The following is a 72089-nucleotide window of genomic DNA, read 5'->3' on the forward strand; positions in this document are numbered from 1 at the left end:
TTTACAATGTTACCAGATGTTACCTGCTGTAAATAATTATTTATAAACCGTTACAATGTTACCAGATGTTACCTGTTGCAAATAATTATTTATAAACCGTTACTATGTTACCTGTTGTACATAATTATTAATAAATCTTTACAATGTGACCAGATGTTACCTGTCAGTAATTTAATGTGTAAAACCATATAATGTGAGCTCTGTAGATTCCCCTTCAAACTTAAAGGAATTAAAGTAATCTGATTTGAAGGAATAAGTAATGTCAAGTTTACTAAGTAATTCCATCTTGGTTTATTACATATGAAAAAGAAATGGTGAAATATTACCTCTACATGAACATCAGTAGAAGGCATCTTTAGCTTCTGAAAACAACTTTTATTAAATTATACATTTTCTAAAACACAAAATCACAATGTTATCTTTAACACAACTGATTTAAAACCAGTCCTCACCTACATCCCACCCCAATTATCTAATATCCTATCATTAACCCTAATTATTCACATTCCTGCTTATTTACAAAGCTGCAAATATCTTGTGGAAAGCAACAGTGTAGATATTGGTAGGCCTCAGTACTTTTATAATTTTTCATAGCTGCCCCATCAACTCCTTCAGACAGGACAAAGTAATTAAATATGTCCCCGTAGGTTACCTCAGGCCACTTCTTCATATCGTCTACCCACGTTACCAATGAAGATGGATGTGACAGCATGAGTCCATCTGATCGTCTTATAAAGTTTTCTCCGTGCTTCCAATTTAAAACATTTACGGAATTAACTTTATTCGTCATTTTGTTGAAGTTATAGCTATCTATAAATAATCTTCGAACTACTGAAATAACTAACGGATGTGCCGCGTCAGTTTAGCGGAAGTCGGATGACAAAATGCGAAAGAGCAACGTTATAAAAGTGGGCGAGGCAGAATAAGGTGAATAGCCCACTGGGTTCAGTGTTGCCAAGTCTGGAATTGGGCTGCATTTACTGTTGCTGTGGATTGTTTGTATAGTCACAGGTTTAAGGTGTCTTTACTTTAGCAATATTTCTACCAGTCTGTTTTGGCATATTTTGGCCCATTTTGACAGTGATTCCGCTACTTTTGATAAGCAATTGGAGGGGTTTTGTTGTTCAGACCTGGCAACCCTGTCCATCGGTTCGGCCTTTGAAGGCTACAACAGATGGAGCAAGACTACCCCACCCCATAATTAAATGCGCGCAGGTGATGGTAGAATTTTCTATGAACATGGCGGGAGAGAGTTCTGTGGCGTCCGAGGAGTTCACATTTAAATGTAAGTAGGCTATTGTGTTTTATTTCACTGAAATACACTAAAGTGCTTTAACTAAAAATGTTAGCTGTGCGCAGCTTAATTTCTTACGTGATGTGAGGCAAAACTTTTTCTAATATATTTCTATTGGTTTTAGGGAGCAATGAACACACAGCTCACTTTATTCAATTGAGAGGTGAAAACGACCACTTATTTACCAGGGCAAAAAACTCGGCCAGTGTAGCTTGGAGGTAAGCCGACGAGTAATGTTTCCATTAGGCTCTATTGTGCATCATAACAGTAGCCTTCACCATACGCAAACCCCACACCAATAAGACAAACTGTAGGCCTACATCAGGCAACAGTCTTTCAGTTAGTTTTTTTCGTAGTTTTAACCAAAGTTCAGTATTTTGTATTATTATACAAAATACTGTATACAGATAAGTAAATTGTGTGAAAAATACAGTTTTTTTACACATGAAACATGAACACATGTTATATTGCACACTGTAAACACAATCAAAGCTACAAAAAAACACGCAAAACGGGACCTTTAACGTTACACAGTAGCAAAATGGTATCGAATCATAGACTACAAAGCGGAGCTCTAGAGTCTTTGCTACGCTGCCCTCAGAGCGTTCGTTCGGTGTGTTGTAGTTCTTTCTGGGGGACACATATGCGGTGATAAAACCACAAATCCCATGATAAAGGCAATTACCTGCCCGCAAAATACGTCTACGTTTAATAACGTTGTATTTTGTTGGACAGAATGAGGCAGACATGCATTGTTTTATATTATTCTATACAGTGATAAAGTCTGCACTCAATCAGCACTGCACACCTTATTATTATGAAAATAGTGAAGGCTTGAAGAACTCAAATACACCATATCTTGATGCAGTCGTGTTTATTGTCTTGTTTATTTCATCAGTCAAAGCGTTTCTATCTTCTGTTTATCCTACATCGCTAGCTTCACATTAGGGCTAACGATTACTTTCTGAGGCAAATGTGGAGTTTCTGCTCAAGGGCGCCCTCTGGCTTCCAGTAGGAATGAAACGTTTGGGTAACAAATAAGAAAAATAATACTTATCTCTAAATAAATCTATATGACAATCCATGTTTTTCTCCAATGTACAGTTTTTTTCCCCACAGTGGATGCATAAGAGGCTCATATTTCATATTAAATACATAGACTTAAATACATAGACTAAATTGATATCACAGATAAAAAGCACAGAATTTCATTTATTTTTTACATTAAATCCTTAGACCTTTCTAATGATTTTTAGTCATATGCTGTCTGCATATTAACAGGTAACCCAACAATTTCTGTAAAATATAAATGTCATTATTATTATTAATAATATTATTATATTGTTATATTCTTAAATACTCAATTAAATTTTTTTAAATAATGAAAATGTTATTGTAATAGTAATATTTCAAATTTTGTTAAATATTTGTATTTATCGAATATAATAATTATTATTAGTCTCATTAATATATAAACATTAATATATAAAATGTTATATGCATACATTTTTCATTTGTAAAAAACAAAAAAAAACACACTTTAACCAGAATAATCGCAGTTTAGAGTAGCCTGTTCAATCTCTATTAGGTTATTAATATGCTGTTTTGTCTATATCGATTCTATTTGAGGGCAAGTTTGTTTTAGCCTATTTTCTGCCAACATTAAAAAAAAAACTATTAACAAAGATTGCATCATTTTATAGTTAAATGGCAATGGGATTAAAAATTGCAGTTTTAATGGGTTCCAATGGGGACATTTTTGTCCAAAAGACGCGGAGAAGAAGTATTTTGTGTACCTAGTGCAAAATAGATTTTTTAAAGGAAATGGGGGTGAAATAAATGAGCACTTACTGCACATTTCAACATGCAGAATATTGTTTTTCTCGTTACATTATCACATGAGCAAAACATACATGTTGTACCATGGCACCATACTGTATGTTACTATTATGGTGGGATGGACGTTGATTCATAGTGGCCAAAATGTCCCCCCCAAAGTCAAAGTCTTTCCTACGCCCCTGAAGAGCATGTAGGAGGAGAGCAGGCAGCCAAAGATACTGTATCAAATCCATCAATTCTACTAATTCTCTATAAAGATAATTGTGTATTGGTGCATCATGTAGGCTATATATGCGTGTATTGTAGTTAGTTTAAAAATGTATGTTAAATAAACCTCTCACTAGCAGTGAATCTTAATTACACGATGTGATTTTTAATTAATATGTTTTTGAAAACTTTGTATCTCACATGTTTTCTCTCTTAAAATGTAAGCGCATGTAGGCCTATACGTCAGCATTATCATATACGTGTAAAGAATTGAAGGGTGCGTCTCTATCAGCTCCTGGTTCAGTAGTCAAGGCACTAATCAGGACATAAGGCAATGGGCTGATCCCTGATCAGTGCCCTGACTACTGAACTAGGGAGCTGATTGAGACGCACCCAAAGTCTGTCAAGTAAAACGAGCGTATTGATGCAGTTCAGTCTGCTGCTATTCTATCAGTTAACGTTACTCCTGATCGGAGGCTTCCGTAAATATTTAGTTTATACGTAGATTTAGGCTTCAACTAAGTTTAATGGTGCAACGCTAAAATATTCAGGAGTGCATAAATTGTAACTTAGTGCCCGTTTACGTCAAAACTAGGCTAGTTGTAACTTGCACACAGCTGGAGCAACAGGTGTCCTGACTGGAAAGCTATCCGTTCCTTTATCGATACACGTGAAAAGCACCCCGTGGGCATTATAGGCATCTGTTATGTTTAATATATTATGTTTTGCTATGTAAAAGTCTGTGTTTTTAATTAAAGTGCGCAGTGAACTCTGTTGCCCTGAAACTCATGCTGGCGCCGACTGGTCCTGCCTGACAAAATAGCGTCGTAAACAGAATAGGTCACGTGACCTGCGGAGCTCTATACACAGGTACAGAACCTAGGAACAGAAAAAATAACTAATGAGTACTGTAATGTGGCGTTCACACCGGACGCGTGTACATTTTGAGTTTACTCGCGCGAATCGCGTGTGACATTCACTGCACAACAGATGCGAATTCGCGTCATGGGCGGGGCTTCCGACAGCAGCTCGTCTCGTTGAGAAATGGCTGACATGGGCTGTGTTTACATGTCTTTTTTTTGTTCATATCTACTGTTAATGTGTGACAAAACGTAGTTTTAAGACTTTTTCAGTCGATAATGTAGTTGTTTAAAGCTCAAATCTGTGGTTTATTTACATAAACAGTGCCTATTTGAACATTTTATCTGCCGTTGTCGGAGCTGTGAGCTCCAGCGGACAGCGCGCTCAGCGCACGTGAAAGCCGGCGAGGGCAACCTTTCCTCGGCCAGTCCTTCTGCCGTCTACCGCTGGCTCTGATGTCTCTGTGGTGTGTCTCGAGCTATAATTCGTCTTGTAACGGCCGATCTTTGGTCTCATGGATCTATAATTTGTTCCCTGGCAAATCGTTTAGGCTGAGGGCAAAGATAAGTTTCATTACTTTATATTTTTAGGCTATAACTGTACGTTGCAGTTGTAATGTTAGCCTACTAGCACTGACTTTGAATGTTTGACTGCATTGTTTGCTTTATTTCATGTATAGCTTGTTATACATTACTGATACTTTTGTATTATTGATCATACATAAACTTGCATTTAACAAAAAGAGACTGGGTTGTGTTTCATGTCATTTAATGTTATCACAGTGATAATCATATTGTCTGAACCAGCGCGTTCAAAACGCTCAATTCGCGTCCTTCGCGCCGCCTCAATCGCGCGAATCTCGCCGCCGAATGCCATTTCGCGTCTCTGCATTGACTTAACATGTAAATCACTCGCGCGAATCGCGTCCGGTGTGAACGCACCATAAGAACAAGCGATACCAAGAATTACAATGTTACTCAGGGATGGGCAAAAATACATCAAAATGTATTTTGAAATAAGATACAAAATACTCAAACTGTAAAGGTATATAAATTATACAATTATATAAAAAAAAAAAACATGTTACAGCAACCATGGCATGTATCAAAATAAACAGTATTTTGTATTTTAAAAATACTAAAATGAGTTTCCAAAGCAACATTTGGTCATAATTGACAGCTTTTCACTGCTTAAAAAGACGTTACAAATCTGCTTTGAGAAGCACTGTATCATAATGGGGATTATTTTAGCAAACTATAGATGACTGTAGCCATGTTTAAAAAACATACACCACATTTTTTGTTGTCCAATCAAAGAGAGTGACAAAAATCTTCAATGCCTGCATGGTTATGCTGCCTAAGCAGACACAAATTTTGTCAATTTCACATCCATTTTTTGTGGAGCAACTCTTGTTGCCTGGACCTGCCTGAATCAGAGTTTTGGCTAAATTATTTTCTGCGTTTTTAAAATACTCAACACTGTACTATTTTTGACTGCACATGTAGAAAGCACCAGCTACCATGCACAGACATGTGTCTATGTAGGAACTGCTCCAATGCTGTCTAAGGACGCAACACACAACATTGTGAGCGTGCAGCAATGGCCTAACTTTGCGTTCACACCGCCGCCGGCGAGAGCGGAAAAGTGGCCGGAAGTCATTAATTTTCAATGGGAGCCTGGTGGCGAGCTCCGGCGAGAGCGGTGCGTCTTGGACGATTTGGGCATCGAGGAGAGTTGAAATCAGGTTAACTTTATGGTAATGAGCTATGACGCGGTTCAGCGGCAACCAATGGGAATGTAGTAGTGCTCCGCTTGAGATGATTCCAGAGAACGCAGTGCTGTAAACTTTGGTTCCGACCACATTAGTTCCCAAGCAAAATAGAGGAGAGGTTGATCATTGCTGGTGCGGCGGGTTTGATAAGAAGACGCCCAACATTATTTATACACCACACAAATTACTTTTAATTGGTTTATTTCGTTAGCAAACATGTAACTGTAATTGTTAACTTCTTTCCATCAATCTGCTTTTTTTTTACTTTCACATTTAAATAATTTCATGAGGTTATATTATACGGTTATACCCTACCTGTGGTCAGTCTGCACGAACGCCGATCAACATGATTGTTTGCTTTGCAGCCCCTTTAAATGCAGTTTTAAAAAATACCAAGCATTCGATCTACATCAGAGCGGCAGCGTGTCCACAAATCTTTCTACAGCGTCGATGGCAGGGCGGCCAGAGCGAAGTTTGACGCTCTCGCCGGCGGCGGTGTGAACGCACAGTAAGTGCATCTTTAAATAACATTACACTGATAAAGTTAATCTGGTTCAAGTTAATTTTTGTCTGGTGTTGTTAATTCACTAAATAGCCCTAGTTAGCCGTTGATTATCTAACTCAGGGGGTTTTCAAAGTGTGAGGCGGGCCTCCCAACAGTTTCAGTGGAGGATCAATGGAAGTGAAACAATATTACATTAGTGCTAATCAGTTACCTACCGTTTCCACGATGTGTGGTGCAGCCATACACTGTAGCCAAAACAACGGAGAAGTTACGTCCTTTCGTAGATGGAAAAAAGTCAGTTGATTATTTCCTGTCTGGCAGCAGAGCTGACTTGAGAGCGGAGCCTGCACCCTGCCTGCACCGAGAGCGAGTTCAGAGCGGCGGTCAGTTCATGATTGGCCAATTCAAGTTGGTTCTTACTCCGGTTAACATTTTGTGGTTATCTAGCGAGATTATATCTATGTTATATTTATTATATTCATTTATATTAATGTGCAACAATTGATGTTGGAAACAAGCAGTAATGTGCTCAACAACGATTTATATAGCCAGTTATAAAAAATTAGATCTATCAAATCGGAAACTAAAGGAGAAAAACAGACTTGGCCCACAGCCTATGTCCCTTTAAGACCTGACGCACCATGGATCCCAAACACTGTTCCTGTGAGCTGGTTACGACTGTGTTTACGTTAAAACTCACCAAGATGGGCATTGAGACATTTTTGAGTGTATTTGACCATTAATAAGCTGGAAAAAGGAGCTCATTTTTGCACTTGTATGTCAGAGGTGGCTTTATTACGATATGTGTGTGTGCGCTTCAGATGCGAGCGCGAAATCTGCGGGAATTAGTAGAATTAAAGAGGAGAGCGCAGCTGATATCGATACTGTAGAAAATGAGTATCGTATCGTTTCAGATATTTCAGTATCGATACATAGCGAAATATGGATATTTTTGACAACACTAGTAGGCATACACACAGGTTCGAAGACTCGTTCTCTCGCCCCCACAGTGCAATTTGGCTAGGTTTACATCCGCGCTAAAATATCAAGGTGAAAGTCATCATAGCTGGCGTAGTACAGACCCAGCTCCCAACCCAACTTTGAGAATAGATTAACAGCAATATTTTTTTTATCACCCGATAAGAGTCTCACGTTAAAACAGCACGTTAACGCCGATAACGGCCCACCACTAAAAGATATACTATACTGTAAATTAAATTACAGCAAGGTAAATAGTAATACATTATTTTTACTGTAAGTTTAGTTTACAGTAAGTTACTGGCAAACTGCTGCCAGTAAGTTACTGTAATTTCTACAGAAATGTTTTAACAGTGTGTGAGTATAGTGTACAGTAATCTATTGCAGACATCAAACACATTAAACCTCATTAATACAGGTTCTTATGTTAATGATTCTTCTTGATTTTCATCTTAAATCATACACTGAAGGTTCAGAATTACTGGAATGACATTCTGCAAAGCTCATCTTCTCTTAAGGGAAACAGCAGGAAACCACTGAAAGTGATGTGGTTATACTGGTCATCATATATCCTCCTGCCAGACCACAGTCTTGCATTAGCCCTATTCGGACGGTAATTGTTTCTGGTGGGGTCATAAGGTATTTTCATCATTGACAGGGAATAGTAAATGATTTTATTGAGTTTTTCTCCCACCATCACAAAACTCCCTCCTCCACGAAAATAAATCGCCACCCGAATGCATGAGTTTTATCACTGAGGTGGCATGCACATTTATTTTTACGGACTTCCACGTGAGAAACAATTATTGTCCGAATAGGGCTTATGGGAGAAAAAGAAGAAACCACATTTGGAAAAACTTTCATTACATAGAAGTGGAAAATAAAATGTGATGTGTTGTGGAAAAAGTTGGGCCACAAAAATCACAGAAAAAAACACTACAAACCTTAAGAGACATCTCAATGTTTTTATTTTAATTATATTTGTGTGTGTACTAACATGTTTGTTTGTTAAAATAAATATGTTGTAAATTCAAATCAGAGCATCTTCCGTGTCTGGAATGGATATATTACTGAGTCTATAAGGTAACAATAATATAATACGATAACCTTGTTTAGAATGGATTTGGCTAAAAGCATATTTGGGTTTGTCAAAAAATTACAAAAACTGACTCAAATGTCATCAGTTTTCGTCGACTAAAACTAGATGAAAATAGTCATGGATAATTCTGACTAAAATAAGACTAAAATGCTCAGACTTTTAGTCAACTGAAACTTGACTAGACTAAAAAGAGTATGAACGTGACAAACTAATAAAAACTAAAAACTAAAAAGACAGCTTGACACAAAGACTAGACTAAAATGAAAACAGGCAGCCAAAAACAACACTATTAGTCCATAGTGATTGTGTAAAAGATAGGTGTGCTCTGGGGCTCCACCTTCTTTTTCAAGGGCTGCTTTATAGTAAAAATTTAAGTTGTAATTCTAATTGAAAGTGACAGTAATTTTATTTTTAGGGCTGGACAAATTAATGCGTAAACGCGGGCGATTAATTTTTTCAGTTTAACGCTTTTAAAAAATTTTACGCAATTAACGCAGCGTCCATTTTTATATTTATATTTTTGCCTAGCGTTACATTATATGATCACGCTCTTATTTATGGAAATGCATAGCACATATTTACATATTCATTTAAATGCCACACAGAATGTTCACTAAGGGTGTGTTTGCACCTGACGTCTTTTTTGAAGGGTGTTTTAAAAAAGTTGTGAGCATCTTTTCAAGTTGAAAAAAGTTAAACTTTTCTGATAAAAACGCCCTATATCAAGCGCCTTTTTGACAGCTGACCAATGACAAGCGAGTAGCAAGACCTGACTCGTTTCCATAACAACAAGAAAAATGGAGAAGGTGCCGGTAGATTGAGTAATTGTGCCAGTGTCAGAGATACATATGATATGAGCACAAAACTATACCATAACATCCATCATAAATTATTGTAAGCACCATACTGTTTTTGTCCCTGTTTAATGTTGTGCATCCACAAACGCCATTGTGAACTGACATTCTCCTCCCGTCAATTTCAAAAGCCAACTTTCTCTTTCTCGACATTTTGTATCTCTGCACCACACAGCGCTCTTGTTGCAGCTGTTGTTATAGCAACAAAAGACGTCCTCGGCTGCTATTCAGAACCAAACGCTGACAGCTTTTTCTTCTCAAAAAAGACGTCAAGTATGAACACAGCCTAAGTCCGCTGCCCCAAAGCAAAGCCCAGAAAATAACTTTTCCATGAGTATATCAGGGCCTTGAGGGCTGGTAAAAGGCCTCTCTATAACTTAAACTCTGATGTGAACCTCAAGGTTGGCTTTGTTCCTGCAAGTCTTTCCAGTGATGCCACATGAAAGGCTTCTCTCCAGTAGTTGTTACATACAACCCTAAGGTTTTTCTGTCTGAAACTCCTTCCACACTGATGATAAAACCATTCTCTCATAAGTGACTCCTCATAAGGTAATTAAAGGTTACTTTATATCTAAACTCTTTCCACAGATGGACCACATGTTTTACACTGGCTTCTCTCCAGGGTGAGTTAGCATGTGCCTGTTAAGGATTCCTTTTTGGTTGAAATTTTTTCCACATTCTTGGCAGGCGAAAGGCCTCTCTCCAGTGTGAATTCTTATGTGCGTTTGAAAGTGTCCTTTTCGATTGAAACTCTTTCCACACTGAGGACATGTGTAGGAATGAGCTCTCAGGTGGGCTTTAAGGTTTTCATGTTGTTCAAAAGTCTTTCCACACCGTCTGCAGGTATAAGGCGTCTCTTTAGCGTGGGTTCTTATGTGCCTGACAAAGTTTCTTTTAACAGTGAAACTCTTTCCACACTGAGGGCAGATATAAGGCTTCCCTCCAGTGTGAGTTCTCACATGCCTGATATAGTTTCCTTTAAGAGTGAAACTCTTTCCACACTGAGGGCAGGTGTAAGGCTTCTCTCCAGTATGAGTTCTCACGTGCCTGATATAGTTTCCTTCAAGAGTGAACATCTTTCCACACTGATGGCAGGTATAAGGCGTCTCTTCAGCGTGAGTTCTTATGTGCCTGTTAAAGTTTCCTTTCACATTGAAACTCTTTCCACACTGTCTGCAGGTATAAAGCGTCTCTCCAGTGTGAGTTCTTAAATTGCAGATATAAGCCGTCTCTCCAGTGTGAGTTCTTAAGTGCCTGTTAAAATCTTCTTTAAAAGTGAAACTTTTTCCACACTGTTGGCAGGTGCAAGGTTTCTCTCCAGTGTGAAATCTTATGTGCGTTTGAAAGTGTCCTTTTTGATTGAAACCCTTTCCACACTGAGGGCACGTGTAGGGTTTCTTTTCAGTATGAACTCTCATGTGGTAATTAAGACATCCATTTCGTATGAAACTGATTCCACACTGTTGGCAGGTGTAAGGCTTCTCTCCAGTGTCAACTCTCATGTGGTAATTAAGACTTTCTTTTCGGGTAAAACTCTTTCCACACTCAGGGCACATGTAGGGTTTCTCTCCAGTGTGAATTATCATGTGAGCATTGAGGTTTCCTTGTTGACTGACACTTTGTAATGAAGTCTTTTCAGTCTGTGAGCAACTAAAAGCGGTTTCTTCAGTTATGAAATCATGGCGTTTCTCATATTGATCTTTCTCTTCCATGTCATTCAGATCTTGACTCTCCTCTTTCAGCGCCATCAGGTCTACGAGGGAAAAAAAGACAAATAAAATGTAACCCCAGTTTAATGGCACAAAAGCAATAGACATTAAACATTTAATACATGTAAAGCATGTAAACCAACATACAACTAGATCCTATACCCACTTAGCTGAAAAAGGTGTTAAATGTGTAGTGACTGAGTCAGATCAGACACAATTATTTACTATGTTTAATGAATAATCCAAAATACCCCTAACCCAACAAGCAAACTATAGCTACGTTCAGACTGTCAGTCCAATTATTTGTGTATCCGATTGGAATATGATCTAAAATGATTGACTTTCAACATTGTGTATCGCAACTGTTCAGATCTGATTTGTGTGTCTGTCCATTTACGTTTTCCATAATATCTGCATTGGTTTATATGGCCAGTGATGCCAGTAACGCGTTACTTAGTAACGCGTTACCCTAATCTGACCACTTTTTCCAGTAACGAGTAATCTAACGCGTTACTATTTCCAAACCAGTAATCAGATTAAAGTAACTTATCCAAGTCACTGTGCGTTACTATTTTTGTCATTTTCCTTACTAAAAATATATATTTTTGCTTTCTTGTTGAGTCTCAGCCGGGGTTTTCCTGCATAGAGGAGAATTACGAGGCAGCCACTCCGTCTCAAGACAGGCAGTCACTTGCTCAGATTAGGCATGTCGTGATCATAAATAATCATCAGAAATATATATTGTCACATTATCCTTCAGCAATCATTATTCGCATATTATTATTTGCTAGCAGCCTACAAAGTCATCTAAAGCCATTCCATAGCTTAATGTCTTTCCTCCGCTGTAGCTCAATCATTCTCCGTTCAGCAAAACTGCGCGTCGCGTTCGGTTCCAGTCAGCAGCTGCTCGGAAAGCTCACTCCATATGATATATTCCCGTTATAATACTTGATATGTTGATAAAATAATTTAACTTGCTGGAGTTTATCTAGCGGTTTCTGAAAGATGTTGTGCTCGAGCTACCCAGGTGACAACACAAGGACTATTAATTAGCATCACACGCACAATAACCGGAATTTAAAACTGTGAAGAAACAAATAATCAGTGAATGTTTGGACCGATATAGGCTACATAGTAGACTAGGATTTGTGCGCTCAACGCTCATCTTCTCTTTATGCCGTGAACTTTTCAATGTGCACTCACGCTGCACTGCACACTCTGATTCCATGTTGCTTTAAGCGCATCATTCTGCACACGGGATGCGCATAAGCGCTTTGTGTTGCCGCTCTGTTTTGAAGCGTTTCATATATTTTCATAGTTTTGTGCACTTAAAGATTATTAAAAATATATATTGTTCTCACGTATCGATAAACTATAAATCTTGTAATTGTATATTATTTGTGTAGGCCCATATAATTATTTACATTCATATATAAATATAAATTAAAAAATTAAATATAAATCGTTTTTCATAAATGTATTTAATAAGAACACAAAGTAATTTGTACCTTTTCATTAACATGTTTAGATTTTATAAAATTAGTCAAAATATTTTTTTTGGAGATACAATTTCAGGAGATACATTGTTGACGTTACTATTAAAAATGCACTTCCAATAAAGTGTTGGCAAAAACGGTTGTCATTTCTATGTTGAGGCTGCAGAGGTGTTGTCGGCAACTGATGAATGTAACTAATAAAGTAACTTGTAATCTAACTTAGTTACTTTTAAAATCAAGTAATCTGTAAAGTAACTTAGTTACTTTTAAAATCAAGTAATCTGTAAAGTAACTAAGTTACTTTTTCAAAGTAACTGTGGCAACACTGTATATGGCAATGACGTTGTGGTGTTGTAAACTATTTTCTTCCTTGAAATAGAGACCAGGAGACTTGGATATTTCTTCAGCAGGATTCTTTATTAAGAACACGTGCTGTCATTGGCTGCAGTCATCAAATCTCGAACAGTATAAAACGTAATTTATCTACATTTCAGGGGGAGGGATTACACAGCAGAGGAGGAGACACTAAACAAAAGAATGCAAATGTTGTATAGGTAAAAGGGACACACCCCAAACATCACCAGTCCTAATCCAAGCAGCATAACAGTGTCATTCAAATGCATAGATTCTAATCCAATCACTCTGACAGTATTGCTCTAAGCTTGTCATGCTAAATGGTCAGGAAGTGCATAAACGCCTAGGCTGTACCTCAAAGTACTTAAATTTGTAATCTTACAGTCCACCCTTTGATAGTTCTAATAACTCTCACATAATACAAATTTAAACCTTCATAAATCCATTCTGTAGCTTATGTTTGTTAGCATAAGCCCCATCATCTAGTCATGTAACTTGAAAAAGTTACAGGCACATATCACTTGTTCCATGTTAATTGTCTGTAGTGACGAATGACATGCTGACACAGAAACAAACATTGTTGTTGGAACAGTCCTTGTGAGTCAATTGTTTAATAAAACACTTGATACTGTGGCCGCATAGATAGTGCACAAGTAGGAAAGTCAACAGCAGAATTGCTATTTCCTTGATCCACAGCCAGGGTTTCCCTAACAGGTTTCTGAACCATGAAGAATTATCTTCAGTCATCTGATGTAACAGTGCATGGAGAAGACACCTTTTGTCATCTGATGTAACAGTGCATGGAGAAGACACCTTTTGTCATCTGATGTAACAGTGCATGGAGAAGACACCTTTTATCACGTGTTGCGAAGTCACAGTAGCCTGACGTCGTCATACTCAATGCTAGTCAGAATATGAGTCTGATACTGCTCCGTTGGGCTGTGATTATGGGGCGTGTTTCAACCGAACCAGGAAACACCTCAATTGGATAGACCTACAACCAATCAGAGCAACGGAACGACGCATAACGTTAGTTGTCAAATGTCAACAGAACTCAAATGTCAACAGAACTGCACTGTGTTGCCAAGTCCGCGGATTGTTTTCCATGTCCGCGGGTTTAAGCGACCCCAATTATGTGATATACAGACCCAGGAATGCGAATTTTAGCAGGCAGCCCTGCCACATATTTTACCCCCAAATGCCATTTTTTCCCCGGAGAACCCCCCACCCCGGAAAGCTATTGGGCTTGTTTTTGGCTAGTTTTGAGTAGCAATTGGGCGGGTTTTGTTGTAAAAACTTGGCAACCCTGTCTGCACGCACGCTGGAATAAGTAACGTTAGAAGAAAAAGATGAGTGTAAACGATCTTTGCCGGTGTTGTAAAAAAATTATTTAAGGATACACAGAGTACTTACCAACACCATCATGCCCAAGCTCAAATGTTGTGGGCGGGGCTAATTTCGGCTGCCATCCAGGCTAGCGTCACGGCACATATAGTTAGGACATGGTTTAAGGCAAAAACAGACGATTCTAGGGACAATTTCTAGGATCATAAATGAACCTGTAAAACTGTACCTAGACAATTTTTGCCCTAAATAAGCCACATACCCTCTATGTAGATATCAGAGAACAAATAAACATTTTCAACTCATTTTAGGACAACCTTTAAGTCAATTCTTAGCAATGTTATTGTGAGCAATTTTCAGAGGCTAAATAAATACAAGGCTAGATTCTTTCACAAAGGCTGTTTTTTAATCTGGTTCATTTCGTAATGGAAAAAAATTTACAGCACATATTTAAATATTCATCTCAACACTACTTGGGATCTTGTGTGAACCTCAAGGTGTACTTTCAAGAAGTCTTTCTACAGTGATAACACATGCAAGACTTCTCTCCAGTGTGTTTTTACACGATTCCAAAACGCGGTTCCTGTCTGTGAAACTCGTTCCACACTGATGGCATATAAAAGAGTTGCCTCATACAAATCACATACAAATCCTTATGTAGTACTTTAGAGTTCCTTTATATCTGAAAGTCTCTTCACAGTGACCACAATTAAACTTCAAATTATTTTGTGGTTATGTCTAATGTCCTATTTGATTGAAACTTCTTCCACACTGAGGGCATGTGTAAGGCTCTTCTCTGGTGTGAATTCTCCTGTGCTCTTTAAGGTTTCTATTCAGAGTGAAAATGTATTTCACACTGTTGGCAGATGAAAAAGCTCTCTCCAGTGTGAACTCTCAAGTGGACTTCAATATTTCCATGAGGATCAAAACTCTTTCCACACAAAAGGGGATATGTAAGGCTACTCTCCAGTGTGAATTCTCTTGTGTTCTTATAGCATCCTTTTTAATTGAAACTCTTTCCACACTGAGTGCACATGTAGTGTTTTTCTCAAGTGTGAACTCTCATGTGTCTATTAAGGCTTACTTTTCGAGTGAAACTGTTTCCACACTGTTGGCAGATGTACGGCTTATCTCCAATGTGAATTCTCTTGTGTTCCTCGTAGTGTCCTTTTTGAATGAAACTCTTTCCACACTGAGTGCACATGTAAGGTTTTTCTCCAGTGTGAACTCTCAAGTGCGTTTTAAGGCTTCCTTTTCGAGTGAATCTGTTTCCACACTGTTGGCAGCTGTACGGCTTATCTCCAATGTGAATTCTCATGTGTGTTATAAGGCTTCCTTTTCGAGTGAATCTGTTTCCACACTGTTGGCAGACGTACAGCTTATCTCCAGTGTGAATTCTCATGTGCCTTTGTAGACTTCCTTTTTGACTGAATCGGTTTCCACACTGTTGGCAGATAAAAGGGTTCTCTCCAATGTGAATTCTCATATGTTCCTCATAGTGTCCTTTCTGGTTGAAACTCTTTCCACACTGAGTGCACATGTAGGGTTTTTCTCCTGTGTGAATTCTCATGTGTCTGTTAAGGCTTAATTTTCGAGTGAATCGGTTTCCACACTGTTGGCAGATATAAGGCTTATCTCCAGTGTGAATTCTCATGTGTTCTTTTAAGTGTGCTTCTTGACTAAAACTCTTCCCACACTGCTGGCAGGTGAAGCGACTTCTAACCTCTCCAGTCTTTTCAGGCTGCGAGCAACTAAAAGATTTTTCTCTAGTTATAAGATCATAATGGTTATATTTATCTTTCTTTTCCATTTTATGTAGTACTTCAGTTTCCTCTTTCACTTCCATCATGTCTAAAAAAGAAAATGAAAAAGACTGTTAACACCACATTAATGGCACAAAGCAACAGACACCAAAACATTTGACAAATAAAGCATCAAACCCAACATGCAACACCTCTTTCAGTAGCTTTGTAGGTATAGTATTCTAGTCATATGTAATCTGAGAAAGCTTGAAATATTGCTAACTCTTCACTTGCTTTAGGGCAAGGGGTTCTTAACTCCAGTACTGGGGACCCAACTGCTCTGCACTTTTTGTACAGAGCACACCTAAAATTCGATGGCACCGTTTTTGGTTAAAAAGGGGCTGTGGATAACTTGGTGACACTGCAACTAAGAGTTGAGTCTGCCGTCACAAAACGTGAACTCCAAATTTGATTCTCTTCATGCCACAAGCAAGATATTAGAGATCACATCCAGCAGATTGTTTTATCTGGCCATCACCAGACAGACCAAGCTCAATTTAAGATTGAACATTGGCCTGGGGAGTTTGCTATGTATTTTCTACTGCACAAGAAAGCATAAACGAGCATAAATTAAATAACTCTGTACGCAATCGGATAGTCTTTCAACCAATCAGACCACAAGAGGCGTGATCAACGGCCATCAATCCGTCCCTTCTATATCCTTCATTGTGTTAAACCCGCCAATAGCGTGCCAGGTGGATAAGCCAGTCTGTGATTAGTTCCCGCAAAAGTATAACAGAAGCAGCAGAAATTAATGTACAGGTTTCCGGACTGAGTTGCAGGGCAAAATCAAATCGCCGGCAGATCAGGCTGGGTTTACCCAGTCTAGCAGATTGTGTCACTCTCTGCGAAAATAACGCAGATTGAAGATAGGAGTCTTTGTTCAATCTTGTGGTTAGAGGACTTATAAGAATCTAAAAAGGAATCAGACCTTATTAGGTCTCTCAAGATGTTACCTGTGTGGATACTCTCCCTGACTGGTTATGAGATTAAAATTGTGAGAGCACATCGGGTTTACAGCAGGATGGAAACTGGAAAAATTCACAATCTTTGATTGATCTTTGACTTGATTACATGAATCATCAAGCTATTTTAAAAGGTTCAAGGGAGGCTTACCCTGTGAAGCAGAGCAGATTCCATCCTTTATTCCCAACTTCAATAAGACGGCTTAAAAACCTACACTAGACAGAGTTATAGACCTTATAGACCATGTCTTTCTCTTTACATTCATAGCAAAAACATTGAATTCGTTTTTTTATCAACCAGGTGTGATAATTTCTTTCCCAGCACATCCAGCTGGACAATAACCAATCACTTCATAAGACTGTTCACTGCCTTGCTGTCAGTGACTTAAACTCTACAGAGTGCAGAGTCCAAATTATCAGATCTCTTTGTCCTAGACCTATCTGCAGCTTCATGGTGCGCATTCACACCAAACACGAATAGAGCATCAAATTTGCGTCTATCACGTCTAGTTGGACGCTTAAACATTTTTTATCCATTCGCGGGTCTACAACGAATTGGACGCACATAAAAATCGAGCGTTTGTAGCGTTCAAGCCACTCCAGGAGAAATATGTTATAAAACACCACAATGCCTCTTTTCATTTTCATTAAAAAAATATTAACCATTAATAGCCATACAAATGTGGTTCAGGCAAGGCATAACGTTACCTTGATTATCTTCACTGCATGTATATTTAAATATCCTAAAAAATTATATTAAAAAAAGTTATGAAACTTCTTTGCCCTCAGTCAAAACGATTTGGCAGGCAACAAATTATAGTTTCATAAGACCAAAGATCGCCCATTAGATCTACACAAAACTAATCATATCTCATGTTAACCACTACAGGACATCAGAGCCAGCGGCAAATAGCAGAAGGACTGGCCGAGGAAAGGCTGCTCTCGCTGTGGTTAATAAGCATTCGCCTGGATCTTACAACTTCAAAAACGCAAGATAATATTTTTTAAATAGGCACCTGAAAAAGTCTTAAAACTAAATTCTGTGACACAATAACAGTAGTATTTTTAAATTATGCAGGGTTTCTCATCACGTCACTTTACCACATGACAGCAGCAAGCAGGCTCCTGATTGGTTAACACGGCGCAAATTGACACCAAAGTTCAGATTTTTCAACTTGAATTCGCTTCAAACGCGCGAATGCACAAAAAGGACAGTAAGATGCTGAAATCGTCATTCGCATGAATGAGGCATACACACGTCTTATCGCGCCGCAGGACCTCCAGACGTTTGGTGTGAACAGAGCATTAGACATGGTTTATCATCAAATCCTTATGTCCACCCTCTCATCACTATGCATCACTGGTACCCTACTTTGCTGGGTTGAATCTTATATCACAGTTACGTTCTACTTTAAGGATGTTTGGGGGTATTTAAATCCATCATCTCCTCACTGGAATACCTCAGGGGTCGGTTCTTGGACCTCTCCTCTTCTTCATATATTCTAGTTCATTGAGACCCATTTTAAAGGCATATTCTCTTACCATTGCTATGCTGATGACACCCAGCACTACTTTTCATTTCAACCAGATGATCCAACCCACGGTCGCTGTACTGATCTCAGATTGCCTGACAGCCCCCTCGGCATGGATGAAAAGCACCAAATTTTGCATGGTGTTTCCAAAGGGTCTAGAGTAAAATTTTGGCATAGGAGCCCTCTGAGAAAAAAAAACTTTGTAACATGTCATATTAGAAGTATATCTTTATCAATGAAATATACATTTAAATGTATGCATTTGGCAGACGCTTTTATCCAAAGCGACTTACAGTGGCCTTATTACAGGGACAATTCCCCTGGAGCAACATGGAGTAAAGTGCCTTGCTCAAGGACACACTGGTGGTAATCGCTGGGATCAAACCAGCGACCTTCTGCGTATCAGTTCCATGGTTTAACCCATGGTAGGCGCCCATCTGCTTAAATATGCTTAAACACAGCAAGTTTTCAAGTTCCTGTACAAGACAAAGTGTTTAAACGGATCCCAAAGTTAACATTTTGTTTATTAATGTTTATGAACTTAACTGAACATAACTAAAGCTTCGATACAAATCAAAATATTAGCAATATGATCTTTATTGGCCCTGTAATTGATAATTAGGAGCCGTTACAGTTGGATTTGCAAAAGAGGTGAGCAATCTAGACTTGCTTTGCCACATTTGCAGGTGGAATGATCCCGTTTACAGCAGAATTTGATAAGTTCTCTGCAGGATGTGGGGATTTCTGGAAGTGTCATCCAAACTGGCTCCCAAGAACCTGATTCCTTGGTCCATCCATAGTCCCTTAGAGAAGGAATACCTTGTGGTTCACATTCAAGGTTGTGTCTGGTCATTCTAGCATTGGGTGTTGCCCTTTTCTTTGTGTTATAAAATATGCCTTGTCCCATTGTGAAGCAAGCCTGAGACTCACATTTCCCTTGATCTTTCAAGTTGGAGTCATTCATTATCATCGAGATAAGAGACTTTAGGCTTGAAGGAAAATACATTTCTTGACATATTTCTGGGAAGGGGCCAGTGAATTTGAAGCCTGGATGGTTGAATATGTAATTTCTAATAATATTTCACTGCTTTTGCCAGGATGACAGCATCTTCATCAAAGTCTCTCTTCTTCAGAGCTTCTCTTAGCATATATCCCATGTCCTCCTCGAAAACAAGAACTGTATTCCTTCCATCAAATTTTTCTTGTGCATCTGGAAACTGTTGAAACAAATGATTTTTCAATCTGGTTTTGTTGACTTGCTTCCCGACACCCAGTTCCTAAAGTCGAGTGTAGCTTATATAGCATAAAGAAAAGGGCTTAATCCGAAATCGCCCCCTATACCCTCAAATAGGGCATTATGTGAGGGGACAGCCATTTGTAGTGGTGTCCAAAACCCTAGTGGACTATATTAAATGTGCTCATTTACGATGTACACACAACGGCTGTCCGAATTCACTCACTTGTTTTAATGAACTCCTTCAAGTTAACTATTCATGGACTAAAGTAGGGAATATTGATTGAGGATTTAGGGGTGATTTCGGATTGAGCCAATGCCTCCAGAATAAACACATTTTTCAACAGTCCTGAAGTTCAATGTGAGACTCATTAATTTTTTCATCCATTTTCTGGACATTAATCGCTTTTACTAGCGAGTCCACGGTAGCTATTTCAGCTTTAAATCTCATCCAGTTATCCTTGTCATAAGCCTTGTGTCCTTAAAGGGTAACTTCAGTGATTTAGCAGTAAGCTCTGTATCAATAGAATCCCGGTAGTATATTCAAATTATGGTACTTTCCCCCCTCATATCCCCCTATGACGAGAGAATTATGCATCTTATTTCTGGAAAAAATATCGTCATTTTGCGTCATCTGAGGATTTTTTGGCTAGAGGCTAAAGACTACAGCCACTAAATGGAGCTGTTCCACATGTTATCAACCCGCCCATAGGGGAGAGAGAGATCTCACACACAGAATGTAAGACACAGAGACGGCCACACGGACATTCATAACGGGGCGCGGTGCAGAGTAAAGCGAGTGTTTCAACTTTTCAATTAATTCCCGTGATAGTTTAGCTTCCATATGCGATCTGAAAACGTGCCAGACTGGCGCTTAACCTTACCTCAGCTCTGCTCAGCTCTTCGTGAGGAATGAAATCTGACACTGCTGCGTCTGTGCCGTGACTTTCGTTCGGCTCACTCACACTTTATTGAAAAGACACGTTCAGTTTTTAATTGAAGTGTTTATTCTCTAACTGAACGAAATGATTGTATTACTATGAAGATCAAAACGATGGTGTACGGAGTGGCCTCGTAGGGCAGCGAAGCAAGTGCATTCTGGGAGTTGTTGTCTTTCATCCACATGAGACAAAAATATATTTTCTGTCTTTACTCAGTCTAGAAGGCACCAAATTCGAAAATAATTTCACATTTCTACTGCATAAATGACCCAGTTTAAAAACAAAGCTTAATGCTAAATCACTGAAGTAACCCTTTAAGTTCAGTGATCATGATTCGGATATTCCTATCAGTATCAAATGTTGATACTTCATGGAGAGCACCTTGATCTATGCCACCCTCACAGAAGAAGCACATTCGAACATCCAGTCGTTGGCGTTTCTTTGGCTTTCCCCCTCCAGATTCAACAGCATTCTGCACTGTTCTTCTTTGTTGCTTTCATAAGCTTTGAATTGTTAATGCAATTCCCATGAAATCCCTCACCTGAACATTTTCATTTACTGTTCCCTGCTCGTGGAACGACCTTCATCCAGAAGGCAGAATCACTGACAACATTCAAAAGACAGCTGAAAACTCATCTCTTCCGTGATCCCCCCCCCCCAGCGGCCTATTTGGCCCAGCGGTGGATAGATTCACGGAGCGTTTCACCACAGCACACAGGGCTTGCTGTGCTGTGATCAATTGTTCCTATCTGCCCTGGTGTTGGTGTGCTTACGTTTTGTTGTTGAAATCTTTATTTTATATCATTCCCTGTTGTTTAAACTGCTAAATATAACTTACCATCACCATATATTGTCTAATATATCACATTAAATCTAACATCGCTAGCTTTTAATCTAAAGCACTATCACACGTTAGCATTTCGCTAGCCTGTTAGCGTGCCATCTCTGTACCCGGGTCTCCTGTTTTCTGTCTCATGTCAATCTTGAGTACCTATAGAGTAGTATTGCATCTTACATATCTCCGAAAAGTCTTTAGTTTTATTATATTTATAAAAGAAAGATACGCTGTACAGAGTATATAGGCTGGGGCGTATCGTTTGGGCGGAGCTAAAGAATGACGAGCGCGCGCAGCTATTGCGTTGAGCTATGCATGTTTACATAGAAAAACAATGGAATCGATAGCTAACAACACACAAAGACATTTGAAGCATTTTTACTCACTGCCTGCTACCAACACACAACCGTTAACCTTAATCGCTGGGACTGCTCCATCTTTCAGCATTAGGCGAGCTACAAATCCGAATTGAACTGTACCTTGTTTATAAACCATCGTCGCCGAAATTCAGGGAACAAACAAACACTTGCACAACTCCGTTGCTGCTCCGGAAAAACATTATTGTCTTGCCATGACAACCAAAAACACACATTTTTGGTTACATTGTTGATTTCGTGAAGTCCTGTGACTGAGGCTTCCCTAAAGCATTTGCCCTCTCGCTCAAGTCACGCGCCCTTCCGGGAGAAGAGCCTGTGCGGCCCGTACAAGGACATTCCGCACCATCTGACGTCACACCCATACTCGGAAAAAAAAATCCGAAACTTATGAGAAACCTGGATGGTGCCGCTCTTCTCTCTAGTAATTTGGCACAGTCTTGGAGCTAAACCTTGACTCACTAGGGCCCAGGGGCCGGTTGCACCAGTTGTGCGTATCTAGATAATAATAAATTATTAATTTATAATATCTTCAGTATTACTCTACACGTTATGTAGATTAATTGATAAATCCTGTTTGACATTTGTGCTGGCTACTGCATACAGGCCACAATAAGTTTATAAACTACAAGTAGCAACTGGCTAACGTTAGCTAGCTCTAAAGTAGTGAATCTCAAGTATGTTTTTTTCTAGAGCAGACTTGATCGACCTTGCATAAGGGTGAAGCTCACACACACACACACACACACACGCACACACGCTTGTTCTTTTGTTTGTTACCTACTGAGTGCAGTCCAAATCAGTGGAAGTTATCAGCATAGAAAAGGATGACCTCTGTTCTCTGAGAAGATTAGTGTATTTTGAACTTTATATGCAGTGCCTTCTTTTGCTGGATATTTTTCCTGGAGTTAGGTGTGTGAGCAGTCTGATATTGATGAGAGAAGAGATGATGATGCAAGTACTGCAAAAAGTTGATTGAAAGAAGCTTTACTCATTTTGATGTTTAAATGTACAGCCATCTGTCTTTTGTTTTGGATCATTTTCGTGTGTACAAGTCAAAGGATGGTGATTCATGCACATGGTTTTATTTAATTCTATAACACTGTTACTCCTCATAAAGCTTCTGAGTAATGTTGTTTAGTGCCTTAGGAGAATGTAGCTTACAAATGCTGCTGTTTGCACTTTTAAGGATTTAGTGCTACTGTTAATTTTAAAGCAGCACTAGGTAACTTTTCAACCTTCATAATATATTTTCAAGACTCTTGTGATGATACATCGACTTACAATAGGTTGAATGACACATCTGCCATAGCCTGACGGGGTCTGTATCGTTTTTAATCGTACTTTTAAACTTCAGGTTTCGGGTAGTAACCCGAGAACAAAACGAACTACAAAATTCGACTGCTTTACAGCATATACGTCACTTCCACCACCACCCCCACTTCCTTAAATTCGGACGTGCGAGCCCCACTATCGTTTGTTTGCCGAATGTTATAGTCATGGCCGAAGCAGCACAAAAAAATAAGAAAGCAAAGGTTTTGTCGGAGGAAAGCAAAAAGAGGAAACGAGAAAGTGATGGGATTAAAGGCAGGACGAGGATCAACATTGGGCCAGCGTTTGCTCGTTGGCGTGAGCTGAAGGAGGAGGGGCTACATTCTTGCAAGTAAATACATAAGACGTGCAAAATCATATTTTAGGATACATAACATATCTGTGATATTTGTTTATTTGTCTTGCCTCAAGCTAAAAGCTCGATTTTTCAAATTTGCAGATTCATCTATGGTAGCTTGATATTATAATATTGACGATGTATGGTTATTACCTACCACTCAAACATTGAATTGAAGTATCATATAGATTCCGTAAAACGGTAACCAATAGACTAGGCGACTATAATGACGCTGGCTTGTAAACGTGAGCATCGCGATCATTTGGCGTTTGAAAAAAATAAAACCCATGAAAATATATTTTTATGACATGCTGAAACATGCCACTGTACCTGGGATGAAGACATTTCACACGCGACGCAAGCAGAACACCTGCATGTGAACTCCTCCTGTAGTGTTCAGGGCTACAGTAGTAGAGGACAATACTGTTTCCTAACCGTAGGGGGACCCCGAGAGCAAAACCTACCTAGTGCTGCTTTAATAAATGGTTCTAAATCATTTGAATGTTACTGTCTGAATTTCTGTTCTTTTCATGCACCCTTAGCTGCTGTCCGGTTGCCTTGTTTTGATGTTCCCCTCATACCTCTAAATACTCCTAGTAACCTTTCAGAAGGTGTCTTCTAGCAGTTTTTCCTCAGGCACCCTCAAATAAACACAAACACACCATCTTCCTCAGATTGTGTTGTAATCATTTGATTTTAACTGCTTCTTGCTTCTCAAACACAGCAAGGCTAGTGTGAGGCTATTTTGAGCCTTGTTAGTGGTATTAACTAGCGATTTAATTTTACTTATTTTATGCCCCATATACTAGCGTTATAAGCTAATCTGTTTTTAGAGATAAAACTCTTTATTTTCATGAACACTCTTCAAAAAAGACATTCTTCAAAAATATCATTAATTTCTGTAGAGCTGGTCATTTGAATAAGGATCAAATAGTTCAGCTTTGAGAATGAAACCAACCTGTTTGTTCTTCAGTTTCTTCATGTTTCAAACTGAATACTTCTTCAATCTTTAGGTCTTCACTCTCCTCTTTCTTTCTTTGTTCCTCAGTTTCTTCATGTTTCAAACTGAATACTTCTTCAATCCTCAGGTCTTCACTCTCCTCTTTAATAAACGCCATCTTTATAATAATATTGTGTCACGTGGATCTCAGTCGCTTCACCAGGAGTTTTTCATGCGTTTGTCCTGTTAAAGATGACAATAATTAACTGAGAGAAAAAATAATCCATACTAAATCTCTCCTAGTTCAGTGCACTAGTAATGGAGTCAGTCGTTGAATTTTGTTAACTTACACAATGTGAAAATGTGTCAAGAAACACGCTGTTGAATTTTGTAAGTAAAAATCGAAACAACAATTTAAATAAAAATATGTTTAAAAAAAAAATCACAAACATGTTAAATTAATTTATCAGAGATAAATCAGTTGTTTGGTCTGATTCTTTGATTTTTTTTTTTTAAGTTTCTAAATAAACTTTAAAGGCTGTTAGAAAATGATCAAAATTAGATTGAGTTACTACATTTAGTTTGATATAAATAAAAAAAATCCCAATAACAAAAACAAACCAATAGTATACATTTTTCATTTGTAAAAGTCATATTCATTTGAATGAAGTAAAAACAGATTTAAGACGAGGTTTCGGTTCATTTTAACACTTATAAATTGAGAAATCTCATACCTGATGTGTCTTTCTCAAAACATATTCTGTGAACAATGTTAAATGACACTTCTTTGGTTTTATTTGTTACACAATACCGACTAAGAAATCCCCCAAAATATTGACACTCAAATGAGGGATGAACCCAAACTAGATACAAACAAAAAGTGATCAATTGGTCACTGCATTTATCATTAATTCAATCAAGTTAATGTAAAAACAAATGTTTGTGTTTTTAAAAATAACTTCTCTCACTCCTTTTTTTAAATTTTATTTGGAATAATACGTATATCACAAAAAAATTATGTTATCATTATAATACTACAATTATATTTATGTCAAAATTATATCTCTATTCATCAGTCAGAATGAGAGTTAATAGACCTAAATGACCCGATTAAGTAAAAAAAACAAAAAAAAAAACAATGAGCAGAAATCCAGATTGAGATCAGCTTCGAATCACTGAATCATTTGTTGTGAATCAATTGGTTCAATTGACTCTGAGAGTCGAAAAATCTGGTTCTCATCACTCGCCGGACACCGAGGCCGTTTTTCAATACCAAGTATGCAAACTTCTGACTAGCGTCCTTGGTAATTCAGACTTGCCAAGTTGGACTGCAGAACGAACTCCAAAGGACGGGACGACACGAGTCTACTCTGCTACTGGAAGCGTTCTTTATAACGTCACTCAGCTCGCTCTCACTCCTGTATGTATATTTTAGGCTACAATAAAACAAAATATGTCATAAAACACCACTCTACCTCTTTTCATTAAAATTTTTAAATATTAAACATATAGCCACACAAATGTGGTTCAGGCAACGCAAATTGATCATCTTCACTGCATGTAATTTTTATAACAAAACAAAATATAAAACACAACCCTGCCTCTTTTCATTTACATTTGAAAAAAATACATTAAACATATTAATATGTGGTTCAGACAACAAGTGTGCATATATATGATTATCACTGTAATAAAATAAACATGACATAAAACACAAACCAGTCTCTTTTTGTTAAATGGGTCATTTATATATTGGTCAAGCTTAGGGACTAAAAAAATTATAATTATGGGTAGATTTATTGTTCAGACACTGGCCGGGAAGGTGTTTCACCCTGTTAGGGACATAGTTATCACAAAATGTTTATAATGTAAAAGTTAAACAATAAGGAGTTTTTTTTGGATAGTATATGTCCCTTATGCCATCATGGTATTTTTTTTTATTCTTGAAACCATAACAAAACAATTATTGATGAATAGATTGATTATTAAGAACAGGTACTTTTTCTATCCATCTTTTTCCAACAGGATGGTAAATAATTAAAAAAATGTGTTCAAAAACATAAACTGTATATGATGTTAATGCTCCTCACTTCCCAAAATAAGACATAAGTATGCAAAACATTTAACATTACTGTCAAATTATTATTTAAAAATGACTCGCCTAACAGGTGGAACATCATAACAGTGGATGAGTTTTCCCTCATTGTCCTGCATGATTTGCCATCAGTAATGTGTGGCACTGCACCTATATAATATAGTTTTATATACAAATAAATATTTTAAAAGTTAGGTTTATAGACCTAACAGGGTGGAAAATGTTAAGCTAAGTTAGCCGTAGCTCTTTGAGTGATTAGCATTCAGCTAGCTAACCTTCTACAGATAATCAGAACTTTCATAACTATGTCAGATATATTTTTACTTTTTTTAACCGGACAAACATTCTTCATAACAACCTAACAGGTGGAACACAGGATAACATTTCAAAAGCTAAAAAAAGGTAGGCGTGAGAGTTGAAGCTTACTTCATTTTGTATGGTTGAATTCCAGCAGGACCAAATATACATTATATTAGGGCTGGGACGGTTACCGCATTACCGCAATACTGCGGTCACGTGACGCCTACCGCGGGTCTGAGATCGTCACCGCCATCACCGCAAAAAAAAAAAAAACACCTTGGCCTGCACATGTGTGCACGTTGTGTCTAATTCCATGGATTAATTGATTCTAATGACATGGATTGTGTCTAATGATGTGTGTCTTATATGGATTCAAGGTTTTCTAAACAAAACTTCATCAAAAGAGTGAGCAAATCCGACCTTTCGCGAGTTGGGGAGCGCAGTGTTCCATTATAACATTCCATTTGTATCGACTATTAGGCCTATATGCAAGAGTACCTGTGTAATGCCTTGTAGCCTATAATTTGAATTTAATTTTACTAAAGCATAAAATACAGGCGCATAAGCAGGACCTCAGTTTTTAATTGCACGTGCTTAACACAATTCTCTCACGTGGTTGCGCAGCCGACAATAGCGGGTAGGTAGATAGGCTACTATTCCAACGAAACATGGCAGAGAGGGCTAACTTGGTGACAAAGCCAAATGTCACGTCGCTAATATGGGCACATTTTGGCTTTGACCCGGACGAAAAAGGACTTCCAGCTAATTTGGATGAGCCCATTTGTAGAATATGCCACAAAAAGATACCGGTATCACGCTCAAATACATCCAACCTGAGGACGCATCTTCGAATTCATCATCCGGCAACATTTTCTGCCCTTGGCAGCACCACAAGTGCTTCGTCTGAAGATCGGCCTACAACCTCAGGCCAGGGACGACAGCTGAGGATCGCAGACTCGTTTGCTAAAGGGACTAAGTACCAACGCAAAAGCCATCAGTGGCGAACCCTGACGGATAGCGTGACCCGCCTTCTGGTGGAGGAAAAGTTGCCATTTAACTTAGTCGAGAAGCCAGCGTTTAAGGCGATGCTACAGGCCTTCGACAAACAATATGTCCCCCCTGACAGAAAATACTTTTCAAAGAAGGCAGTACCAGAGAAGTATGTAAAAATGAAGGACAGTTTGACTTGCGAGTTAAAAGACGCTGACCATTTTTCTCTCACAACTGATATGTGGTCAAGCGTTAATATGATGCCCTATATGAGCGTGACAATTCATTTCCTGAACACCAACTGGGAGCTGAAGTCAAGGTGTTTGGAAACCTCCTTCATGCCAGAAAGTCACACAAGTGATAACCTGTCCGAGGCTCTGCGATCCACTCTTGAAGAATGGTCTCTGGATGCGAAGAGGTTGGCTTGTGTCACTAGTGATAACGGAGCCAACATTGCGGCTGCGGTGAGGAAACTTGGATGGGGATGGCTACCATGCTTCGGCCACAACCTCCATTTAGCAGTCACCAACTCCATGAAAGCAGAAAAAGAAAGCACCGCCCGGGCCATGGGTTTGTGTCGAACGCTGGTGACCGCTTTCTCCCATAGCTGGCAAAAAAAACAACGGCTTCAGAAAGAACAAACTGAGCTGGACCTGCCTCAGCACTCCTAAGTACTGGTAAGTTTTAACTCCGTTTGGGAAAGATTGACTACAAATAAGCTGGGCCTGCGAGATTTCATTCAATATAATCAATAAATAATCTATTGTAGGCAATTAAATATAAGGCTATGTGATTCTGAAATTCCAATTTCATTAAAAGGCTATCGAAAAAGATATCCGTCTGAAAGGCTTATAAGCACAGTAGTGTGCGACACTTTGTTAAATTAAATAGCCTTCGTCAAATATTTGAACCACTGAGACAAAAGCGCACACGAGATATAATTAATATAAATATTTAATATAAATATAAATAACGTGTTATAGATATATATATACACACACACAATCACGGTAGTGTGAGCAGCGACACTTAAATTAACTGAGACAAAAGTGCACACGAGATAGGCGTATAAGCCTATATATAAATTAATATAAATATGTAAAAATATGTAATATATTATATAAATAACAAATATTTTATATATATATATATATATATATATATATATATATATATATATATATATATATATATATATATATATATATATATATATATATATATATATATATATATATATATATATATATATATATATATATATATACAATCTACAATCACGGTAGTGTGAGCAGCAACTATTTGTTAAATTACCGGTAGCCTAAATAGCCGTGAACCACTGAGACAAAAGCACACACCACACGAGATATTTAAATTAATATAAATATGTAAATGTTATAAAATATAAAAAATAAATATAAACAATATTCATATTATATAATATATAAAAGTAGCATAATATAGCTACAATCAACACGTAGTTAAATTAAATAGCCTTGAACCTTCGTTAAATAGTCTTCATTAACCACTGAGACAAAAGCGCACACGAGATGTAAATTGTAAATGTAAATTAATGTAGCCTGAATATGTAAAAATATGTAATATAAAAATATAAATAATATATTATATTATATGGGCTACAAGTAATATAAAAATATGTAGGCCTACATTTAAATCGTGTTATATTAAAGCAAAGTCTATCCTAAATGTGTTTTAATTTGTTCACAGGATTGCCCCACCAGGTGGGGAACGAAGCAAAAAATGATAGCGCGCATTCTTGAACAAGGCCCTGCCATTCGGAGAGTTTTAGATGACCGGCGCACTCAACACCTAATTCCGACGTGGCAGGACATGGAGGTCATGGAATCGGTGAATGCAGCCCTGAAAAGTGTTGGCGATTTCACGGATGCACTGTCTTCTGAGCGAGCAGTGACTGCATCCTCTTTGAAACCAGTACTGCAGCTAGTCACCGAGGATCTGCTGCTCCCAGCTGAGGAGGACACCCAATTGACGCGCAACTTGAAAGAAAAAATGTCTGCCGTTTTATTGGAAAAATACAGTGCACCCTCAACTCAACAGCTATTGGCAAAGACCGCGTTTGTCGACCCTAGGTATAAGGACATTGACATTGCTGACGAGGTGAAGGATGAGCTCATGGAGGAGATGATGGATGTGCCCGAAGAGCAGCGTGATGACGGTGATGGAGAGGGAGCAAGTGCACCCAACCCTCCCAAAAAACCGAATCTGGCGGACTTACTTGGGAAAAGAAAAGAAAAAACATCTACTCCGATCCCCAAGAGAATTCGTGTAGACACAGAGATCAGAAGGTATTTGCAGGAGGAAGCCCTGGATTCCCACGCAGACCCTCTTGTCTGGTGGCGGGACAATCATGTCCGATTCCCTCTGCTTTCAAAAGTAGCCCGAAGATATATGACCATTTGCGCTACAAGCATTCCCTCAGAACGCGTGTTCAGTGCTGAAGGTAACGTTGTTACGTCTTTCAGGGCCTCCCTTAAACCTGATAAAGTGAACATGCTAGTTTTTCTAGCAAAAAATATGAAGGCTGGAATGTAAACCATATAGCCTAGCCTATATTTCGTTTTGCCAGCACTTTTTTTTTTTTAAACATCATTACATTTCTGTTCTAAATGTTCCTGTTCTAAATGTGAAATAATTCAAGTTAAATAAATGTGTTCCTTATGCTGGTGTGTGCGCGAAAGTCGTTAGTTTAAGTGATTGTTTGATGACGACGACTGTAATCTGAAAGTAAAAAATATGGGAAATAAATAAACATGAACAAATAAATATTTATTACTGATCAATACCGATAATTAAAAATGTGTTTGTTTGTCTTTGTTTATGCTGTTTCATCTTCAGTTCTCTCAGTCGTGATCTGATCGGATCTGATCTCTCAGCAAAAAATATGAAGGCTGGGATGTAAACCATAGCCTAGTCTATATTTCTTTTTGTCAGCTTTTTTAAAAAAATCTGAAATCATTCCATTTCTGTTCTAATTGTTCCTGTTCTGTGAAAAAACAAATGTAAAATAAACATGTTCCTTGTTATGTTCAATTACCTGCGCTGGTGTGTGCGTCTGCGCGTCTGCGGCTGGGGGGGGGGGGGGTTTTAACCGCGGGAATTTCAAGCTTTTCAACCGCGGTAAGAAATAGTCCATACCGTCCCAGCCCTACATTATATGTAAACAGAAACATGAAACAGCATTAGAAGAATTCCCCATATGCAAAAAAATTATCAGACATAAAACCTGACAGAGTTGACAAAATTTAATGTTTTTCCACCTTAATCGCGTGTTGTATAGTGGAGCAATTTAGTTTTTTCCTCAGTTTTAGCTGCCTTAATAAACATATCAAAATGGCAAGATTTATCCCACAACTATTTACAGAAACTATTTCACTGTGATGACGGAGTGGACATGTTAAGGCTGTGACAGCAGAGACTTCAATATTGTTTGTTAAAAATATTTTTAAAAATCTATATCTTCCAGGACTGTGTGTCCTACTGTGAGAGCCACGATGAGCAGGAAATAGTAAATGCTCCTCAGAGTTAAAGAGCACCTATCATGGAATTTTGAAATTTACCTTTCATGTAGTGTGTAACATAGATCTAAGTGAACAAAAACATCCTGCATAGTTTGAAATATGACAGTGCACCGTATATATAGTTATTTTCTTTCAAAAGTAAGAGTCGACTCTGAGTCACTTTTAAGAATCGTTAGAAGACCGAAGCTTTTTCTCTGACTAGATGACGTCAACTTGTCAAGTTATTTGAATACGATACGCCCACTTATTGCGCTCCAAGACGCCAGTGAAAACTAGAAAACATCATGGCCACGAGACGCTGTGTTCTGAAGTGCGACTCAAAAGCAAACTTTTTTCATCTGCCCAAGGATGAACATTTGAAGACTAAGTGGCTTCAGGACAAACCATACATCGTCGCGATTGAGTGTTTATTAGTCGTCAAATGTATGTTTCGCGATCTCAGGAAGCTTTTATTATGGACTTTTATTATGGCACATGGTATCTTCTTCGTCTGTCTGTACATGGATTACATGTGCACAGAGCGCCCTCCGGCTGCCAGTATGAATTGAAAACAACACATAAGAGACTCAATCGCTCATGATTAGGCTACATCTGCGCATTTTGAGGAAGTATTGAATAAAAAATACTCCTCTGTTTAGAAATTTGACACAGACATATGAGAATCTATCAATATGTCTCCTCATCTGCACACTTTTGAACTAAAAGCCCTGAGGGATGTTGATTTGTCGCGAGTCTTCGTGAGGAGAATAGAGGAGGTTTTTTTATGAATGAGATCAGCTGAGGCTCATATTACAATCAAACGGTACAGACGCGGTTTTCATATTCATAACTCCTGACACATATTAACAAATTACTGTCACTATAAGACTTTGATGGGCGTTCCGTTTCCGAAAATATCTGCACAGACTATACCAATCACAACTGACTGGGTCATCGCACCAATCACCGCATATTAGCGTCACGTAAAGGCGGGGTTTTGAAAAGTGAATCACTAAAGGAATCATTTGAGAATCGCTGTCAAAACAGGTAAAAATTTATGCATATTATAAGAAAACTAAAGTCTTTTTTGGCATTGCATGCATGCAAAACTGTTGTTGGGGACTTCTAAAACAATATTTGGAACATTTTAGATGCCATGATAGGTGCTCTTTAAAGCTGTCCATGACACTGAATTATAAAAAAATCCTGATGGAGTTGACGCAAAGTGAGGACACAACTTTTATAGCCATTTTTTAATGGAAAATATTATTCAATATTTACGTGCTGTATTGGTAAATATATTGAAGATTTCTGTCTTTTAATGTAACAGTGTATTTTTTAATTTGCTGCGTTTTTTAACACTTTGTTTGGCAGTTTTACATTGTGACCTCATGCTGAGGACAGGCTAAATTACATGTGTTTCCAAATATAGAGTCTGCTTTTAAAATAATACTAAAGAAATTATTTAAAAGAATAAGCAATACATGTCCTGAGTATTTTCCCTTAGATGTAACATTTTAAGTATTTTTTATTGTGTTAACCTTCTTACTTTTTAACATAAATAGGGCTTTTGTGTGTGGGACATATTTTGTCCCTTATCTCAAGAATCAGTGACGCATGATTAGAGGTAGTTTAGCATATTCTATAACATAATCTAAAAATATTTTGAGATTTATCATTTCATGGTTAGTTGATTACTTTGCACTGAGGACATGATCTAACTGAATGCATATATCAATAAAAAGGTGTGTAAAATACAAACCATTTTTTTAATGTCCATTATATCTGTTTAAGTGATAAAGAAGACCTAACTTTATAATTTAAGCCATTTCCCATAAATGTGACACATTTTTATAGAAAATATAAGTAAATCATAGAGACAGAGAAGTCACTGTATAACAGGAACGACCCATTTGTCAGTTTATGAGTGCTCAATAATAGTCATTATAAAAGTATAAGTAAAACAAGGTATAAGAAGCCATAGAATAAATATAGCAAAAAAATAATTCAAACAAAGTCAGCGCTACAATGGGAAAGTTAAACACTTTTAAAAGCTAAAAACACAAACCTCTCTCCAGCCGAATCAAAACAGATGCAGGAGCGCGGCGCAGCCTTATGACGTCACACACAAATACCAAAATAAAAGTCCCGTTCGCACGCAGCATCTAAAATTACGTAGAAAACATTCAAAGTTTAAAGTATTGGTGGGAAACATTTACTAACACAATGATAAGTTAATAATACATTTCACATTGAGAGTAAAAATAAATAATGCAATAACACAATGATTTTATTTTATTTGTTATACTTAATTTTAAAACAATTCAAATCGTTATTTGATTGATCATTTATACATTTTTATGTTTTAATATTTTATATTATTTATTTTCTATTGTTGTTTAATCTTATGATTTTGTAGTTTGAAGGGATGTTTGTCTTCAGGGGTAGGAGATCAGAGAATGTCTCCATTTCAAGGTTTTTTAGCATCAGGATGATGATGTGAAGCAGTGATTTACCATAGTTTTTCCCTTGGTAAATTAGCACTAGCACTGGAACTGAACTGGTCAGACGAAGTGTAGCATTTAGATAAAGGCAGAGTCTTTGAAGTGACTTTGTAAGCCTTTCCAGTAGAGGTGTCGAAATTAATCGTTTCCTAATGCATCGCGATGCAGACAAGGACGATTGGGTATCGGTTCAGTAATAGACCATAACCGATTATAATGTATACTGACGCTTTTCTGATGTCATTTGTCACGTGACGTGCGTGCTTTGGCAGAGGGAGGCGAGACGCAAGTAATTAAAAATGATCCTTTAAAAGCAGACATCTGGGCACATCTCGGCTTTTATGAACAGCCTTGTAAGCACGACCTGGGGAAAACACACACTGTGTGTAAATCATATTACGCACAAATAAAATATGCAGTGGGTAATACCACTAACTTGAAAAACCAAACGTTTTCATCGTGAGCTGTTAATGTCAGTGCCAAGGTGGACCCAGCTCAGCTAAAATAGATCAAATAATATCAATGTTAGTGTTTATCAAAAAGATTTCAATTACACTAGGTCACATAAATGTATCTCCACAAAACGGATTTATATCCGATCTTTAATTCCCGCACTATATGCAGATTTAATGGAGTTCATGTCACATACTTTTTCCACAAGCACTATGAGTTTTTTTGGTTGTTCTCAATAAAGACATGAAATATCAGAATTTCTTTGTGTAATTAATTTTAGACACATTATGTTTGTCAATACTCTTGACTTAGATGAAGATTAGACCACATTTTATGACAAACTTATTCAGAAAACCATGAAATTCCAGATGGTTCACAACTAAGATTATATAACTAAGAATAAAAACTTTATTCTTAGTTTTTATAAACTCTGCTATTTTATTATCATCACTTTGTCTCCTGTCACGTACGTTCTCTGGCTTTCTCAGTCAAACACTCAGGCTGATTGAAAACTGTTAATATAGTCGTGAAACAAGACTTGGAAAAATACTGTGAAAAATGAATCAGTGAGTCGATTCAGCGGTTTGGAGCGCCAAAGTCACGTGATTTCAGCAGTTTGGCGGTTTGACACGTGATCCGAATCATGATTCGACTTGCTGATTCATAACGCTTCGAAGCTTCATGATGCCTTGTTTTGAAATCTTCATCACTATAAGTAGTTATTTAGGGGTTTTTTTTGCGCACAAAAACTATTGTCGTCGCTTTACTGTAGTGAGATGGACTTTGTAACGACGTCTTTAGTACCTTTTATGGGTCTTGAGAGTGTAAAGTGCATTGCTGCCAATGGAGGCCTTTCTGAGCCATCAGATTTCAACTAAAATATCTTCATTTGTGTTCTGAAGATGAACGGAGGTCTGACGGGTGTCGAACGACATGAGGGGAAGTCATTAATAACAGGATTTTCATTTTTGGGTGAACTAACCCTTTAAATATAAAATAGTGAAAATACCCATGAATATTATGTTAATTGTGAATTGTATATTTATTATCCATAAAACAGAGATTCAGTATACATTTTCATTCATATTCATAATCATTACCTTTGTGTGCCAAATCAACATGGGTTATTTTCGCTTCAGCCAACTCAGCTCAAATATCCACCTGACTTCTCTTCTGTGGCACTCATTAATAACTTTCTGTGCCACCAGGGCAAGGTTTTTCAGAATGTTCTTTTCAATGTTTGCATCAAGTATGCTTTCAAACTCTAATACAAGCTATTAATTAAAAAAAAAAAAAAAAAGTATTAACAAAAATGTACAAATGTTCATTGCTTTGAAGTTATAATTTGGAATTCAATTCTACTGCAATTGAGGGGATTTTAAGGGCTGGATATCGTGATAGTATTTATTTTGTGTACTGATGTTTCATGTAGTCTGTCCTCTCATTCCTTGTCCGTACATGCAGTCCTGTACATTGACATTTGGTGTCCTCTTCAAGCATTCTGTTTTCATTCTCTCCAAGTGGATCCCTTTGCTGTATGTATCTTCTCCTGATTCACAAAAACACATGCACTCATTTAATAACTGTATACTTTAGCCTATTCTTAAATTATTATAATTATATTATTCTATTTGTGACTATTACCTCTTCAGATACATGTCTTGGATTACAGAAAAAATAAATAAATAAAGATATCCATTACTGTAAATATATATTAAGGTGTCATATAATTTGGCATACTCTGTCATGTTCTTATATATTTGCTTCCTGTCCTGTCTCTCAAGAATTGTATTTGGTAACAAGGGCTGAACACACCTTGTTGTATTGTTCACTTGTTGGATACCTTCGAAAAAAGAGAGAGAGAAAAAAAATTTCATCCACCATGCTCTAAAATTATACTAAAACGATTAAAATTATGCTACCAATTAGAGACCAGATTCAGGTCACATGCTGCCCGTATATTTTTAGACTCAGATAGACATCCATTTGTCCGGCGTCCCTCACGCATGAAACCGCATGAAACATATTGAAGAACATATAAAATAGTTAACCGATCAAAGCCAGTTTTTATTAAATGCTGAGGCTCTTACTAACAGCCAGCACATCGTATGAGTAAACTATTTTATTTTTATTTCACTTTTATATCATTTTTGTATATTATTTTGATGGGGGCGGCGCCCCAGCGCCCTCTATTGACCAGCCACCACTGCGCTAAATTAATAATTAATTACGCTATACAATTACCATGCATATGTGCACATATGATCAAACAGTGTTTGAATTATTTTTTATCTCCATTTGCTCCGTTCTGTTGAAGAAAAAAAACTTCTGCTCTCCTCATCAAGTCTTTTTTTTGTATTGCCATAGGAAAATTTGGTATCTGATAATTTGCTGGCCACACTGTTTGGGGAATGTTCTGTGTTGAGATTGACCCATGTGAAATACCAAATCAACAGAATCTACAGAAAAATCTACAATCTACAGAAAAAGATTTCAGAGAAGTGTTATCTTTGTATATATATAATTAGAGATGGCAACATTAATGCACCACATTGAAATATTTATCTGTTAAGAGAGAATACGGGAACATAGGATTTTACTTTCTCACAAACACCAAATTTTAATATTTTCAGTTAATTTGTCATGTTCTTAAAAACAACGTTACGTTTTCTGCGGTTATACTGGTTGGACGTTAGATGGCGCTATGGGGTCAATTTCCCTGAGCAATAGTGCAAAAATAACGCAAGGGAGTTTAAAATGAAAATGAATAAAGCAAATTAGTTAATTAGCAATGAATTTTAGTTGAGAACCACTTGTATTTTAGGCCTGCAGTTAAAGGCTACCCATAAGCCAACGATTCATAACTCTTATTATTATCTTGTTATTTAAATAAATAAATCTTACTGCTTATAGAAGAGTCTTTTTAAGGTCTTACCACTCGTGGTCAATAAACTTCTTCCACATTTCCTATTACAAACTGAACCAGTCCTCATGGGATGAAACAGTCTGTGGCTGAACCTTTAGTACAATTCTCCTTGCTTGGGCTTCAATGTTTTCATATAGATCTTTCTGTGGAAGAAAAAGAAAGTTAGAAATGTTGTATAATTTTTTATTTATGTTTTGTAACCATTTATAATCATTTGATTATTATATAAGATTATTATTTTAATTGTGATACCACATCAAGATTTAGTCAAGACATAACTAAGTTGCATTTTGGCTTAAATCAATACATCTTGATTAAAATTAAATAAAAAATGCACTGCTGTTGCATGATGCATAATTACATCTGCATGATGATGCAAAATCTAAAACTTAAAAGAGGAGAGCAACAGTTAAAGCTAGGTAAAATAAATTAACCTTTGGTTTATTTCCCCCTTTTATGAGAGTACACTTTAATCAGGGAGGCTTTATATTAAGAGGTGTGTCTAATATCTTGACCACTCTATTTACAGAAACACTTTTCAATAGAATGTATTCCAGTATAAAAAGTTGTATCCTTTATTGTGTAGCTTACTATATATTTTATACATGTACACACATATACACAATTTTACAGAATGAGTTACAACAAACTTCCCATCATGCTTTGCTTCGGACTGTTAAAGGAGGGTAAATGTTAAAATGAAAATGTTATTTAATTTGTTTTTGCTCAATTTAATATAGGGGGAGATGGAGCCTGTGGTGAGGTTGACGATTGGCCAAACACCAATAAAACTATATGTTACTTTTATTAAAAATAATGTCTGTGCACTTTTCAGTACAGTAAGTATGTAGTGTGTGTGTGTGTGTGTGTGTGTGTGTGTGTGTGTGTGTGTGTGTGTGTGTGTGTGTGTGTGTGTGTGTGTGTGTGTGTGTGTGTGTGTGCGCGTGCGTGTCTGTTGTTTATTCTATCATTTTGCAGCAGTGGTGCTTTTGACAGAAAATATTACAATTTCACAATTTCTCTTGCTGACTGCTACAATGAGGATTTACTATCTTATTCTTTATTAGATGACGAAGACGTAATTTCGACCACTAGGTCTTCATCAGGCTTATATCACTTGTGATCTAGGGTGAGGTATTTAAAGGCTCCTAAGCAGCTGAGTAGGAAATCTTTAGTGTGTGGGTGTCTTCCTAACCTCTTATACCTTCATAAGCCGACTCTTTGAATCAAACTTGTTGCACCTGTCACCAGGTTATGGGATGTGCATACACTACTTGTGTTTTGCCTGGTGTTTACAATGTACATGTCAAATTTGTATTGAAGGGATGTGATTTGTGTGACAGAATCCAGCAACATCCTCACCAAGAAGAAGATTTTTGATGCGTAAATGTCAAAAGTGCGGCTTCAAGAGGAAAAGATCATTGTGATGAGGGAGATGAGACAGCACTGCACCTATCTCAGAAGGCTGGCTGGGAACATCAGGACAATGATATCAGAAATGTCTTCTGGCAGAAACAGTGGTAATAAGCTAACTTTTATTACCTTCTTGCTGTAAAGTCAGTCAATGAATAGCTCAACAACACTAACTGAATGGAAGTATTGTCATGCCTCGCTTTAATTTTTCCTTCTAGGCAGTTTAAGTGAAGAGGGTCATTGCGGGCTACTGTGTCTTCTTCAGAAAAGGCTTGCAGATGTGGAGAAGTTGTCTGCTCAAGTTACAGCCAGGCTTTAGGACCTAATGCTGCTTCTCTGCTGGAGGATGTGACTGAGGAGATACTGGAGCACCATGAAGAAGTTGACTATGAGGGTTCAGATGACAGTGATTTTGAAACAGTGTAAACTACTGTTAACTGTTTGTTTGTTTTTTGCGTTTCTCCACAACTCATTTTACAAGCAGCAGGTAGGTTAATTTTATCGGTTATGCTATATGCTATGCATACCATTTTCACATGTTAATTGTCAAGCAGGTATACATATGTTGTATTAATAAATTAGTCAATTATAGCCATAATTATAAAACTTTTTTTATTATCCTGCTGCGTAGCTGGATACAAGAAAATATCAAAAGACAATCATTGGCTATTTGTATGTATGTATGTATGTATGTATGTATGTATGTATGTATGTATGTATGTATGTATGTATGAATGTCATTGTGGCCTTTGTTTTAATGTATAACACTTCTTTACATTGAAAAGTGCTATGTAAATAATTTATTATTATTTGCTGTATTTTCTGTATTAAAACCTATAAATTGGAAATTTTTCACCTAAAGAAAACAAATAAAATAGGTTAATTTGAGACTCTTAAATCAGATTGCCCTAGGTGCAAATGGAGTGCGAGTGCTTGTTTGCCTCTTTGTGTTAGCTCTGTGATGGACTGGCAACCAGTTCAGGGTGTAACGTTAAGTTACTCCACCTCTAACCAAAACATCAATGAAAACGAATTGCCTGCCCCTAACATCTAGGGCGTTAATTTCAATATGGAAACACAATTTTTAATAAAGAATGACATATTTCTAAATTATATGTTGGCAAAATCAGTTATTCATGTTTCTTTACCTAACACACCCTTTTTTGTGAAAAAAACACACCTTACTCAGGCTACGCGCCTGCGCCAACACGGTTACCTTAGCAACGAGCATGAACCTCCTAAAAAAGTTTTTTTGGCTAATAATAATCACCATAACACAATGTTTTTTGGTCTGAATTCAGAAAACGCGTATTATGCTTTTGCAATAGCATGTCTGTTAGGAAGTAACATTATACTATAGTTATTTTTTTAATATACTATAGCCAAAGGGATTTGTGCGATGGTGAGGCTAAGAGCACCACTAGTACTGATAGGGGAAGTGATCAGGAGACCGGAAGGGAAGGCAGGCAAAGGAGACATTACCAGACGCAGACGGGGACATGTGTTCGGTAAGAGGGAAATAGGAGCATTTGACCTGACTAAAGACAGCACCACCTACATAGATGCAGTTGAAATCGAGGGGAGTCCCAAATGAATATAAATTAGCAGATCAAATAGCAGCAGGATTTGAAAACATTCCAATCATTGCAGCTCTATTTCCAGTGACACCAAATAAGAATGTGGATAGAATAAACTATGTGCATTACAATGTGTTAAAGTTAGCCAATTTGACCAGAGATGCTGTAGAGGGAATAGCAGGACAATTAGCTCCAACGTCACTGATGGCAGTTCAAAACAGGATGGCTTTAGATATGCTGTTAGCTGAAAAAGTGTGTGTGTGTGTGTGTGTGTGTGTGTGTGTGTGTGTGTGTGTGTGTGTGTGTGTGTGTGTGTGTGTGTGTGTGTGTGTGTGTGTGTGTGTGTGCAATGTTTGGAGACTCATGCTGTACGTTCATTCCCAATAACACAGCTCCAGATGGGTCAGTCACCAGAGCCCTAGAAGGATGGAGGGCCCTATCTAAGACCATGCATGAACACTCAGGAATAGACAACAGCAGTGGAGGGCAAGGAGGCTCCACCACCATATCAGATGCCACTGCTGGCTGGAAGTAATGAAGAGGATGAGGAAGAGGATGCTTTGTAAGAGGTGGGGATTGATGGGAATAAAAAAAATTGGGGGGATTGATTGAAAAAAAAGAAAGGGGGATTGATGGGAATAAAATATGTGTTTGTGCATTATTGCTAACAAATGCTTGTAGAAATCTTGAAGAAATGAATCACTAACATAGTTCATTGAAGATAATGGGAATTGAAAGCTTATGAGAGATTATTCATGCATTAAGATGCCTCTGTGTCTGATCTAATAAAGAAGCAGTTTTTAAAACAGGAGTAAAAAACAGGAACTGAAACGGGGTGAGATGTTCCAACGAAGCAAAGGACAGAAGTCATCTGATTTCCAAGAAAAGACAGCCTACATTTTTTCATTGTGTGTATAAATATTCGGGTCAGGGAAAGGCAAGCTGTTGCAGACGAACTGAACATAAGCCTTGCGTAGCTTTGTGTAATAAGGGATAGCTGTGACCCAGAGCTCTGTATGCTTCATTCATCTGATTTAATTGATCATTAAAATAGTTGATCTAAGCTTCATCTCTGCTCTCCTCATTAAACGAACACGCAGACTTGAGGAAATTGATGCCAAGTCCAACAAGCCTCAGATCTGCATGACTTTTCAGGAATATCCATAAGTGATGGCAAAAGACAAATCAGTTGATTTTTGAAGTTGCTCATTCTTTAAACCTTGTCACACTGATAAACACTGCAATTCGTTCTAGAATGAGTTTTCAAATGCCGTTTCTGGTCTCTTTGATATGGGAAACTCTTCTCATACTGAAGACATGGGAACTTCTCTCTGGTGTGAGTTATCATATGATTCTCATAGTGTGTCCTGTGTTAATTCTCATGTGGACTGTAAGGCTTCCTTGTTGGTAAAAACTCTTTCCACACAGAGTGCAGGTGTACAGCTTCTCTCCAGTGTGAACTCTATATATGGACTGCAAAGCTTCCTTGTTTGTTACAACTCTTTCCAGGCTGTTGGCATGTGAAGACTTCTCTCCAGTGTGAACTCCCATGTGTCTTTTACCCCCCTCTGAGCACTGGGCTCTTTTCTGGGCCCTGGAGGTGTTTTGACATGCCCTGATATTTGAGCTTATTTCTGTTAAGGCCCTTTCACACCGGACGCGTAACGAAAAAGCGAAGCGGAAAAAGCGAATATTTCGTGTGCGAATAGTTCGCGTCAAAACCATTCACACCAGCCGCAACGCGAGTTTGCGACGTTTCAGAGCTCCAACATTCCAAAACATTCGCGCCGACAGCTGAGAAACACGGACACGTAATCATTCAGTGGAGACAAGCTTTTAATTTTCTTTAAAAGACAGAGAAGAAGGTTTTGGGTGCAGCCAGTCTTAAAGAACAGAGTCTGAAGGGGAGGATGCTAATCTTATACAGGAGCTAAAACTTCATCATGGCCGGTTCCTCACTTACTTTCAAATGTCCGTGGGACAATTTGAGGAGCTCCTCCAGACAGAGACGGTAGCAGCGCATCTGACGACACACACACACACACACACACACACACACACACACACACACACACACACACACACACACACACACACACACACACACACACACACACACACTCACTCTCTAAAGGAACGGCTCGATCCGGAGCTGCTGTGTTTCCAGTTGAGTCACAATGTAAACATTTAAGTGCCACAGTCATACTGATGGAAACACATTCACTTTCTATAGTCGCGGACGCAATTAGATTTAAAAAAAAAAAATCAATGTATTGATTATAATATCTGTAGCCTATAGTGGGCAAACACATCTGCATCTGTACAGCTGTAAACACAACTACAGCTGTAATCTCGTGAGAAATGCCATACCTGGCAAAGGTTAATGTTGATTGAATGGCTAGTGACCTCAACTGGACATTTCGTCACCTTTGTTTCCTTGTGTGTGATTGGTTTAAGCCTTTTCTGTCGCTGCGAGTGTAAAAAAAATCGTCATCGAAACGAAAAAAATAAACATCGTTTTTTCGCCGCAGCACATTCGCGTTCGGTGTGAAAGCTCTCATTACACAAACAGCTGATCAAAAAATAAAACCATTGAGCGAATTATTCGCGTGTCAAAATCGCGTCCAGTGTGAAAGGACCTTTACTTGTAACATTTACATAAAGTCTGAGTACACTGTTTCAAGCACAATCTCTGCTACAGTAATATGTGAATAGCATGTGTGTAAAAATTACGTTTATGCGTGGTTTGTGGAAAGAAAAAACATTAAGTCGCTGTTATAAGGCTATAAAACCCATTCTGAATATTTGTTCACAAGACTTTTGATAACTGGATCACGTGGGCTAGAATTTGTGCTTCAAGATGATGTCAAAATCACTCTGGCCACTCAAAACTAAAAACGTTACTGACATAACCCTGTATCAGTCTCTTCTCGCTTCTTTCTCTACTAATGTCTCCACTGCTAAAACTACATACTACCACAACAAAATCAACAACTGCTCTGACTCTCGTGCACTTTTCAGAACATTCTCTTCGCTACTTTGTCCCCCCCCCTTCATCAACTCTTACAGCTGATGACTTTGCATCATTTTTCACAAACAAAACCTCCTCCATCAGCAGCCAATTCTCCACACCACAAACCGACACACACATCTCAACAACCATCACACACACGCTCCCCTCCTTCTCTCTGCTCTCTGAAGCAGATGTCTCCAAACTCATCCTTTCCAATCATCCCACTACCTGTCCGCTTGATCCTATCCCCACCCATCTCCTTCAGGCCATTTCTTCTTCTGTTACTCCTGCACTCACTCACATTGTCAACACCTCTCTTCACACTGGGACCTTCCCCACAGCATTTAAGCAGGCTCGGGTAACCCCACTGCTTAAGAAACCCTCTCTGAACCCAGCACTTTTAGAAAACTTCAGACCGGTATCCCTTCTTCCTTTCATTACAAAGACACTTGAGCGAGTGGTGTTTAACCAGCTCTCTACGTTTCTTGAACAGAACAACCTCCTGGACATCAACCAATCCGGTTTCAAAAGCGGCCACTCAACTGAGACTGCCCTGCTCTCGGTTACGGAGGCACTGAGACAGGCAAGAGCGGCTTCCAAATCCACAGTACTTATCTTACTGGATTTGTCTGCTGCTTTTGACACAGTTAACCACCAGATCCTCCAGTCAACTCTCATGAAGATGGGCATCTCAGGAACTGCTCTCCAGTGGTTCAAGTCTTACCTCTCAGGTAGGTCCTTCATGGAGAGGTGAAGTGTCTAAGTCACATCCTCTAGCTACTGGAGTTCCCCAGGGCTCAGTTCTTGGACCACTTCTCTTCTCCATCTACATGTCATCACTGGGATCTGTCATTCAGAAACATGGCTTTTCCTATCACTGCTATGCCGACGACACTCAACTCTACTTCTCATTTCAACCAGATGATCCCACGGTTGGTGTGCGTATCGCTGCCTGCCTAACAGACATTTCTGCCTGGATGAAGGAACATCACCTTCAACTCAACCTTGCAAAGACAGAACTGCTTGTGGTCTCTGCCAACCCAGCACTTCACCACAATCTCTCCATTCAGCTAGGATCATCAACCATAACTCTGTCCAGGACAGCCAGGAACCTTGGAGTTGTGATTGATGATCAGCTAAAATTCACTGACCACATCACTGCAACAACCCGGTCCTGCAGATTTGAGTTATACAACATTAGGAAGATTAGACCCTTCCTATCAGAGCAGGCCACACAACTGCTGGTCCAAGCTCTTGTTCTCTCCAGACTGGACTACTGTAATGCTCTTCTAGCGGGCCTTCCTGCATGCACTATCAAACCCTTGCAACTGATCCAGAATGCAGCGGCGAGGGTGGTCTTTAATGAGCCGAAGAGAGTGCACGTCACACCTCTCCTCATCAGTCTGCACTGGCTGCCAATAGCCGCTCGCATCAAATTCAAGGCACTGGTGCTCGCCTTCAAAGCAACCACTGGCTCTGCACCAATATACCTAAACTCGCTTGTTCAGACTTACACACCCACCAGGAACTTACGTTCTGCCAGTGAACGACGCATTGTGGTGCCATACCAGAGAGGCATGAAATCGCTCTCACTGACTTTTTCTTGGACCGTTCCCACCTGGTGGAATGACCTGCCTATCTCAATTTGTGCGGCCGAGTCTGTAGCCATTTTCAAAAAACACCGAAAGACACATCTCTTCCAGCAGCACCAGACCAATCAAGAATAGCACTTATCATATAGACTCTTCCCCTCTGGCTCTCAGCGAAGGCGGTCGCATTCTCTCCTCTCTCCCTCTCGTCTTCCTCCTCCCTCCTCTCCTGCTTGCTTCTCTCGTCTCGTCTAGTCTACTGTCTTAAACTTGAGAGACTCTCCACGCACTGCTCTCGAACTAAAATTATGGATTTGATCAACTGGTCTCTCAATGCAATTGACACCATCTTCTCGACGAGAAGCTTGGGTTCGGGGGAACCTAACTGCCCTGCCGGAACGTTTGCTGCTGGCTACACGATGGACGCGTGGGAGAGGTGGCATGTTGTGTGTCTGGCGGCACTTTCCGTAGAGGACATTGAAGACATCTACCTATTCGGATTTATGGTAACAGGGTTTCTGCTGATTGGATCAGGCATTGCCCTGGGATATCGAAGAATTAAGGAAGCGGTGACAGCTGTTCAAAGCTCCACAAGGCTGCCCGTCATGATTGAAGCAGTGGGCAGAGCGATCATTTCTCAAACTTGGACTATTAACCGCAATATGGATAACATCATGGATTTGCAACGCAAGATGGATATCATCACGGAAAAGCTCACTGCTTTGCAAAAGGATCGTTTCAGAGACCAGAACGAACTAAGAGAGTCATAAATTGTGGCTACTCGCTCCCAGACCAAACAAATTCCAATCTTATTTGCTTTCGGCTCCCTCAACCAGCACGGCCTTGGCCAAGGCCGCTGTTGAGACAACAACTCCCCCAGTAGAGCGCTGCAGGAAGACGCTCTTGCATTCATCCCCCAATCACCTGCTGACTCAGACTGGGATCTGATCAAGGTTGTCTCCATAGCAACTTGCGGACTGGAGCACCGAGATTATGGTGCCAGGCGTGACTCTCCAGGCCTACACAAACATGCACATGAACTCTACAGACACACACACATTATGCACACACCCATCTCTCACCTTCGCCGCTTTGTACCCCCAGTCTGACAAGCGGGTCTGTGACCAGCGCCTGAAATGGCTGCAGGACCGGGACGCCTGGCTGTGCTGGGACACCTCGACCCCCCAGTCCTCTCCCCTGTTGCAAGTCGTGTTTTCATGTTGTAATGTGTGCTCTTGTTGCTGAGATGTTTTTTTTACTGTTCTCAAACTGTGCTCCCGTAGGAGCATAGTCTGGGGGTTGTTTTTTTTGTCATCTCCTCACCCCTCCCTACCTCTCCTCATGTTATGCTGTATTTTCTGTCCAACTCAAGAAGACGCCGCAAATGGCGACTCGGTGTGACTCGCACAACACCAAAACAAATTCCGTGTATGTGTAAAAATGTACTTGGCAATAAAAATTCCTTGATTCCTTGATTCCTTGATTCATTCTATTCATTTTCTGTCTGTCTAATTTATTTATTATTAAAAAAAAAAAAAAATTCTGTCCTGTGTGTTCTGTGCTAGATTAACTGAGACTTGTTACAGCACTTGCATTCTGTTGCCCTTGACTGTCCTAGTTGCTTCTTTTGCTCTCATTTGTAAGTGAGCTTTGGATAAAAGCGTCTGCTAAATGACTAAATGTAAATGTACTTTTTAAAATCTTTATTTGAATAAGGAAACATTCTTATTTTAAAGATGCTATCTGAATATAGCAACATGAAACCTCATTCAACAAAATATTTCTATAATTAAATCACTGACAGAGACCCCTCCCTATTCAGCCAATCACGGTGGTCATAGTTAGTATGCGCGATGACATCATCCATACAAGGTCAAACCCGCCCTTACTCTTAGCTTAAGACTTCTCTCTATTCCTTAGTAAAAGTTGCTAGGGTTGCCACCCGTCCCGTATTTACAAGCAAAATGACACGTCCCGTATCAGACCGTATTTTACAAAGGTCCACACATAGTTCAATAAACACATACGGATTTTGAAGTGTGGAGAATACTGATAGCAAATATAAAGAAATTAATTTCACAATAAGTAGTAGTACAGGAGCTCATTTGGTCGTGGTTGCATTTTAGCGGCTTTGTTGCCATAGCGGCGGAGTCTCGAGAACATGTGCTGTGCCTGTAAACTTGCGCGGTTTTTTAAAAACATGTCGAACTTGCTCCGCTTCCACCGTTTGAACGCAAGAGGAACGCAAGCAGGCCAACTGCACACTTTATGAAAAGCATTTCAGTTGCTCAGACTGAATGACTTAAAGCAGCAGCGGTGACAGACAGGTCTATGTGACAGACACATCCGTGCTTCTTAAGGTACAGGCCTATTGTTTTTTTTAATGGATAATATATTAATATAATATTCCATACATTATCAGAGCTTGGCAGACAGAATAATGTTTTTTAGACAGGTTAATTAATAGATTATAGCCTAATAAATGTTATTAGTAATATAATGTATAATTTAGCTAGGCTATATTAATCATACATAATCCTGTCATATAAAGTTTATGACATTTAAAAAAATATTTAGATAAAAATGGGACAAATAATTACATGAGAATATAGTCATAATTTAAGTAAATTAATAAAAAAAACTGGGTCAGAATGACTGCTTAAAGGGACAGTTCTAGTGCTGAACAATATGCGTCAATCTGAGTAACGTATTCTGAATACTTGGATTACTTCCACATTGAATTGCATTTTATAAGTGTAGGAATGCGGCCATCAAATCCTGCTTACTAAACATATAATATAAAATATTTAGCTAACGTCAAACGGGCCAACGGCTCTTGGGCTGGTAAATCAGCACATAGGAGAATGTAAAGTTGCACGTCAACTAAGCAGGGAGCACTGGCGGTGGTCGGCCAAAACACTTTTTTTTTGTATGTGAAGCTGTTTTACGAGAATATTATGACACGAGTGAAGCACAAAGCTTTATTTACAAAATAAATAATAGGTTTGCAATTAAATGTTACATCACAGCCATGGAAACATATGGATTCATGCCGAACGAGAGAGGAAGCTTTGTGTGGTGAGCAAAATTTAAGTTTGCTTGCATTTTGCGATCTGGTCACACGATTTTCCACGAATTTAACAATAGGCTTAACATTGCGTCATTTTATTCTACTGGACATGGAATCTCTTATTTATTTTCCCAAATCCTCATTTACGTCTCTCACATGGGATTAAACGTTTTGTGGGATTACAAATTTTAGAAAGTACATTGCATTTAGGATTTTAGGTAAAAATTATGATGTCAGATGAATTAGTCTGCTACGCAAATCTCCCAGACCTGTTTTACTGACTTCAAAGGCTCTAACAAGAGTCTCCTTTCCTGCCAGACCTGTTATTCTCTATTGTGTTTTAAATGAGTCAAAGCCCACCTTTGGGAGCCCAGCCCAGACATTGATCTTTTATGGCTCTTTGGCCTGGCTAGTATCAGCATGCGAATAGCTATGCTGATTCAATGGGACTGGTAGGGATTTCATAGTAGGGTGTGTCTTTTACCGACACAACATATGCATTTCCTTTGTTTGAATGTCTCCTCCTCTGCTGTATAACCACTCCCCCTAACATGTAGATAAATTGCCTTATTTTGTACTGTTAAAATCAGACTGTTTTCGGACGACCTGCAGCACAGAAGGTTCTCATTAAAAGAATAATTCTGTCTTGATCCGACGTCTCCTGGTCTATTCTTCAACAAACAACTGAAGTTCACAACAGATGGTGCCGTGACCCGGATATAGTTTCCAGCTTCCTCACCTGAAATCCAGATTGAAACTTCAAGCTCAAAGAAAAAGATCTGCCTACGTTCCAGACTGGAATCCAGAGCGAAACTTCCAGCTGAACAAAGATTTTCCAGACTGAATCTTTCAACCAAGGGTTGTGGTGAGTGCTGCTCTATCCAAAAGAACCTTAAAAGACCAGTACAAATTTGTTTATCCTCTGGCTGCCAGGGAAGAGTTAACAGACGGCTGTAGGGTTTGGTTAACTAAGTTACCCTCTGTTATCAAACAGAAAAGATTAGCCTCACAAACTAATAATTGTTCTGTTTGAAATAGGGAAGATTAGCATTTAGCTAATATTTGTGTTTTGTGTTACCCTCTAATTCTGTTTGAAATAGGGAAGATTAGCATTTAGCTAATATTTGTGTTACCCTCTAAAAAAAAAAAGTTTTGTTTTTTAGGGATGAGTTATCCTCTGTTTTTCAAATAGGGAAGTTATTAGCCTCACAAACTAATAATTGTTCAGTTTGAAATAGGGAAGATTAGCATTTAGCTAATATTTGTGTTTTGTGTTACCCTCTAATTCTGTTTGAAATAGGGAAGATTAGCATTTAGCTAATATTTGTGTTACCCTCTAAAAAGTGTTTTTTAGGGATGAGTTATCCTCTGTTTGTCAAATAGGGAAGTTATTAGCCTCACAAACTAATAATTGTTCTGTTTTAAATAGGGAAGATTAGCATTTAGCTAATATTTGTGTTACCCTCTAAAAAAAAAGTCTGTTTTTTTAGGGATGAGTTATCCTCTGTTTTTCAAATAGGGAAGTTATTAGCCTCACAAACTAATAATTGTTCTGTTTTAAATAGGGAAGATTAGCATAGCTAATATTTGTGTTACCCTCTAAAAAGTGTTTTTTTTAGGGATGAGTTATCCTCTGTTTTTCAAGCAGGGAAGATTAACATTTAGTTAATATTTGTGTTGTCCTCTGTTTTTGTCAAAGAAAGTTAACAATAGTTGAGCTGTGTTAACAAAGAAATGATCAGAGAAGTGAGTGTTTGTGTGTGTGGTAACAAAGAAATTCAAAAATGTTTAGGAAGAATCCTAGACTGACCCCCACAACTGAAAAAGGTGGTCTCGCAGCTCCTCTGTGGACAGACAGTGATTTCATATCACAGTTAGGAGTGCAGATGAATTTAATTGTCACCGAGAAAGTTAGACAAAAACTAACTCAGAAATATGAGATCCATCCGGACAAGAATTGGTCGATTGATGAATGTAAAAAAGTTTTAGGAGCATGTATTCGCAAGAACAATGTGAAAGGCATTATTTGTTGTCACAGAGAATTTGGTTTAGCGCTAGCTAGACAACAGTCTCAGCAGATCTCAGAGCTAGAGAAACAGAACGAAGAACTCTGTGCTAGAGTAGCTTCTTTGACTAAGAAATTGAACCTCAACAAAGCAGAAGAGAAAACTGATGTGAATGAAGTTAGTCAGACTGATAACGCTAATCCTGACTTGCAAGCTTTCTTTGAAACAGATGTAGCCATTCAATCAGTATCTGATGTGCCTGTTGATTCAGTGAAATTTAGCGTCACAGCCCCGGACATTGTTCTACAGAGTCCACCAGTCACAAACCCATCCTCATGTATGATGTCAGCAATGACTGAAGTTTTGTTAGAGGATGAAATGACTCATGATTGTGTTACGGTTACAAACGCAACTACGAATGAAATAGCAGAAACTCCCATTGAGAATGCAGAATTGGAGTTGTTTGTTGAGGGTTCAGCTCAAGTGATTGAAGGTAACATTACAGCAGCTGCAGTGTTGTGTCAGGGAAGGAAAACCTGGAGTCATGTGACACACTATAAAGTTGTTCCCCCACCAACAGGGATAGGGTAGGACACGAATCAGTGAGGAGCCCAGGAAAGAACTGAATGCAACAGGCATTCGGGGGCCAAACCTGCGGCGAAGATTCCCTTGTAGGCATTCCCATCCACTAGTCCATCCTTACCTCACTGTTTCTTTAGGTGTCACAGGAATTAACAAATAGGGAAAGAAGGAACAACAATAGCAGACTCCGATTGAACAGATGAGACAACCCTGATGTTTTGCTGTCTTTTAGAACAAATACTGCTTTGTTGTCTTTTGTTTTTCTTTGTGCAGATACCTATTGATGGCTGTCCCCAGATTCATACGCACCGATCCTCACCTGCGTATGAAGCCACAACCTCTGAAGGACAACTAGACCCATACGCACCGATCCTCACCTGCGTATGAAGCCACAACCTCTGAAGGACAACTAGACCCACTAATGAGTCAACTGTCAAGAAGAAGAAAAGAAAGAAAAAAAAAAATACACAACGCAGAGAATGATTTACGGGAACTTCAGTCTTCCATCAACATGATCAAGACTGCCTTGCTACTACTTGCTACTAGTAGCCTTACTACTACAAGATTGCCTTGCGACATCGCACAAAGTGTAGACTCCAGAAACAACATATTCTCAGAGCTGATGAATATGTCAAGAAACACCTTGTTTGCTGGAAAGAACGTTTGCATGCCACACCTGCCTTCAGTAGGAGCAGGAATCCCATGGGTGGCACATGATGGGAGGAACGTCTGTATATAACATCCTGCTCAGCCAATTCAATGGCAGGTGCACCCTGGTTGCTCTCCTACCACCAACAAAGAAGATGGCTGCATTCAAGGACTCACATATGCACAAACATGGTGGTCAAGGACTCTTGAACAAAATCCAACAAGACATTCTTGATCTTTCAGATGACTGAAGATAATTCTTCATGGTTCGGAAACCTGTAAGGTCAACAAAGATCTCACAAGGACTATTCCAACCACAAAAGAATATTGCCCGTAATGAACTACACGGACCCTAGTGGCATGTTTGTTTCCTGTGGCAGCATGTCATTCGTCACTACAGACAATCAACACAGAGAAAGTGAAATGTGCCTGTAACTTTTTCCAAGTTACATGACTAGACGATGGGGCTTATGCTAAAAAACATAAGCTATAGAATGGACTGATGAAGGTTTAAATTTGTATTATGTGGGAGTTATTAGAACTCCCAAAGGGGGGAATTGTGGGATTACAAATTTTAGAAAGTACATTGCATTTAGGATTTTAGGTAAAAATGATGATGTCAGATGAATTAGTCTGCTACGCAAATCTCCCAGACCTGTTTTACTGACTTCAAAGGCTCTAACAAGAGTCTCCTTTCCTGCCAGACCTGTTATTCTCTATTGTGTTTTAAATGAGTCAAAGCCCACCTTAGGGAGCCCAGCCCAGACATTGATCTTTTATGGCTCTTTGGCCTGGCTAGTATCAGCATGCGAATAGCTATGCTGATTCAATGGGACTGGTAGGGATTTCATAGTAGGGTGTGTCTTTTACCGACACAACATATGCATTTCCTTTGTTTGAATGTCTCCTCCTCTGCTGTATAACCACTCCCCCTAACATGTAGATAAATTGCCTTATTTTGTACTGTTAAAATCAGACTGTTTTCGGACGACCTGCAGCACAGAAGGTTCTCATTAAAAGAATAATTCTGTCTTGATCCGAAGTCTCCTGGTCTATTCTTCAACAAACAACTGAAGTTCACAACAGTTTCTTCCTTGTTTGATTTATTTAGGAGTAGGCTACATTCGCATCACTTACTGGGGTAAAGTAGAAAACAGAGTAGGACAGATACATTTTACTTCAAACTTTACTTTATTTAACACAGTTTGTGCTTGCTATTAGACTTATTTCGTATTTCATACACTCTGGAGATTTTTAGTTTATCTTTCTCTCACAGCGCATAATCAAACAAAGCCTAAGTTCTTGACCCTGCGGAAGATAATTTCGTTCTTCACATTTTACTACAAGTAGCCTATCAGTTTTGGAACATCAGGAGAAAACATGATATTAGAAAACGATGCTTCTTTCCTGCTCGTGTCATCCCTTTCAGTGCAAAGAGGCATGACGCACGTCTGTGGGGAAATATAAACACATTTTTTCTTTAACTAATATTTAACTTATATTATTTATATTTCCATTATTTACAGATATTTATTTAAATGTTTTACAGGCTGTAGTAGGCTATATTTTTTCACTGACGGAAGTAGGCCTACTAAAATAAACACGCATGTTTGAGCCTTGTTTATATTTTTTATTTTCAAAATGTAGGCTATAGGCTATATATATATATATATATACACCTCAATCTCAATTAAAAAGCCTAAATTTTGAAAATAAAAAGTATAAACAAATAATATATTTAACGAATATATAACAAATTTATATACAGGCTATACAAAAAATATATATAGGCGTGCGTGTGTAGCCGCCACCCCCAACAACCGAGCCACTACACACTAGTTGCACTGCCGTGTTATATTTCGTTCTCCCTTCTCTTTCTTTAATATGAAATGCTGTTTGAATTTCCAAGATAGAAACGCTTTCTTGCCCTGGCTCTGTTGTTCTGGCTCCATCTCTACCTCTAGCTCCCGCTGCTCCTCTTCCGACTCCATTGTGACTTATCACGCAAACCGTGCATTTTTTCATATTTTTTCATATTTTCATATTGGGGGTTCTGAGAAATGCATTGAGTTGCCTTAATTTATTTAGAGAGTGAATAAATTAAAGTTTCGGTAATGTTATCCGTTATCCTTATCCGTTATCCTCTGCCTTGCAATTTTGTATTACATGATCTCCACCACACTTTGCACACTTTCTTTTACCCCGACAAGACTCAGCGACATGTCCAAACCTCTGACAATTATAGCATCGCAACGGTGGTCTAATGTACTCCCTCACATTATATGCCATACTCCCAAGAAAAACTTTCTGTGGCAGAACACCTTCTTTAAATGTTAACAGGATCGGCAGATCCCCACCTTCATCCCTACGCTTAAATCTCACCACATCAGTTACTTGTGCCCCCTTAATGTTATCTAAGGGCGTTTTCACACCTACCTTGTTTGGTCTGGATTTTTGGACTTTTCAGTTTGGTCCGAATCAAAATTACAGGTGTGAAACCTCCCCCGTACCACGGTCCAGACCAAACAGACGAAATTTGGTCAGACGAAAAGAGGTTGTCTCGGTCCGGATCAAACCGAACAAAGGTTCGGTTCGTTTCTAGTGTGAAAGCATTTTCTGTATGGTTCGGACTTTCAGACCATTTACAGGAAGTTCCTGTTTATGTTTAAATATTATAATTTTATTTTTAAATTCAATCTAGGCTACATTGATTATGAAAAGTGAAAAGATGCGCAATATGTCAGAAGACAGAAGGTCAGAAATTATTTTGAACTAAATTTTGTATGATTTTGCTTATGAGCCTTTCTTTAATGTGAATTTCGTTTTGCATAAATTGTATCTTCATTTTAATCAATGTTTCATCAGATAATTGCCTGGATTTAATAAATAAGAAGCAAATAGTCTATAGCAGACAATAATCGCGGGAGCAATCACATGCTTTGCAAATGAACTTGAGCGCGTCTCAAATAAACCGAAACTCAGCAGCTACTTGTCTCACAAACATGAGAAATATGTTTATATAAAGCTTGAAATGTCCACTTTTAATTGTGACGAAAAGAAAATAGTCAAGCAATGCGCACTGTTCAATAGTGGCAATGATATGCGTCCGTTCATTCATTCTTGTCAAAGACGCTGACATCAGACACATGTCCGTTTACAAACCAATCAATGTCCAGATGCAGCCCACATAGATGATGACGAGTGGACGTAAGTGTGTCACGTAAAGTTCTTTATTGCGTTCGCATGATTGCAATGTGAAACCATACCAAAACTAACCGAAAGTATCAAATGTATCAAAACGTGAACTTCGGTTCGGACCTTGGTGCGGACTTTCAGGTGTGAAAACGCCCTAAGATTTCCTTCTCAGACAGGCCTGCAAACACTCCATACACCACTCCCTTGACTCCTTGCTGTCTTCCTCTAGGGACCAAAGTCTCCACCTTGACCATCAACTTCCCCACACCTTTAGCATCATCATACTGTTTCCTATTTTTGCAACAGACTCTTATCCCTTATGTGCTGTTGGGGATGTTTTCATCCACTATGGGGGGTTTTTGAGTCTTAATTTGGCGACAACTTTCTCTGTGTTTCAGCAAATGGGATGATTTTTGGTGACAAATCGTATTTTAACATATATTTTGAGAAAATGCTTAGAAATTTTTCAAAAACTCAACAGTACACTCTGGGCAAATTCACTACCCTTTCGTTATGTTCGTGGATGAAAACAGCCACTAAATTAAACTGCTGTAAAAAATGTGTCCGATACATTTTTTTTTTAATTTTTTTTTGCATAAATCTATTAATCAACCTCAGTCCTGATCAAAACTACTAAATGTTTTTTTTGTTTTTTTAAATCAGAATTTTAACTCTTTAATTGCCAAATTCATAAATTATGTCACTGATTTGGGGGAAAAAACACACAAAATGACTTATTTTCAATATAAAATGTGATTGTGGATTGTGGATTATTTTTAACCTTTTATCACAGTCTTGGACATGTCAAAGATCAGAAACAACATTGGCTTTGATGCATTGTTAGTTTTTGTGCAGCATCAGATTTTTTTCTCCCTCATTTACTGTTCGTGGCTGTTTTTGCCCCATTGACTTCCATTATAACCTAATTTTTTGATTGCAACGCCATGACACCATATAATCATGCATTTTTGATTGTTGATGTTTTTTCCTGTTGGGAAGAGGTAAAATGTGTAAATTTTACAGTTGATAACCAGGTGGCAGCATTAACCCTTTAGATAGGACTGTGCAAAAAAAAAGCTTAGTTTCTGGCATTTCAATGGAGTTTTCTATGGACTTTTATATGGAGTATAACAGCATATTATTGTGTGTGTGTGTGTGTGTGTGTGTGTGTGTGTGTGTGTGTGTGTGTGTTTGTGTGATGAGAAACATCAGCGACCACACTCTGGGTGCGTTCCATTCGACCGTAAGTGGACTGCGAAGTGGACTTCAGAGGGTATTCCGCCATCTTAAGTGAGATTCCAATCCAAAGGGAGCGAACATGTTCAGTTCGAAGGGTACTGTGAACGGCGCAGGGAAGAAGGGAACATCAGTACATCACTTCACAGGAAGTAGAGAGTGAAAATCACCCAAATGTCTTTGCACGTCGCGTGCATCACCTGTCTGAACTAATGATGGTGCAGAGCCGTTGGTTGGAAGAGTTTTTAAACAGCTCTGCGATTGAGGAGTTTACATATGCATTTGAATATTCATAGTTATTATACAAACTAGAGTATTTATGAATGGTTATGGCAATAACTGTTACATTTGTATATTATATTTTATGAAAATGTTAACAAATTAAAAATGTTGAGAAGCACCTGAGGGCTGTCATGTTTTATATTTTACTTTATTTACCTCAGGAATGTTTACTGTGCAGCTGCGCTTGAGAAAGAAAGCGCACGAGAAGAGACGCTACAAAGACCATTAAGAATAGCCTACAAACATAGTTAACCAAATCAAAGTATTTTCATATTGAATGACAGGTGCAGCTTCAAATCTGTTCATAGTCAATACAGGTTATAAGTAAACTAATAAAACTAATGGACAATGTTTTGATTATATGTTTTAGATAGCCTATACTGTGTGTTTTTGTAAATGTATATGCTTATTATATGGTTTTCAATTTGAAAGTAAAGTAAATTACAATATTAATTTATGTTAGGCTATAACATAATCTGCACCTGTCGTTGCCTTTCTTTGATGACGTTGCAGGGCGTTCCAAATGAGCGATTATTGTCAGCGAAGTCCACTTCAGCTGATATACCGTGCTCAGGGAGTAGGGAGCAGTGAACAGTGCGTAGGGACCCTGTCGAATGGAATGCACCCTCTCTCTTTCTCAGCGCATCGCTGTATGAAGTCGAACAAGCCTATGCTAAACCAAAATGGGCGTTTACCAATCAGTGGCCAATTTCAAACTACAATAGATGTTTTTTCAACAACTTTTCAACAGATTTGCTAACTCATGAAGGCCCACCCCTAAACCAAGCGCCCAGTGGATTAGAGCAAATCAGGTAATGCGATTGAAAATACCCATTATGGTTTGAAAACGCCCCACTGATTGGGAAACACCCACTAGTGTTCTGCAGAGATACACACCTGCATGATATTAGGCTTGTTCGACTTCACCAAGCGATGCGCAGACCGATCGGCGGCTGACTTGAAGCAGTGCATGCCGGTTAAAAATTTTGTCCGACTTGAGGCAGCGCCGACGCCACGTGACAGTGACGTATGTCAACAAAGTGCCGCGAGAGCGATTCGAGAGCACCCGGCTAATACAGCCGGTGCAGTTTCTCCAGAGCAGCATCTCGAGGCTGCAGGGGCTCTGATGACGACACAGCCGTTCCACGATTGGCCAGATTCACCGCATGACAGAGATCACGTGTGTTTCGTGTTTATTTTAAAACCTTCAGTTCCACTAATGCGCACAAATCTGTTTTTTATAACAGTAAAACCTCCTTTCATGTAGTCGCAATGTTATATTGTCATGTTTATCAAAATAAAACTGATAAAAAATGTAGACCCCACTTCATTGATACTGTAGGCTTATATGTTGAACTTTATTCTTGTACAAACACACGCTGTATTAAGCAGTACATGAAGTATTACATGACAATAATGTCTCTGAAACATCTGTGTATTGCCAAATATTGCATTTATTTCACTTCAGCTGATAAAGTATGCAAACACAGTGCGAGCGTCACTGCGGGAAGCAGAAAGTGTCCGACTTCCCGTCTCCGTTTGCAGCTCCTCCCCGCCTGCATGCAGCTACTCTCGCCGATCAGTTGCATCCAGCCGCAGCCGATGTCCAACACACCTATTGTGCCCATCAACTACAGATCACTGTTAGTTCAATGTCACTGTCTCCACCCATGTGTGCTGTCGACTTTCATCACAATCTCAAGGCTGATACAACACACTTTAAACATTGAATGTCTATCTCAACCAAAATTATGTTTGGATCAAAACTCAACATTGCATCAATGTTACCATGCTGTCTGGGATTATTATTCTTGCCCCACTGGCAGATCATTTTACTTGTTTTAAGTAAAATGTGCTTACTTTAGATTTTACATTTACATGTAGATTTTTTTTTTTGAGATTTGTGACAAAAAAACGGACATCCCAAGTCTCCCGGAAGTTCAAATTGATAGCGGCTCCCTGATGCCCGCAAATTAGTTAAAATCTCCTGGAATTTTATTAAGTCAACCAATCAATTGTCAGTGTGGGCGGGCTTTTATCTCTTCTCCCGAACAGAATGAATCAGGTCAGTGTCTCTAGATCTGGGTTTGGGACTTTTTGCAGGTTGGGATGTCTGAAAATACTCAGTAAGAAAAGCATTTGTGCAGTTTGAATGAATGAATAAAGTATTTAAACACTGCTGGCACTTCAAAAAGGGGAGGAGACTGAAAGAAACTCTGGGTTTACCGAAGAACACCTGCTCCTGACCAGGGGCACGTTCAAAGCTCAAACCGGTGCCCAACGTTTTGCTACGGTTTCCTGTTGAACGTCATGTTTCCTGGAAACGGTGTGTAACGGTGTGTAGCGGGTTTGAGATGTGTTTTTTCTCGTTTGGTGGGTGTGTCAAAAATGTCAGCCCAATCAGCGGCAAAATGTATATAAACCACGCTGTATTAAAGGTCCCATGGCATGGCATTTTTCTATTATTTTATAATGTTTCCTGAGCTGTACTTATATTGTTAGTATGACTTTTACATCATAAAATGTCATAATTTTGAAATAAAAGGCATTTTTTCTATACTGCTGTTTGCCCTGTGGCTTGAATGCCCTGCTTCAAGAGGCGTGTCTGCTGTGAGACTTCAGTAAAAACACCCACTGTTGTGATTGGCTGACATCTTTGCATTTTATATGAGCGGAGGGGGCGTGGTTTAACGAGGCACTAGCAGGCACGAGTCTGCCAGAGAGACGGATGGACCGGAGTTCACTTCACATCAGTTCTCAGCATGTCTGAACTGTTTTAGTTACAGCATATACTTCAGGTTATTAGTTTATTTCTAGTCGGAGGGGCTGTCACTCATGTCAGAAAGTTAGTAACTTTAGTAAATTATGGATCAGCGCTGACTGGAGACGCGAACCGTTTAGAACGATTCAGTCCGATTTGGTGAACTGATTCGGTTCACTAAAAAGAACTGGTTCAAAAGAAAGATCGTTCGCGAACCGGACATCACTAATGTACCAGAGATGGAGCTCAGCGATTGCTAACAAAGTTATTTATAGTAACTACTGAGTTATGAGAGCGCTGTCAGTCAGCGCTGTGAGTTTATTGTGTTTGTATCTGAGAGTTCTGAATAAACAGTCACACCGAGTCCGTCTCTTCATCATTATTCTACCAACTTTGTAACACATGCAAAGTACCATTACAGCTGTCGAGATGAACGAGTTAAAAGTAAGTGTTGATAATAGCATTATTTTTAAAATAAAATAAAAGCGTCAGTGACGCGCGTTGAGTACACAGCGCAAACAAAGACACAACAGCAGTAATCGAATGTAATCCAGTTTATTGTGGGGCTAGGCTGGCTAGCCCGGATATGCTCACCCTTACCCTCCTTCTGCTTAATCTCACGCCGCGTTTGGTGCCTCCGCTGTGGGCCAGATGCAGTACTGGGGGTCGGGGATGTTGAAGGCCGAGCTTCGGCGTGTGTGAGGTTTATCTCTGCTGATGTTGAGCAGAAACTCATGACTGTATGCACATTTTAGAACCGATAGACGCGACGAGGACGTACAAAAACACTGACTCACAAGATATAAAACACGAAAACACCGTTCTGTCTGGAGAGAGAGAAGCCGCATTGTGTGCACGAATAATAAATAATTAGCTACACATCAGAAATCACTGATCACAGATCAGAGGCCTATTGCACAAAACTAGGATAAGGGATTAAGCCGGGATATCTTGGTGATCCTGGCTCAATTTATCCGTGATCCGGTTGCACTAAAGCTGGATAGGGTGGCAGTTGGATGTTATGGTATAAATTACCATGGAGATTTATTCTGTGGAGCTAGCCTGCTCCAGACCAGGCTAAATTCCAGGATCTATTTAATCTCATCCCTTATGTCAGTCAGCAGTCACCACAAACGGAAACCAATAGTTATTCCACTGCCCACTACACATTGTTATCACATATAACTAGACCCACTGTCATTATTTAAACGTTTGTGATCATAATTTCAATAATTTTGGATAAATTATGATTTTTAGATGATGTTGCTATCATTAGATAATTTACGGTTTCCCATAGACTATAAGGCTATATATAAAAATGATAGAATATTAGGGCCACAGAGGAAAAAAAAGAAAAGTCACAGACTTCGAAAAATTACGTCATAAAATTGTAACCCGTTGTTTTAGAGGAAGACGGTTGTTAAAATGACAGCTGTGGGGCATTTAGTGGAATTGTTCTTCAGTATGGTTTCACAAACAAGGACATACTTAATCTTTTGGCACATCAGCGTCACATTGTCATAAGTATCAGGACTGTAAAAAGAATATGCATCTTTTCCGCAGAAAGAACCAGCCTCATAAATGTATGACTTTTTCCTTCTTCCTCAGTGTGGCCCTAATACTCGGTCGTATAAAATACACATTCCATATAAATATAAAAACACAAAGTGTAACATTAGGTTCCTTTATTGAATAAGGATAAAACAAAGCAGGTAAACCATCAGCTCCTTTCGAAACTGAAGTCACACAGTCACACAATACAACAAAAGGATAAATACACATTCAAAGATAGATATTATATATATATATAAATATATATATATATATAAAAAACACACCCCGCTTGTCTGCACACTGAAATAAATGCAGGACAAATCCATACACATCAACTGAACAGACAAATGAATGGAAGCAGTAGCCTCCCTGCAAGCTTGTATTACACACAGTATACAGCACAAACATCATAAGAGGCCAAAAAAAAAAAAATCGGTGGACAGCATAAGAAGCAGAGTACAACGGCTAAGATTAAACTGTACTACTGAGCGTAGTAATTATGTAAGCCTTTGATTATAATTTATCAAAGCCACAGTGTGATGGGGTTACTTTACACAATTTCACTCATATCTGTTGTCCATTTCAATTAAAAGTTTAACTGTTTCATAATCAGAGTGCAACTGTGTTTTTGGAGATGTGAATGAACTATTTGGATTGTAATTGTGATGTTTCAGCGGAGCGGTGAGTGTGTAATTGTGCACTACTTACGCATTCAGGAGGTCTGCAATACTTTTTCTCTTTGCTTTATCACTGTGGCGGTGTTGCCTTTCTTCTTAATTATGTCTTTTACCTCCTCGTATGCCTCCATGAGGATTTGTGCCTCCAACGGGGAAAAGTACGCCGCTCTAGTTGCCATGGTGAATCAGTGAATCTGTGATCGGTGGCGGGTCTATTTGAGTGAGCCGTGAGCGCGCACCTATCCAAGATTGGTTTAACCTGGCTTGATGAATCCGTGTCTGCTCATCCTGGCTTGGTCTTTGTGCAACCAATTAAGCCTGGACGCACCTGTTTTGGCTTCATTGAGCTCAGCTCAGTCATTTATCCTGGATGTCTTAATTCTACTTTTGTGCAACGGGCCTATTGCACAAAACTAGGATAAGGGATTAAGCCGGGATATCTTGGTGATCCTGGCTCAATTTATCCATGATCCGGTTGCACTAAAGCTGGATAGGGTGGCAGTTGGATGTTATGGTATAAATTACCATGGAGATTTATTCTGTGGAGCTAGCCTGCTCCAGACCAGGCTAAATTCCAGGATCTATTTAATCTCATCCCTTATGTCAGTCAGCAGTCACCACTAACGGAAACCAATAGTTATTCCACTGCCCACTACACATTGTTATCACATATAACTAGACCCACTGTCATTATTTAAACTTTCAGATCATTAATTTCAATAATTTTGGATAAATTATGATTTTTAGATGTTGCTGTCATAAGATAATTTACAGTTTCCCATAGACTATAAGGCTATATATAAAATTATAGAATATTAGGGCCACAGAGGAAAAAAAGAAAATTCACAGACTTCGAGAATGAAGTTATAATATTGTAACCCGTTGTTTTAGAGGAGGACAGTTGTTAAAATGACAGCTGTGGGGCATTTCATGGAATTGTTCTTCAGTATGGTTTCACAAACAAGGACATACTTAATCTTTTGGCACATCAGCATCACATTGTCATAAGTATCAGGACTGTAAAAAGTATATGCATGTTTTCCGCAGAAAGAACCAGCCTCATATATATATATGACTTTTTTCCTTCTTCCTCAGTGTGGCCCTAATACACGGTCGTATAAAATACACATTCCATATAAATATAAAAACACAAAGTATAACATTATGTTCCTTTATTGAATAAGGATAAAACAAAGCAGGTAAACCATCAGCTCCTTTCGAAACTGAAGTCACACAGTGACTCTACAAGATGGAAAGCACAGAATCAAAGCATTTACAACAAAAGGATAACACATTCAAAGGTCTGTATATAACACACCCCGCATGTCTGCACACTGAAATAAATGCAGGACAAATCCATACACATCAACTGAACAGACAAATGAATGCAGTAGCCTCCCTGCAAGCTTGTATTACACACAGTATACAGCACAAACATCATAAGAGGCCAAATCAATAAAAAAATTATAAAAATGTAACCCAAATTCCTCTGCCACCGCAGGACATATTTAACCAAAATTGAAAGCAAACATTCTAGCTAAAATAATTCAACACATATTGGTCCCTCAGCAGCCGACCACTGTCGTCATCAGGGAAGATTGCCGGATTGTCCCAGTCCATGGCTGGTGGCACTCTGGGGGCCCTCTCCTTCCTCAGGCAGGCCACATTGTGGAGGACAGCACAAGCCACAGTAATGTCACATGCCCTCACAGGGCTGACCCTTAATTTGTGAAGGCAGTGAAAGCGTGCCTTCAGGAGGCCAAAGGTCATTTCAACTCTGGCCCTGGTCCTGGCATGGGCATGGTTGTAGGCCTGCTGTGCTTCCTGGGGGTCTGTGAAAGGTGTCAGGAGAAAAGGCTGGCAGCCATACCCCCTGTCTCCCAGCAACACACCAGAGAATTCACCTGTGAACACAAAATCTCATCATTACTACCTCATAAACAGTGATATTCTTGACACAGTCATGATGTAAAAAGTGGTTATTAATAGGGGTTGTATGTGTGGCTCACCTTGTGATAGGCGCTGATAGATTTCAGAGGCCCGAAAGATTCTGGAGTCATGGACTGAGCCAGGCCATTTTGCCACAACATTGCTGATCACACTGCAGACCATCTGAAATCATAAGATGAGGAATATTAAACCAATCAATGCACATCACTGGCAATGCACAGTGTTCATCAATGGACAATATCAAAAAGTTATGCTCACCTGAACATTAATGCTGTGAAAGGATTTCCTATTCACAAAATCTGCCTCATGGGCACCTGAGGGGGCTTTTATCCTTATGTGTGTGCAGTCCAGTGCACCAATGACATTGGGGAAACCTGTCACACAAAGTAATGAGTATCCTACTACGGGTGTTAACAGTTGTCCTGTAATTTGTAGATCCTCTTACCTGCAATCCTATAGAATTCCTCTTTGATGTCACAGAGTCTTCTGTGGGGAGGGAAGGAGATGAAGACATCTGCTAATGCTTTGATAGCCAGACACACACTCCTTAGTGTGCGGCAAATTGTGGCCTTGTTCAGCTGTTCTGCATCCCCAACGGAGTACAGGAAGGCTCCACTAGCAAAAAAGCGCAAGGCCACACAAACCATTTGCTCCACACTCAGTGCATGGCTCCGTGCGGTGCGGTGCTTAATCCTGGGACCCAGCAGTCTGCACAGATACCTGATGCCATCTGCAGAAAACCTGTATCTTTCATATAGATGGTCATCATGATAGGCCAGTGGGTCCAACCGGTCCCTGAAGACCCTCTCTCGCCTGAAGGCTCTCCTGAGCACAAGTGCTTCTTCATCCACCACATCTCGCAAGAATGGGCACGCCATTGTCAGAGCAGAAAGGAAACACCATTTTGGCCCTTCATATAGGCTAGTGGCCACACCTGGCGCTGGGGGGTGCCTTATAACGATGCTTATTTCAATTCAAATTCAATTCAATTCAAATTTATTTGTATAGCGCTTTTCACAATACACATTGTTTCAAAGCAGCTTTACAGAAAGTGCATTTCATAAATGTACATTGAAAAATGTTAGAAAGAGAATGTTAAAGAAAAATGTTAGAATAAGTTAATCAATCGTGTATTATTTTAGGCCATAACACTGGCGTCGAGTCGTCTCATCACAGGTGTTGTTATTTGTACTGATTGCTGGGGAAAATAAAAAAAAACAACTAAAAGATGCCGCTGGTCCTGTGTGCTCACAATGGGAGCTCATATGTCATGGCTCACTTGACTTAACCTTATATTTTTTATTTTAAAGATGTGTCATCTTCTTGGAGCTGGGGGAGGAAAGGAGAATAATGATTAATACATTTGTTACAGGTAGCATATAGTGTACATTGAAGGCATAACTCACCTCCCGCTCAAGTTTTTTTATTTCAAGGTCCAGTTTCCTAACTGTCCTCTTTTTTATTTCGGCCTCCAAATCAAGATTTTCCATCTTTTTCTTCTTGTACTGCATGTCTATATCTGCCAGTTCTATTTGGCGCCGGAGGTGGTTGCCATACAACTGTCTGATAGCTTGTGAGGTCTGTGAACACAATACAATTAGCGCAGCGGGAATTTGGCACGATGTAGTGTCCTTCCATTAATACGCACTATGTTGCCAGGCTGGCTTTCCCACTGTACAGCATCTGGGTCCTATTACAGAAATGAGATTTTGTGATTTTGTGTGGGCTCCAAATGATAACTCCTCACCATTGTAGACTAAATAGTACTTTCACAGGCTTGACATGATACCTCATGCCTTCTTGAATCCAGAGAGATGGTCTCCTCATCATCATCGCCGTCATGTGCTGTTGCTGCTGCTCTGTGGCCTTCACCCTATCACATTTAATTGGATTCATATTGAAGCTAGAAGACAAGACATGCCAGGCCTACAGTATACCTTTGATGGAGTACTCACTGGATCAGCATCGTCTGGTGCTTGTGCTGGTGGCTCTAACAGTAACACAGTGCTGCCAGACACTGCAAGGCAATAGGCAAACCAAAGTCAGACAGTCCAAATGGATTCAATATGAATGTGGTTGTGTCCCATGTAGAGATGGAAGGACATACCTTGTATGAAGTGGGTGGCATCTTGGGAGGGACCTATGCTTGTCTCTTTCCCCCCAGGGATCCCCTCCAACACGGGCCTGCCTTTATTTAGCTCCAAGGCCATGTCCTCTGCTGGGGTGAGGTCAGCTTTTGGTGACCCACCACCCGTGCCTTGTCTGTGGGTATTCTTTTTCACTGCTAAAACAGTACAGACAATGTGTGAGCAGCCACCTTCTGGGTAAAATATATGCTTGTGCATTGTTAAGTATTAGTCAGGGCCCTTACCATTCTGGAGAATGTTCTTGTATTTGATTTTGACTTGCTGCCATGTCCGTTTTGGCCCAGTCATGTTTAATCTACATCACACACACACGAAAAAAGATACTTTCTTTATCACACAAGAACATTCAATGGAGTCAGTGAGCAAGCGACTTTGACTCCTTTGAAAGGCGCTATATAAATTAAAGTGATTATTATTATTATTATTATTAGCTCATCTATTTATTCAATTCATTTTTATTTTATGTATAGCGCAATCACAATTGTTTCATTGTTTCAAAGCAGTTTTACATTAATAAAAGCAGGAGAACACAGAAAAATCGGTGGACAACATAAGAAGCACAGTACAACGGCTTCTAAAATTAAACCGTACTACTGAGCGTAGTAATAATGTAAGGCTTTGATAATAATTTATCAAAGCCTTATACAGTGTGATGGAGTTACTTTACACAATTTAACTCATATCTGCAGTCCATGTAAATAAATTCAACTGTTTCATAATCAGAGTACAACTGCGTTTTTGGAGATGTGAATAAACTATTTGGATTGTAATTGTGATGTTTCAGCGGAGCGGTGAGTGTGTAATTGTGCACTACTTACGCATTCAGGCGGTCTGCAATACTTTGCCACGCTTTTTCCCTTTGTTTTATCACTGTGGCGGTGTTGCCTTTCTTCTTAATTATATCTTTTACCTCCTCGTATGCCTCCATGAGGATTTGTGCCTCCGACGGGGAAAAGTACGCTGCTCTGGTTGCCATGGTGAATCAGCGAATCTGTGATCGGTGGCAGGTCTATTTGAGTGAGCCGTGAGCGCGCACCTATCCAGGATTGGTTTCACCTGGCTTGATGAATCCGTGTCTGCTCATCCTGGCTTGGTGTTTGTGCAACCAATTAAGCCTGGACGCACCTGTTTTGGCTTCATTGAGCTCAGCTCAGTCATTTATCTTGGATGTCTTAATTCTACTTTTGTGCAACAGGCCTCAGGAGATAAAAAAGGTTCATTAAATGGGATTGGGATGTTGTCTTTTATTCTGGACGGCAAGGGCAGTGATTGCATGTATTTTGCAGTATTAAACATGTATTTATATCGATTTCATCAGGCTCCGAAAATTCCTCAAAAAGAACACAAAGAATGGCCTTCTCGGCTGCCATAGTTACAACTCTTGCGTCACCAGAACAGGGTGTTCAACGCAGCACCGTTTCCCTTTAAAACACCTTTTGCAACGTTTTGTCGGGGCTGAACGCAGCCCAGGTTAGATTCACAGAGTAACGGCCCCAGGGACAGTTGTGGTAAAAAATAAAACATATCCCTTTACATGTGTAGGGGGAAAATAAATTGTTATAAATTGAATTTTTTTTATCAATTATAAGAAATTGGGATCTATTGACTTATTTGGGGAATTCCTGAAAGAATCGTCTAATAAATGTTTAATGAGAACATCTATAGACTATAGTCTATTACTCAAATTAGGGATGCACCGAAATGAGAATTCAGGGGTTTTGAAACCAAAATTGAAACTAATATTAATGATTTCTTGTTTTAAATTTGTTTTTTTTATAATTGTATTATTATTATTATTATTATTATTATTATTATCTAACTTTTTAATTAGTAATTAGTAGTGAGAAGACACAAAAAAATTAAGTGACTGCATTGTGTTATTGCTTAAATATTTTTTTAACTCTCAATGAACTGTATTATTAACTTACCATTGTGTTAGTAAATGTATTACAATAATACTTTCAACTCTGAATTTGGCAATATTGTTAATAGATTTTTTCCTAGGTAAATTTCTATGCACGTCTGTGATTTTAGACAACAGTTTATGATCGGGACTTTTATTTTGGCATCTACGTGTGACGTCATAAGGCCGCGCCGCGCTCCTGCATCTGTTGTGATTCTGCAGTATGGGTAAAATCTTGCCGTGGCAGGGGCAGCTGCCAATGAGACCTGTCACTCTACCAGTCACCGCTTGTGGCAGCTGTCACTCGACCCGTCACCGCTATATGCGCCTGTCACTCGACCCGTCACCGCTATATGCGCCTGTCACTCGACCCATCACGGCCGTAAGCGCCTGTCACTCGACCCGTCACGGCTATATGTGCCTGTCCCTCGACCCATCACGGCTATATGTGCCTGTCCCTCGGCCCATCACGGCTATATGCGCCTGTCCCTCGACCCATCACGGCTATATGTGCCTGTCCCTCGGCCCATCACGGCTATATGTGCCTGTCCCTCGACCCGTCACCGCTATATGCGCCTGTCACTCGACCCATCACGGCCGTAAGCGCCTGTCACTCGACCCATCACGGCTATATGTGCCTGTCCCTCGACCCATCACGGCTATATGTGCCTGTCCCTCGACCCATCACGGCTATATGTGCCTGTCCCTCGGCCCATCACGGCCATAAACTCTTATCACGCGACCCGTCACGGCCGTAAGGTCTTATCACGCGACCCGTCACGGCTATATGTGCCTGTCCCTCGACCCATCACGGCTATATGTGCCTGTCCCTCGACCCATCACGGCTATATATGCCTGTCCCTCGGCCCATCACAGCTATATGTGCCTGTCCCTCGACCCATCACAGCTATATGTGCCTGTCCCTCGACCCATCACGGCTATATGTGCCTGTCCCTCGACCCATCACGGCTATATGTGCCTGTCCCTCGGCCCATCACGGCTATATGTGCCTGTCCCTCGACCCATCACAGCTATATGTGCCTGTCCCTCGACCCATCACGGCTATATGTGCCTGTCCCTCGACCCATCACGGCTATATGTGCCTGTCCCTCGACCCATCAGGGCTATATGTGCCTGTCCCTCGGCCCATCACGGCTATATGTGCCTGTCCCTCGACCCATCACAGCTATATGTGCCTGTCCCTCGACCCATCACAGCTATATGTGCCTGTCCCTCGACCCATCACAGCTATATGTGCCTGTCCCTCGACCCATCACAGCTATATGTGCCTGTCCCTCGACCCATCACAGCTATATGTGCCTGTCCCTCGGCCCATCACGGCCATAAGCTCTTATCACGCGACCCGTCGCGGCTGTAAGCTCTTATCACGCGACCCGTCATGGCTATATGTGCCTGTCCCTCGACCCATCATGGCTATATGTGCCTTTTCAAAGTTATGTTTACACCAGGGGTGTCCAAACTTGGTCCTGGAGGGCCACTGTCCTGCAGAGTCACACAAATTATTATTTTTTTTTGGTCATCTTTATTTCCTACAAATACAAAAGCAATAGTTCGTTTTTTTCCTGTTGGGTCTTAATATCCTTCCACCACATCCTCTTCATCTATCAGGGGTGCTGGTGTTTTGCGAGCCTCTGAGTAGAATGAGTTGAAATATGGCTATAATTCAGTGAGTACCATGATGTAAATCCATTTCTTTCCTATCCGTGTCATTTGAGCCATCTGTAATGGTGTATTGATTCTCTCTCATCAGCATTACCAGTGTGTGTTTTTAGAAATGTGTGGCCACCAGGGACGGATTGGTAATCTGTGCGTTCTGGAAAAGTCCAGAACGGCCGTCCAACTGAGGGCCGTCGCCCGGCCGTCGGCAAAAAAAAAAAAAAAAAAAAAAGTCTATGGCTAGCAGAAAACGTAAGGAGAAAGGTGGATGGGGAAAAAGTTTCCAAGTCTCTCGAGTCGAGACTACTGGCTTTTTGGTTGCAGTGCAACTGCCAGCACACTACATCACTTAGCCACACTGAGACTGTAGAGGACCAGCAAGTGGAAGCTGAGCCTGAGCTTCCACAGCCTGGTCATGATGAGGAGGGACAGACAGAGTTAACTTCACACCAGCAAGAGGTCCTGGTAAATGCCAGTAGTAGCAGGACACATTATAATAGGCTGCCTTTATCCCTATCTTAGTGAATTGCATAGTCAGCTAGCTATCAACATGGGTGTGCATGGGGTGGAATGTGTATTCGTTTTAACCGAATCGGCACAGGCGTCACTGCTCGGTGCATGAATTTACATGGAGAATACACAATATAAAAATAAATAAAACTTGCGCGAAAATGAATGTGTGTGTGTGTGTGTGTGGGAGAGGTGCGGGCGCGATGCCGCGATCGAACAGTGGAAACATAAAAACAATACATACTCCGTCATTTTGTTCATACAGGACATCATTCAAACTGCCAAGTGTTTGCTTATATTTGTGTACACTCGTAATAAAACAAAACATTGTGCTTTTGTCAAACTGAACTCTTGTCAAACTGTAACCTACTGTCATCTAACACACACACACACACACACACACACACACACACACACACACACACACACACACACACACACACACACACACACACACAGTTTAAAAGCAAAAAATATGTATCCAACCCCATTTAAAAACAGTCTGTAGGTGTCATCTTTTGGACATTCATCATCGTATTGCATTGGTTTTCATTTCTTTCATTCACTTTGTTGTATATGAGAGGTTGTAGTGATGAGCTCACATTTTCTGCTAGAATGAAGACTAAGGTATTGAATTAAACGGGAAAACATCAGGCATGCATTGCTACCACTCTAAACGTGCTAACATACACGGAAGGGGGCTAAATAATTGACAACTTTTGTTTAACCAAAAAATCCTAGCTTGCACTTTCTGTCTGTCTTCCATCAGAGTGCAGTTTTTCCTTGTCTTTGGAATTGGCACAATGTGGTGGTTGTTTGTGAAAGCTTCACAGATAAAATTAATAGGGCCTAGCCATTTTCATCATTTCACACCCTTAACCCCTTAAGTTTACTAGCCCGTTAGCCCTAACCTAACCCTAACCCTATAAATCAAAGTTTATTATCATCATTGGTTTTGAGATGTTACTTGTTGTGAATACCTTGTCTGATAGTCTGACAGTATTGTGGCATAGTACATCCTGGCTAGTGTCTGTTGCGCACGGCTAAGGGCGAATGGCCGGATGATGGGCCTATTTGGGCGAAAGTCCAGGGCTGTTTTTTAGCCCCAGTCCGTCCCTGGTGGCCACTGCTCGATCTATAATACACGCGTATTGGTTCTTGGACATATGTACTCCTGTATTACCCCTTTTCCACCAAGGCAGAGCTAGATCTAGATCGGAGCCAGAGCCCAGTTTCAAATCGGTTCTTTGTGTTTCCACACCCAAAGCCCCAGCTCGGAGCCAGGAAAAGTGGTTCTTAAGTAGCACCAAAACATTGCTGGGCTAGAACAGGGCTAGAAGTAAGAACCGATTACGTCAGGCGCTGGGGGCGGGGTCAACAAGACCAACACAAACTTGAGATCTGCCATTGTTGAAATAGCAGCTAATGGAGCTAACAGCTGCTGCTCGTTTGTAATCTCCGTCTATACAAATTACGGCGAACTGCATGAATGCGTTGGATTCGCTGTGTTTTCGTTGTGTTTTGATGCCGATGTAGGATCGTAAAGCCATGTGAATCAATAGTAACCACTGCATGAAAAGTGGGATTTTCGACCCAGTAAACGCCTGTAGACTACCGGAAATCTCAAAAATTTTCGGCAGTTTTCGACAATTTAGAGGCAGCGAACGTCGCGATCATCTGTGCCACAAATTGTCGTAAACGAACCATGACGTAGGTGGAGAGCCCCCCGCGGAGAGACCGCGCGGAGGTGCGATGCCTCTAAATAGCATATGAATAGCAGCGAAACCAGAGAGTCAACGGCCAGACTTGAATTTACTCACTTAGTATTGGCTGAGGCCACTACTTTTAAACAAGAAAAAGCTCTCGTGATTGGTTGGCAGATCACTGCAAACCAATCATTATTGGTCCCCCTGGCTCATTATAAATGTAAACCCCAATAATAATAATAATAATAAATATATAATAAATATATAATTTATGTTGTAATAATTTATGTTTTATATTAATGTTATTGTGCTATGAAGTATTCATACCATCAAGGAATATATGGGAAATTATACGGACCGTGCCGTTTATTCAAAGAAAGAGCTTTACTGTTAAACACACAACTATGTACAGTGCAGCTGTAATGTCTCTTATGTTGTCCTCCAAAAATGTCAAAAAGAAGCGGCCAATACTCACATTGACAAAAAAACGGATCTAATATAATAAATCTTACCCTTTTTCTTCTTGATCGACTCCGAGCTAAACTTCGCAGTTTCCGCCTGCGATGTAAGTTCAGGTTGTTTGTATCTGAAGCTCCGGCGTGTCGATTCATAATACGTCTTACAGGCAGCTGGAAAACAATTACATGAGACTGGTATTAATAAAAACAGTCACGGTAAAATTAAACAAGAAATGAGAAAAACATTAGAAGTTATACTTACACACAATGTCGTCATGTTCAGCGGTTAAATCTGGACTCGCGGAAATCGCTCCAAGCAGAAAAGAGGTCACGGCTTCGTTATGAGGCGAGGATAGTCTGTGAAACAAAATGTGCAGTTTTAAGCTCGGATCTATTAACGCATCCATTTGCTTATTCAGCTGAATAAAAGCATATTCTTTAAATCGTAACGTTACATTACCCATGCTGTGGTTCATAGCGCCTGCAGTTTACCTCAAAGTTGTGAAGATGAAGACAGCTGAAAATTTGTCTAAAAAGTTAGCCGCATGCAGAGGAGTTGAAGGGGAGCTGAAGGCGAAACGGCGTCCTGTCATTGTTGATCACGAAAAAGCAAAGCAGCAAAAACACAGGAAATGTATTAAAAAAAAAGAGTCCAAGGGCCCGTCCACACGGAGACGCGTATCACTGTATACTGTATACATTTTTTATCGTATTGTCGTTTCGTC

At 39.3% G+C, this 72089-nt stretch overlaps 2 protein-coding genes across 4 annotated transcripts; both read right to left on the bottom strand.

Moving 5' to 3' along the window:
* Positions 1-8402: 8402 nt before the first annotated feature.
* LOC307129083 (uncharacterized protein) lies at positions 8403-33650 on the bottom strand. 3 transcript variants are annotated; one of them, XM_079821221.1, is made up of 4 exons: positions 33596-33650; positions 31065-31175; positions 24622-24846; positions 8403-11161 (listed from the first exon to the last, which is right to left on the bottom strand). In XM_079821221.1, the coding sequence occupies exons 3-4, from the start codon at positions 24779-24781 to the stop codon at positions 10011-10013; spliced, it is 1311 nt and encodes a 436-aa protein (XP_079677347.1). In that variant the 5' UTR covers positions 24782-24846; positions 31065-31175; positions 33596-33650; the 3' UTR covers positions 8403-10010. The 3 variants fall into 3 exon arrangements, with proteins under 3 accessions (XP_079677347.1, XP_079677348.1, XP_079677349.1); XM_079821222.1 differs by lacking the exon at positions 8403-11161 and adding an exon at positions 13018-16162; XM_079821223.1 differs by lacking the exons at positions 8403-11161; positions 31065-31175; positions 33596-33650 and adding exons at positions 13024-16162; positions 18621-19827.
* A 28896-nt stretch (positions 33651-62546) lies between these two features.
* On the bottom strand, positions 62547-63841 carry LOC307120116 (putative nuclease HARBI1; the record flags this gene model as incomplete). Its single annotated transcript, XM_079806988.1, has 4 exons — positions 62547-62917; positions 63023-63125; positions 63222-63337; positions 63409-63841. 4 exons carry the CDS (start codon positions 63839-63841, stop codon positions 62547-62549), a joined length of 1023 nt encoding a protein of 340 aa, XP_079663114.1.
* Positions 63842-72089: the final 8248 nt, after the last annotated feature.

Source organism: Gobio gobio (assembly GCF_949357685.1).
Source record: "Gobio gobio genome assembly, chromosome: 1".
In the NCBI taxonomy this organism is placed as follows: domain Eukaryota; kingdom Metazoa; phylum Chordata; class Actinopteri; order Cypriniformes; family Gobionidae; genus Gobio; species Gobio gobio.

Excerpts from the sequence above, each read along its gene's own strand:
- LOC307129083 (XM_079821221.1), bottom strand. The coding sequence starts at position 24,781 with ATGGCGTTTATTAAAGAGGAGAGTGAAGACCTGAGGATTGAAGAAGTA. Across the intron at positions 11,162-24,621 it reads AGAAACTGAAGAACAAACAG|ACCTGATGGCGCTGAAAGAG; the intron begins GTTGGTTTCATT and ends TTTCCCTCGTAG.